Raw genomic sequence first — 72,089 nt, 5'->3', positions numbered from 1 at the left:
TGACGATTTATGTGGGTTTATTTTATATCATTTTACTTTGATGAAGTTATTAATTTTCAATTTTTAGTTAAATTTCTATGGTTCTCTAAGTAAATAATCATGTAATCTAAAAAAGGGATTTCTTTTTGGCCTGTTTGACTATGTTTATTCTCTCAATATTTTTTTTTCTTGCCTTACTGCTAGTGTTTCTAGAATTTCAAATAAGAGTGGTGATAGTGGAAGTGATTGATTTAACCTGGATCTTATTCTAAAGGTCTCTAACATTTTCCCATTACACATGATATTGACTCTTGGTTTTGCATAGATATTATTTACCATATTAAATAAAGGCCTATTTATTCCTATATTTTAGTGAGTTTTTAAAAACAGAAATGGGTATTGTATTTTGTCAAAAACTTTTTCTTTATCTATTGATATAATTATGTTTTTATTGTTTTTGTTATATATATGTTCTATAATGGTTATTGATTTCTAAATATTCAAAAAGTCCTGTTTCCTTGGTATAAATCCAACCTGATAATAGTGTAAATATGCTACTTTGGCCTCATTGACTACACACACACATACACGCACATACACATACACACACACACATACGCACACACATAAACACACATATTTGAATTTTCAATGATAGTCATTTGGTATTTGAGTTATAGTTTTCATTTTCTGTTTTGTCTCTTCCTCTTTTAGGCATCAAGTCCATATCTGGGCTTGATCTCAGAGAAGGAATTTGTCAGGATCCCTTCTTTACCATTTTAACAAATAGCTTAATATTAGAACCAATCATTCTTTGAATATTTGCTAGAATTCACTTGTAAATCCATTTGGTCCTGGTGGTTTTTGTCTGGGAATTCATTTATGGACTGTTAAATTTCTTCTTTTGGAATTGGGTTACTTAAATTCATTATTTCTTTATACTTTTCGGATGAGTATTTTAGAATTATTTTAAAACTCAACCATTTAATTTATTTTGTTTTGGTTTTTTGGGATAGAATTGAGAAAAATAGTTCCTCATAATTTATTTTATTTCTTCTTCAATTGTAGTAAATTCTTCTCTTTCATTTTTTGGGAAATTTTGTTCTTTTTTCTTTTTCTTTTTTTATTTATGACACAAACTAATGGTCTATTTTATTAGTTTAAAAAACAGCTTTTACTTTTTATTTACCAGTGCAATGGTTTGTTTTGTTTTTTGCTTCCAATTATGTTAATCTCTTCTTTCATTTTTCAGAAATTCTATCTTTGGATTTAGTTAAGACATTTTAATTTGTTGCTTTTTTACTGTTTTTTTAGTTGCATGCTGTCATTGATCTGTTTTTTTTCTCCTTCATTGATGAAAGTGTTTAGAGATAAATTTTCCCTAACAACTACTTTGGCAGTATCCCAAAAGTTTTAGTATGCTGTCTCATCTTTGCCATTTTATTTGATGACACTGTTGCTGTTTTTATGATTTATTCTTTGGCTCACTAATTCTCCAGCATAAAATTATTTAGTTTCCAGATGTGAATTTCTTCTTGAAGGCTATTTATTGATTGTAATATTTATTATGTTGTGGCCAAAAAAGGATCTGTTTAATATTTTGTCTTTCCTGATTGTTATGTTGTAAACTTGCCATGCACAGTTTAGAAATATGTATTATACCATCCTATTCCCATTCAATAATCTACAGAGAGCTATCATATCTAACTTTTCTAATATTTTATTCAGGTCCTTAACTTCTTTCAACTTTTTCGTTATACCTGTTTTGGTCTCAAATGGGTGCATTGAGGTCTCTGGCAATTGTAATTTTGTTATTTCTTGAAATAAGGAGATTATAATTAATCAACATAAGAAGATTATATATTGGTATAAGATTTCCCGTAAGTATTTAAATGCCGCACTATTTCCTGTACTGCCTAGGTGTCTCCATTCCTTACTGCCTCTCATCTCTCATATGCAATCTGTTGTTAAGGGCTTCTGATTTTACTTTTGCAACATCTCCTGAATACACTCTCTTCTGTCTTCTGACCCTGCCTTTACCCTGATCCAGGCCCTCGTTTCCTCATGCATGAATTATTTCAATAGCCTTCTGGTTGATCTTCCTATCACAACTTTCTCCCCACTCCTATCCATCCTCCACTAGGCTACTGAAGTGATTTTCCTAAAGTGTATGTCCCACCATGTCACACAAGTGGCTATCACTTATAAAATCTTCAAACATAAAATCTTCTCCTAAGCGTTTAAGGCTTTTCACAAGCAACCTCTCCCCCACCTTGCCAGTCTTCTCACACCTTACATCCCATGAAGTATTCTTTCACCTGGCGACACCGGCTTCCTTGCTGTTCCTTGAACAAGACATGCCATCTCTCAGCTTCAGGTATTGTCCTTTTTTTTCAGTTTACCAAAACTTTTATTGTTAATTACAGAAAGCTTTAAGGCAAAACCAGAACAAGACAAAAATCCTGAATGGTTAGTCCATTTAATAGCAACAATACATCTTGCCTCCCTGAACACCTGAAGAAGAGCAGAAGCTGCGATCACAAGCCTCAGGTATTTTCTCTGGCTGTCCTCCAAGCCTGGACCGCTCTCTCCTCATCTCCACTTACTGGCTTCCCTGTCTTCCTTCAAGTCCAGCGAAGGTATCACCTTCTTCAGGAACTCTTTCCCAAGCCTCCTGAATTCGAAGGCCTTCCTTCTCTTAATTACTTCCTATTTTTTCCTGTAGGAAAAATTGTTTGTACATGGTTGTTTGGATGTTGTTTTCCCCATTAGACTGTGAGCTGCTCGAGAGTAGGCACTGCCTTTGCCTTCCTTTGTATCTTCAGCACTTAGTAAAATGTTTGGGACATAGCAGGCATTTAATAAGCATTTTTGGACTGACTGTCTCATTCACAGGCATATTCTGAAGAAGGTGTTAAACTTTAGAATACTAGAAAAATGTGAATTTCCTCTTTCTTCTTCTTCTTCTTCTTCTCCTTCTTCTTCTTCTTCTTCTTCTTCTTCTCCTTCTTCTTCTTCTCTTTCTCCTTCTTCTCCTTCTCCTCCTCCTCCTCGTCTTCCACCTTCTCTTCCTCCTTCTCCTTCTCCTTCCCTTTCTTTCTTCTTCCTGATATTCTTATCTTTCTACAACTTTAGCATATTACTACTGTCTGGTAGAATGTTCCCAGTATGGTCTCATAATTTAAATCAACATAAGAAATAATAATAATAACCTAATAAAAGGTGCTTGAAGGCCTGAGTCCAGAGGTGGGGCAGATTCCCTACCCCTACCCCAGTCCAACCCAGGCTAGAATCCACAAGGGTACAAATGGAAGGGTGACTATGACAACTGAAATTTTTATGTCCCATTTTCCTTTTGAAAATCAGATCTACCTCTAACCACACCACAAAGACCAGGACAATTCCTTGCTATCTTGTTCAACATGCATTATATATTCATTTCCTTATGCTTAAGTGCTTTTTTTACCCCTCCTCCCCTTCACACACACACACACACACACACACACACACACACACACACATTTATTCCCTTTTTATTCTGCTTCTGTTTAGTTTCACTGAAAAGGCTGGGAAACCCTCTAAAGCTAGTGTGAATTTGGCAAGATGACATAGCGATTGTTTACACATGAGAACGTATATTAGGAAGTGTCTGCACAGAGTCTGAGAACAGCTGCTACAAACAGAAATGTCACAGTTGTCAACTCTGCTGTTGTTGGGACTGTATTCAGCTAAGGTTTGCTAGTTGTAGAGTTACTGTACTAAGATACTATTCCATGTTGATCCAGCACCTTTCTTCTGAGGTTTTTTTTTTTTAAATATGAATTTATTTATTTTTTGTTTTCAATATTCACTTCCACAAGTTTTTGAGTTCCAAATTTCTCACCCCTCCCCCCACCCCAAGATGGCATGCATTCTGAATACCCCTTCCCCTGGTTTGCCTTCTCTTCTATCTCTCCCCTCCCTTCTCTTATCCCCTTCCCCTTCTATTTTCCTGTAGAGCAGAATAGACTTCTGTACCCCATTTCCTGTATTTCTTGTTTCCCAGTTGCATATGAAAACATTTTTTTAAAACATGTGTTTTTAAAACTTTGAGTTCCAAATTTTCTCCCTTCCTCCCTCCCCACCCTCCTCATTGAAAAGGCAAGCAACTCAATATAGGTTGTACATGTGCAGTTATGCAAAACACTTCCTTAGTAGACATGTTGTAAAAAACTACCTCTATTTCCCTTAATCCTGTCCTGCCTTCCCATTTAGTCTATTCTTTCTTTTGACCCTGTCCCTCCTCAGAAGTATTTGCTTCTGATTACCTCTTTCCCAATCTGCCCTCCTCTCTATCACCCCCTGCTCTCTTGTCCCCTTCTCCCCCTATTTTCCTGTAGGGTAAGACAGATTTCCATACCCAATTGAATGTGTATGTTATTCCTCCTTAAGCCAAATCCTATGAGAATAAGATTCCTCATTCCCTCTCACCTTCCCCTGTTTCCCCTCCACTGTGAGAGACTTTTCTTTTTGTTTTTTTTGTGAGATAATTTACCCCATTCTACCTCTCCCTTTCTTCTCCAGTATCATCCTCTCTCATCCCTTAATTTTATTCTCCAGATATGACCCCTTAATCTTCAACTCACCCTGTGCCCTCTATCTATCTATATATACATACATAAATTTTTTTCCTTCAACTACCCTAATACTGACAAAGTTCTCATGAGTTACAAATATCATCTTTCCATGCAGGAATGTAAACAGTTCAATCTTAATAAGTCTCTTATGATTTCTCTTTCCTGTTTACCTCTTCATGTTCCACTGAGTCCTGTATTTGAAAGTCAAATTTTCTGTTTAGCTCTGGTCTTTTCATCAGAATGCTTGAAAGTCCTCTATTTCACTGAATGACCATTTTTTCCCCTGAAGGATTATACTCAGTTTTGCTGGGTAGGTGATTCTTGGTTGTAATCCTATCTCCTTTGCCCTCCGAATATTATATTCCATGCCCTGGTCCTTTAATGTAGAAGCTGCTAAATCTTGTGTTATCCTGATTGTGTTTCCACAGTACTTGAATTGTTTCCTTCTGGCAGCTTGTAATATTTTCTCCTTGACCTGGGAACTCTGGAATTTGGCTACAATATTCCTAGGAGTTTTCCTTTGGGGATCTCTTTCAGGAGGAGATCTGTGGATTCTTTCAATTTCTATTTTGCCCTCTGGTTCTAATATCAGGGCAGTTTTCCTTGATAATTTCTTGAAAGATGATGTCTAGGCTCTTTTTTTGATCATGGCTTTCAGATAGTCCAATAATTTTTAAATTCTCTCTCCTGGATCTATTTTCCAGGTCAGTTGTTTTTCCAATGAGATATTTCACATTGTTTTCTAATTTTTCATTCTTTTGGATTTGTTTTACAGTGTCTTGATTTCTCATAAAGTCACTATCTTCCAATTGCTCTATTCTAATTTTTAAGGAAGTATTTTCTTCAGTAATCTTTTGGACTTCCTTTTCCATTTGGCCAATTTTTCTTTTTAGGGCATTTTCTCCTCATTGGCTTTTTGGACCTCTTTTGCCATTTGGGTTAGGCTGTTTTTTAAGGTGTTATTTTCTTCAGTATTTTTTTGGGTCTCCTTTAGCAAGCTGTTGACTTGTTTTTCATGATTTTCTTGCATCACTCTCATTTCTCTTCCCAGTTTTTTCTACTTCCTTACTTGCTTCTCAAAATCCCTTTTGAGCTCTTCCAAGGCCTGGGACTGATTCATATTTTTCTTGGAGGCTTTGGATGTAGGAGCTTTGACTTTGTTGTCTTCTTCTGGTTGTATATTTTGATCTTCTTTTTCACCAAAGTAAGATAATATAGTCTGACTCTTTTTGCGCTGCTTGCTCATGATCCCAGCCAATTACTTGAGTTTTAAACTCTTTGTTAAGGTAAGAGTCTGCTTCCAATGTGGAGAGTGTACTGTCCCAAGCTTCAGGGGTTTGTGTAGCTGATTTCAGGGACCTGTAAATTTCAGTTCTTCCAAGGTGGTATGATAAAGGGAGAGGTGTTTACTCTTTTCCTGGCCTGTGACCACAAGTATTCCTTTCTGTCCTGTAACTGTGAGGAGGGGTTCCTCTCCACAGCCACTACAAGCTCCACCACGCCAGCACTCCTCCTCACCCCAGCACTGCCGCCCAGAACTGTGACCCAGATCCACACACGGGCAAAGCAAGAGATTCCTGCCTCAGCACTGGCAAAGAGATCCCTGTAGTCCCTCTCTGATCAGCCACTGGATTCCCCCTCAGTCTGTGGGCCGGAAGCTCAGGAAGCAGCTGCCCCCCCCACCCAGTGCCACGCTCTCGGGGAATGGAGCTGAAACCCCACCTTCCTCTCTGACCACCGACAGAAACAGACTTTTCCCACTGACCTTCTAAGTTGTCTTTGGCATTTGTGGATTGAGGAGTCTGGAAACCTCCACAGCTGCCCACGGTCCTCTGAGGCCTGCTCCAGGTTTGCTTTGGCCTGCGCACCCAAGCCACACTGCGCTGCGCTCCCAGCCCACGCAATACACCTTTCTGATCAATCATCCAGGTTGTCTTGGGCTGGAAATTTGTTTCACTCTGTCTTTTTGTGGGTTCTGCTGCTTCAGAATTTGTTTAGAGCCATTTTTTATGAGTATTTGGAGGGGTTTGGGGGAGAGCTCAAGCAAGTCACTGCTTTCACTCTGCCATCTTGGCTCCGCCCTCCTCTTCTGAGGTTTTCTCATTCTAATTTATTTTAGAATCCTTCCTAGAGTGACTAGGTAACACAGGAAGGGTTGAAGATAGATTTTACTCTCGTTCTTATTTTTTAGATTTGAAGAGGAAGCACAGAAAGATGTCAGAAGTAATTATAGCTTTAAAAAATGGCAGTGGTGTGAGATCATGGTCCCATGTTCCTGACTTCCCCACTAGGTATTTTAACTAAAGAAAATATGTTCTTGTTTGTGAGAATAAATAGCTAAAATTCCACATGCAAAGACAATGACAAATACAACCACAGCATGCTTGAAGAATCATAGAATGTTAAAGCTGATGGAGTCCTTCTAATCTTGAAGATTATAACTGTTTGGGACCTTCAACTCTAGAATATAATATATTAGAGCAGAAAGAGACCACATTGCATGGGGCATAGAACTCAGAAAGCTAGAGCTGAAAGACTTAAAACTGTACACTTGGAAGGAACCTTATCACATACAATACAGAATGTTAGAGGTGAGATGGACTTTGAACCATCTGATACAGACCTAATATTAAAGAAAATTTTCCTGATAATTAAGGCTCTGAAGAAGTGGAAAGGGCTATATTGGAAGATGGTGGGTTCCCAATCATTGACTGTCTTCAAGCAGAAACTGGATGGCCATTTGTGGGGTGTATTGCAGGGCAGAAATTCTTTTCTGAGTACCAGTTGGATTAGCAACCTGGCCCTAACCTGTCCATTCAGGCTGATTCGGCATTATTCCTTCTTTCATTCTCTATGGTTCAGCCAAATTGGACTGCTGGCTGTTCCGCATATAAAACTTTCCATGTCTTGCTTTTTGCTCTCCCTCCTCACTCTGACTCTTGGGAATTCATAGTTGCCTTCAAGGCTTATTTTAAGCACTGCCTCTAACAAGAGGTGTTTCCTGCCTTTCCCAGTTAATGTTACCCTTCATCGAACTCATTTTTTAGTTATCCTGTGTTTGCTTCTCTTCATATTTGTTGTTTCCCCAGTAAAATGTAAGTTACTCAAAGGTAAGGACTTGCCCTCGCATCCCTAGTACCTGTCAAATTACCTAATTATTGATTAGTAAATGCCTATTGAGTTGCTAAAAGAATCAGATTGAATAAAATATTCAAAGTGAAAGGAACCTTATAGTAAGAACCAGAATATCAGAGCTAGCTGAAACACTGGGCCAAAGAATATAGAATTTTAGAACCAGAAAGGACTTCAGAGATCATCTTGACCAACCTTCTCATTCTGCAGATGAAGGAGCTGGGGCTTCAAGATGTGAAGTGACTTGGGCAGTAACTCATACAGCTAGTAAGTGGTGGAGGCAAAACCCCAGCCTAGAGATGCAGACTCTAAGACCAATATTCTCTGAGCTCCAACTTTCTTCCTGTTAAAGCTGGATGGATCCTTAGAGGTTGGACAATTGACATTCCTCCCTTAGTGGAAAAGTTGGGAAAGGACTCACAGTGAGTTAATTATAGAGTAGGGACAAGGGCTTGGGTCTTTCCTGACTCCAAAATCATTATACTTTGTACTAGGCTACGCTATGCTGTTTCCTAGCTAATAATATTTTGGTTTTCTCTTGCCTGGCAAGGAGACTTAAAAAAAAATAAATAAACACCTTTGTAAAAACTCCAAAGTAGATATTTCAAGCAAACCTTTTCCCCCCAACCACACTTCCCCAGACACACTTTTCTGAAACAAGCTTAGGGTTCTAAATTATCTAGTCAGCAATCTCAGCTACTTTTGTTGTTGTTTTGACTATGTAGGCTGTGTTTAAGTACATAGCACCAAAATATTCAGTCATTTCCATGAAAAGATAAAAAGTCTGGCTGGTACATGGTATCATGTATACAAAACAAACGATTGCTTAAACTCTTATTTTTCCATTGGTTGAGTGTAGTAGTTGTGTAGTAGAAAGTTCCCTGGACTTCAAATCTGTGGTCCAAATCCTGAATCCACACCTTTGATAACTGGGTGACCTTAAGTAAATCACTTAAATTTCTTAAACCTTACTTTTTTCTCTCTGGAAGTGGGGTGGATTAGAAGATCCTAAGGTAGCTTCCAGCTCTGCCATTCTCTGCTGTCTGAATTGGTGTTGTGAAAGGAGACACATCCTTGCTGTACCTGTCATTACCCCACCCCACAACCCCCCCAAGCAATTGCCTCCTCTTTCTCCCTTGCACCACCACAAGGTCAGGCCAAGTGTGGGAAGAAACTGGGCCAGCTTCTCCCATGTACCTCTGTCAAAGCACCATAATCCTGACCTAAAGTTCCCTGCCTTTTTCCCAGTATAGAAACCACCCATAGCTCCATCAAAGAACTTGCAGTCTTGACCTAAATCTCCTCCGGATTTTAATCTGGGAAGTGCAGGTTATCCACCAAGTGGGCCCTGTCTTTTGGTCCTTTAGCATCCCTTGGGATTCCTTGTTCCTAACCATTCACCTTCTAGAGCACTCCATAGTAGCTAATTAAATTCAATAAATAAGCACCTACTATGTGTGAGGTGCCATGCGAGACACCAAAGATACAAAGGCAAAAACAACAGTCCCCTCCCTTAAGAAACATATATTCCACCTGGAGGAAATAAAATGAACACAAGTAGATAATTACCAAGTATGTAAGTTTCCCAAACAGATTTGTGATGCCACTGATTGGGACGTTTCCTTTAACAATGCCAATCACAACCCATTCTTTAACAATGCAAATTCCAAACCCTCCATGCCAGTCCATCCTGTGAGACTCTCACCCACCCTATTCATATCTTCCCCCAATTTTGCCAAGGCACGGGGGTGCAACCATACTGTTAGATGTCTTCCTTTATTTTTTCCTAACATTACAAGGGTGCCAATAGAACACTCTAGCAGGGAACTGGACATCATTTGCCCAAACCACGTGACCAGCTCAAATTCTATTATTATTATACATTTCCCTGATGGCATCATACATGACTGTTCTTGGAACAGAGTGGGAAAAGCATTTATTTAGTGCTTACTGTGTGTGAAGCACCATTCTAAGTGCTAGGAGACAAATAGAAAATCCAGACAGTTTCAATTCTCAGAGACCTCTCATTCTAATGGAGAGAGACCAAAGATAGGAGTATTCAGTTTCAGGGCAGGTGGAAAGGCCCAGGGGTCCTTATGAGGAAGGGGCAAGGTGGATGACATAGACCGGGAATCTCAAAGGTCCAAAACAGGGCAGATGTAAATGCCTGAGAGTCCAGGTGACATAGTCACAGGGCAAATAGAAAGGCATTTTTTTCTTTGACATTCTTCATTTGTTATATGTTACAACCTTCTCACATCCCACACCTATACAAAGTTATGCAATATAATTTCAAAAGGGAGAAACCACTTATAACCGAAAGAATTCAACACAAGATATTTATTACTCAATTACATTTCTTATTACAAGCATTAACACTACCTTGGGACTTCATGCATTTTCCCCCTCTACAGTTTTCTTTTTTTCTGTTATTTTCTTAGATTTTAAGCTCCTTGAGGGCAGGGACAATCTTTCTTTTATTATATTTGTATCCCAAGCACTTAGCACGGTGCCTAACACATAGTGGAAATTCCGGGCACTGTGCAGGTGCCAGGGATACAAAGATGAAAAGGAAAGCAGTCTCTTTCTTAAGTTCACGTTCTATCAGTGAAGACAACATGCACCTATATGTGTATATATGCATGTGTATGTGGAGAAAGAGACAGAGAAAGACACACAGAGAGACAGAGATGCACAGACAGAGAGAGAGAGAGTGAGGGAGGGAGGGAGGGAGACACACACACACACAGAGAAAGAGAGAGAGAGAGAGAGAGAGAGAGAGAGAGAGAGAGAGAGAGAGAGAGAGAGAGAGAGACGGAGACCCAGAGAATGGGAGGGGGAGAGAGAGAAAGAAACAGAGAAGGGGAGGGAGACAGAAAGTGAATGCAAACTAAATAAATAGACAAATTAATAAATGAATGAACAAACAAAAATTAAAAATATGTGTCAGGTAGTTTGGACTTTTACATCAAGGAGGGCATCATTAGTGAGTGGAGACTTTAGGAAAGTTCCTTCTATAGAGACCAGAACTTGAACTGAGTTTTGAACAGACTCAAGAAAGGCTCCAGGTAGGAAATGGTTTTTAAATGGTGCTCTGAAGGAAACCAAGCATTCCTAAGAAATAAAAGTGAAAAAGGAGAATTCTAGTTATCAGGGGCCACCTGGGTAAAGGTGCAATGGAAGGAAATGGAGGAGCCATGGAGGCACCAAAGCCAGCAGGTCAGTTTGAATGTGAAATGCAATAAACTCAAATAAGATTAGAAAGGTAGGTGCTAGCTAATTATACTGAAGCTGATGACTCGGGTCAGTGGCAAGAAAAGAAAGAATCCTAAAATTGGAGAACTGGGTTCATATCTGAACTCTTCCATTGACTATACCACCTTGGGTCTATGTCACTCATCTACTTGGGCCTCAGTTTTCCTATTTCTAAAACAAGAGGGTTGTACTAGATGGTCTCAAAAGTCCAGTCTAGCTCAAACGTTCTATGAAAACAGGTGACAGAATAAAAAATCACCAGACCTATATCCTTTGCCTTGTGTTCAAGAAAGCTCCTGAAAGGGAAAAAATTGATTTCTTAACTTTACTAGTCCCCAGGAGACACACACATACATACATGCACACAAATATACTCTGAAGGTCTGATGGAGATCATTTGTTTACTTACTGTATCATGCCTAGGTCTAAATAACTAGAGTTAATAGAGAGACAATGTGGGGTTTTGTTTCCCTTGATACCCACACAAAATCATTATGAATAAAGCTTTAGCTAATGATGGAATGAAGGCAATTTTCATATTAATTAAAAGTTGGTCTCTGAGTGTAACCGACATTAGCACGTACCCTGGAGACATTGCGTGACGGTTAAGACAGAAGGAGCTGCCAAAAATAGCCTGTAACACAGGGTGCTCCAATCACACCCTGGGTCAAACCACACCACTTGGGTTCCACTTGCCAGAAACTCCTCGCCTAACGGCCTATAGCTGCTTTGCTGGAGCAAGGTATTTGGAACTGAAGGAGACTTTAGAGAAAATCTAGGCAAACTCCTTTTTACCAAGGAGTAAACCTGAGGCCAAATAGGGTCAAGTCACTTCCTCAGGGACACAGCGATAGCGCAATAGAGTTCATCAGGACTCAGACCCAGGTCCTATCTTACATTCTTTGACTCTTCGGTGTTTACAAAAAGTGTTTTCCTCAAAACCACCTTGTGAGGAAAGCAATTCAAATCTGTCCTCTCCTATTCTTCCTCCCCCCCCCCCCCCGCCTGAGGCCCCCCCACCCTCCCCCCTCCCCCCAGCCACAATTGTACAAAGAAACTGTCTCAGCAAGGGGAAGTGACTTGGCCGTGGTCATACAGCTAGCAAGAATTCAAATTCAGGAGTCGCCTGTCTCTAGTTATGCCTTTCTTTCCTCTTCACCTTTCTGTCTCCCTCAATTCCACACTGCTTTCTGGCTCCCTGGTTACATCACTCAGGCCTTTGAGACAATCTCAGGAGATAAATGATATAACATGTTTCCCATTATGGCATTAACGCAAAGCCAGGTGGTCTTAAACTTACCAAGCAAATAATTAGTCACCAAAAGAATGAGAGAGAAAAAAGCCCCTCCCTTCACCACCTTAAGTCACCTGTCAAAGGGATCCATGTTTATATTTTGGGGGGCCTTTTGCAGTTGCCAAGAAGGCATGGTATAGGTTGTAGGGATTGAATGCACTACTCTCCTCACAAAGGAATCCCTCTTCTCCCCCTCCCCCCCCAAAAAAAAAGCAGGGCAAAAAAATTGCTGTTGTTTTAACTTGAAAGTCTGTGCTAAAAAAGGCATTAGAACCGTCTTTCTTGTGGCTCTAAGATCAGATTACCACAATTAAAGTCAAAGGTGTGGCGCTATTTGCTCTGCATGTTATGACACATGAAAGAAAATGATTCAGGCAAGGAAAATAATTACACATTAATTTGTGTTTGGCAACTATATTTTATTCCTTTGGCCCACAAAGTGAAGATAAAAGGTGATATTGTTGAAAGTACTTTTTTTTTCATTCAATAGGTTGCCATGGGTTGCATTTAAAGAGCTGGGTAGGTCTGGTTGGGAAAGCACTGACACATACCGACTTACCTTAGAATCATAGAACGGCAGAGCTGGAAGGGATCTTAGAACATAGAACACAGATTACTAGAGCTGGAAAGGACCCTCAAACACAGAGTGTCACAACCAGAGGCAACTTGAGAACACAGGCTATCAGAGTGGGAATCACCAAATCTCAGTGCTGGAAGGGACCTCAAGGGGCATCTAGCATAACCTGTATCTGAGCAGAAGTCTTCAGCAGCATACCTGATGAGTGGTCATCTGTCCTCTTCTCGATGACCTCCAGTAAAGAAGATCCAGTCATTCCCCAAGGCAGCCCATTCCACTTTTGGACAGCTCTAATTGTTAATGAGCTTTCCCTTACATCAAGCCTAAATCTGCCTCTCTGCAAATTCCATCCATCACTCCTAATTCCAACCTCTGATGCCAAGAAGAACAAGTCTAATCTTTCTTTTGTGAGACAGCTTTCAAATACTTAAAATACTTGAAAACAGTTATCCTGTCCTCTGTAAGTCTCCTATACTCCAGCCTAAACATCCCTCATTCCTAAAAGACAATAGAATATAGAATGCATAGAAACTTGCTATTCAAATAATTGGCTACCAAAAGAAGGAAGACATTTTTAAAAAATGTCCTCATTTTCCTTATCTGTAAAGTGTGTTTGATAACAGCATGTATTTTCTGAGGTTGTTGTAAAGATCCAGTGCCACAATATCTGTGAAATGTTTTGCAAACCTTAAAGTGCTTTATAAATTTCAGCTGCTTCTTCTTCTTCTTCTTCTTCTTCTTCTTCTTCTTCTTCTTCTTCTTCTTCTTCTTCTACTACTACTACTACTACTACTACTACTACTACTACTACTACTACTACTACTACTTCTACTACAACTACCACCACCACCACCACCACTACTACAACTACTACTATTGCCTTTGAGAACTGAAAGTCATAGCCATGACATGATGAGGCTCTGGAAAGGGACTTTAGTGGATGCTATACAACTTTTCAGGGCTGTAACTTCCATTTTTTCCCTGGGCTAGAACTAATATAATTGAATTATATTTCAGCTGGAAATGAACCTCAGGATGAAGAATTTGGAGATCAGAAGCATAGAATGATTATTAAGAAAGAAAAAAAGCTATCTCACCTTTAGCATATGTATCCTAGAATCCTAGATCTTGTGCTGGAAGAGACCTCAAAGTTCATCTAATCCAACCTTCTTTTCTCCATTTCATAGATTAGAAAACTGAGGACTAGGGAGGTGATGTTTCCTCTTTAAGATCATACAAGCAGTTTTTTTCCAGAGGCAAGATTTGAACTCAGGTCTTCTGATCCCATCTTCCAAATGCCATATTCACTCTGCCATTCAAATTTGGAAGACATGGCCTATATACTCTCCAGCCTATACCCTACTCTTTTGCTCTCTATGTCTCAAATTGCCCCATTCTTCTCATAACATGGAGGAATTCTCTTTCCTCATTTCGGGGTTAAGCTAGGCTCAAGTCAAAAAACAAGCAAGAGGAGACTGGGAGACACCACCGTGCTCTATAGTTGTTGAATATGTGGTCCTAATTAAAGAAGGACAGTTTCATATAGGATCAAGATTTACACCTGGGAGGGAGCATAGAGGTCACCAAGGCTAACTCCTTCATTTTGCAATGAGAAAATTGCGTCCCAGAGGTTAAAGGACTTGCCCCAAATCATAAAGAGTAGGCTAATATTCAAGCCCAGGCCTTCTATTGCCAGATTCAGTGTTTTTTCCTCTGTACCATGTTATTTCCCTTGTTCTAATATTTAAAGCATTTGTGATTTCATTGGTGTAGGTACAATTTCCATCAATTTCCTATCATAGCTCCTCCTTGCTGTAAATACTATCATTAGCTGCTGTAGCTGAACAAGAAAGCTTCATCTGGTGTCCAACCCTTTGATGATGAGCTTTCTGCAACAGCTAGGCTAGTCCTCCAATAACAGATATATGACCTATTGTCAGGCCCATCTTGGAAGCCTTTTTTTAGGTCAGGAAGACTTGCCAGAGCTTGAAATCCTTTAGCAGAGCCTTTGAGAATGTACAGTAACCTTCCATAGCACAGTGAGGAATTAGAAAAGAGTATTAATGAATGGGGATGCCAAAGAAAGTATTCATATTCAGAAAACAATTAAACCCCAAATCTAGGGGCTCTTAACCTGAAGTCCATGGACCCCTGAGTGATTTATGGATACATTTCAGGGATTCATGAACCTGAATGGAGAAGAATACATTTTTACTGTCACTGATCTCTAACTGAAATTTAGCATTTCCTTCAGTTATGAATATAGACAACAAACCACAGTAGTATTAGCAGTACCTGTGACTTTGTCACCAGGAGAAATCAAAGATTTTCATATCATGTTGGAATTATTGCAGATATCTCCAAATAATATTTATGCTCAACACTACTTCCAGATTACTATAGCTCCTAGTAGTAGCTAGAATGTTACATGGCTGAAATCTTCCTTTCTACCGATAGAAGATGTTAATATAGTTGGTTTCTTTTGTAATCCTATTTATTTTACTATATGTTTTAAAACATTATTCTGAGAAGTCCATAAGCTTCACCAGACTAACAAAAATGTCCACAACAAACACAGAAAAGATTAAAATTGATCAAATCCAATCTTGTCAAGCATAGTATATAACCATTTCTATATTTGCTATTCATTTGAATATTGGGAAACATCGACTTTGTGCTAGGTATTCCACACATTAGGTACTTAAGAACTGTTTGAATGAAAGAACCAATAAATGATGCAAAGAACAAAACTTAGATGCTTTCCACCACTAGCGTTTCTTTCAACCCTGTTGTTACATAAAGAAGTTGTCCTTTTTGCCAAGGTAAACTCTTCTACATGCCCAAGTGACCCCATTCTGTCCCCATTTCTCCAGCAGACTTGCCCCTGTGACACTGTCCTTCTGGCTGATTCTCACACACTGTGTACCATCTCCCAAACTCAAGTGTTTTCATTGTCCTCCATGATTGAACTCTCTCTCTCCTTGTCTTGCCTCCTGGCTTTGGCTTCCTTCAAGTCTCAGAGAAAATCCCACCCTCTATGAGAAGCCTTTCTCAGTCCTCCTTAATCTCAGTGACTTCTTTCTATTATTTACAATCTATCATCTCTCTCGGTCTCTGTCTCTGTCTCTGTCTCTGTCTCTCTCTCTCTCTCTCTCTCTCTCTCTATATATATATATATATATATATATATATGTGTATATATACATACACATATATATATACACATACATATATATGTGTATATGTGTGTGTGTGTGTGTGTGTGTGTGTGTAGTGCTTGTAATTTTTTACATGTTTTCTCTCCCATTATATTATGAGGTCCTTGAGGGCAAGACTGTCTTTTGCCATTCTTTGTACATCCTCAGAACTTAGCACAGTGCCTGGTACTGAGTTGGTGCCAAGAAGCATCTATTGACTTACCGACTGACTAGGTCATGCCACCTTTGCCCATAATATTCTATGGAAAGTTCAGAAAAGAAAGAGGTTGCTTCCTGCTAGGTAAGTTTAATATTCTTAGCAAGATACATGAGACGGATCATCCAGGACTCATGTCTCTATGCTATAGTTAAGACATGATAGCTAACGTTTATGTGGCACTTTAAAGTTTTCGAAACACTTTTCATGTGTTACTTCATTTGAACCTTACAACAGCCCTGTGAGGGAGGTGCTCTTATTACCCCTATTTTACAAAGGAGGAGATGGAGCTGAGATATGTTGTGACTTGCCCAGCTAGTAAGGGTTTGAGAGAGGTTTCAAATTTAAGACTTTCTAATTTGAAGTCCAAGGCCTTATTCAAGATGTCTCCTGGTTGTCTTTAGCACTCCCCAGTATAACCTAAATTTGAAACCTTAAAGTTTGGGTTTCATGCCTCAACCCTCCAATCATCAAGTGCTATGATGAAACCAACTCAGAAACCCATTTATGCCTCACGTTTCCTCTAGCCTCTAAAGATGGAAGAAATTATAGTCTAGGCCACCCCTGGCCTAGGCCTACGGAAGGAGAATAAGTGGGAAAATGGGGGAGGAGAGAGACAACTACGTTCTTCACAATGCTTCCAGAAACCCAGCATCCCTTTATTTCTCGAAGACTATCACCACTTAAGCCTAAGGCCAATAGATATGCGAGCTGAGACAGTCATTCCAAATACAGACCGTGGGCAACTGTTCCAACACTGCTCTCTCTCTCATCCAAACCGCATTAAAAAGATGCAGATAGGTTCTTATTTATATTTGTTTTTCCTCCCTTAGTCTATGTTTACACATTCAAAAAGAGTTGACTTAGTGCAGTTTAAAAGCAATTATAAGAGACTTCTGACAACTCATTTTTCAGTCAATGGGAGGCTAATAATAATATAGCTCACATCTCTACAAGGCTTTGAGGTTTCTAAAACTTTTCCCTCACCACCAATCACCCTGTGAGGTAGGTAGTACAGGCATTGTTCAATTTGTGTATGTATCTGGATTTTATGATTTCGTTAGCAGGGCAGAGGAGGTAGCATCTTGGTATGGAAGCCCTCTCTACCAATGTTGATTAGTAACTGCTTTACAACAAAGTCTGAGAGTTGTCTATAATACTGAGAGGTTGAGTGCCCATGGCGATACACTTAGTATGTGCCGGAAGCCAGATTTCAACCCAGGTCATACAGATTCTGTTCTATCCACTATACTTTTGTACAACACCACTAACCAGTTCTAGTGACTTTACCATTTGCTAAGTAGTCACTCTTGGTATTTGATGCCAAAAGTCTTAAAGCAATTTTAACTTTTAGTAGCTTAAAACTGCACTAAGACTTGTGGAACACCTTATATAAGCATGGCCCATTTAGCCAGGTAGAGTTAGACACAACCAATATATTTGGATGTTCCAATCCCCCGTGAATCATTACAGTAGACCAGTGGATGGAAGGGTCATATTTCTTGTTCTCTGAGCTCTTCAATGTGCAGACATGGCTGCAGGGACCTTCTTGGCTACTGATGAATGGGAATAATTGTTGGTAGATTAATTTAAGAGGCTTAGATGAAAGATACCACAAAAGTGCAAGGAAAGCACAGAAAGAGAGGCCAGGAATTGGCGTCCTCTTCCTGGCTCCACAGCTGACTCACTGCCTGACTTTGGGCAAGTGAGTTAGTTAAACTCTTTGTGTATGAGTTTCCTCATCTGTAAAATCAGTATAATGATACTCTCCTGTCAAGTACTTTGATACTCAGATGAAAGGCATCATAAAAGTGCACAGTACTGCTATTAATTGTGGTATTATTGTTTTATTATTAAATAGATAAGTTAACTAAATTTTAACTATGTTTTGACTTATACTTGACAGTCAGGATGAGAGCCTGATTACGTATATGGACTAATCTAACTCAGGGAGATCTAAAGTACTAATTAGCACAAAGTCTGAGAGCAAGAATCAGAAAGTTTCAGAGCTGAAAGAAACTCTTTAGAGACCACCTTAGTCTAAATCTTCCCATGTGAAAAAACTGAGTCTCAGATAGAGGAAATACGGCACAGGACCGTGCAGTAGAAAGTGCTCCGGGCTTGGAATGGATAGGTTGGGGTTTGAATCCTGGCTCTAATATCTGCTAGGTATGGAACAGGGTGCAAAAAAACTTACCCTCTCTGAGCTTCAGTTTCCTCATTTGAAAGATAAGAATAACAAATACTATGTACATGCCAGGGAAGTCATGAGGAAAGATCTTCATAAACTTTAAAGGGCTGTGGGAGTGAAAGTTAGTAAGTGTCTTGCCCGAGGTCATATAACAACCTTGCATTTAATTTGTATGTACGTGCTTTTACATGTACACATATTGTGTCCACCAGTAGCATGTAAACTCCCTGTACCAAGGACTATGTCCTCTTTTGTCTTTGTAGCCCAGCCCCTAGCACATTGCCTGGTACACGGGGTAGGTGCTTAATAAGCTCTTGTGGCTTGACTGATACTTTGCAAAGCACTTTCACATTCATTTTCTCATTTGATTCTCTCAATAGCTTTCACAGATAAGTAGGACCCATATTATTATACCCATTTTCTAGATAAGGAAAGTTTAAGGGATCTACCCATGGTCACACAATAAGTATGTGGCAGAATGGTGATTCACAACCTGGTTTCCAAACGCCAACTCCAGCTCTCTTTTCCCACTGTAACATATTGACTCCTTTATACTGAAATTAAAAGTGGCTCTTTATGGAGAGAAAGGAAATTACAGACGAAATAAATTGGATGGCCAAAAGACAGCATTCATTGATCATACTCCAGGGACAGAACACCTGAGTCATAGAATGAAGAGAGGACAGTGGAAGTCCATCAGTAAGGAAATGGACTTTCCAGACTTGTCTCCGCTGTTAACTTGCTATGTGACTTTGAGCAGATGATTGAATAATGACTTCCAAACTCAGCTGTCCTAGGCACCAGTAGCTGGGAGGATTAGGAAAGGTTTCCTTTAGAAAGTAGGGCTTGTGCTAAGCTTTGAAGGCATCTGGGAGTTCTAAGAAATGGAAAGCAGGAAATAAATTCCACAAGGGAGGGAACAGCCAGGATGTGTCCTGTATAATTTTTAGTGTCTTAGAATTTTCCATTAAAAATTGCCCTTATCTTCCACTAAAAAAAAAGAAATTAGTTTATGTCTTAAAGACAACACTTGAGCTTGAAAAATAAGCCAAATTAGCAAAACAATAAATTCACTCCTTTTGCAAGTACGGGCAGTTCTGATACTCTGGTGTCCATGGGGCGAATATTGTGGATTATTCATCAGAATAACAATAAAATAAAAATGAAAAGTAGACTTCAATGGCACATTTGATTTAGCTGCAGCTTCATGGGGGCAGGTACAATTCTGCTCTGTCTATGGCCTACTAGGAGTCCTTCACAGAGGATCCGCTTGATGGGCCGCGCACCACCTCTACCACTTTGGCTGTCCATCTCTCAGCCTTCACTTCTACTACAGATCAGGCCCCTCTATTTCTTTGGCCACACATGGCATCACAGCATGCCACACTGAGAGCCGGAAAGGACTTCGGGGACCATCATAACCAACCCTATTATTTTACAGATGAGGAGAGTGAGACCAATGCAGGTAGAGTGAGTTGCAGTGGAATGCCTGTCATTCAGGTAGTAAATATCAGACTTGGGATTTGAACCCAGATCTTCTGACTCCAGAGCCAATACTTTTCTTCCACCAAATCATGCTGCCTCCCAGAAGAATCTTTTAGTAACATTTTTCTCCCACAAGTTGGCAATTTACTGCAACTTATTCACGTCCGCTATTGCCACCATTGATCTTTGGGTCACTTATGATGTTGATGGTGACATATGATGATTTATAACTGTATGACTTGATGAGGAGAGGGCAGCTAGGTGGCAGAATGGATAAAGTGCTGGGTATGGAGTCGGGAAGACTCATCTTCCTGAGTTAAGATCTGGCCTGGATTTGAACTGTGTGACCCCAGGGAAGTCACTTAACCTGTTTGTCTCAGTTTCCTCATCTGTAAAATGAGCTGGAGAAGGAAATAGCAAACTACTCCAGGATCTTTGCCAAGAAAACCCTTAAAGTTGCCACAAAGAGTTGGACATGACTAATGTAACAATCAAACAGTGACAACAAAACCTATTTTTAAACTGGTGGTCATAGAGGCAGTTAGGTCCTGCATTCTTCCTTCACAAAACAGTCTCAAGTCTTATACTTTATACAGGTTCAATATGGCCTGGAAATTTTATGTCTACAGCTTGACAATTCAAAAAATTACATTTTGTTAACAGTTTGTAACAAGGCATAACTAACACAATGAAGGAGAAATATTAGAACATTTTGATTTCTAAGGCACTTTGCAAACCCAGAGCTATAATCCGGTGCCCTTTGTAATCTGAGAGGGAACATGATGCAGTAGAAAAGTCATTTTATTATTATCACTTTCCAAATCAGGAAAATAAGCCCTGAAGATGCTGTATTATATTGGACTTGCTTTTACATTCTCTTTGATGCTGGTCAAGTTATAACTGAATCCCCTGTATAACCGTGGGTGTGTACCAACCTCCTGGTGTCTCAATTTTCTGACCTGATAGCAGAGAAGCCTCCAATGGGAAAGAATTCTGGAGATCACCTAGCCATGGATCACAGAGCCAAAGCTGGAAAAGTCCCTGGAGTTGATGTAGCCTAAGCCTCAAATTTTACGAATGGGGGGAAATGAGACCAGGTAGACCAAGTGATTAGCGTAAGATTACTTGGGCAGTAAGTGCCAGGGGTAGGATTTGAACCCAGATCCTTTGATTACAGAATATACGGTCTTTGTATTGTACCACTCAACCTTCCAAGTCCTTTATCTTTTAGATAAATAAACAGGCACAGAAAGTTTCAATGATTTGCCCATAGAAATATTAAGTGGAAGAGCTGAGACTTGAACTCAGTCCTTCTAACCTCAAGTCTTGTCCTCTTTTCACTAAACCAGCCACTCTGGCTCCTGCAAAAAAAAAAAAGACACAATAATATCTGTCCATTCAACCTCTTAAGAGTAGTCTCAGGGTCAAATGAGATAAAGCAGAGGAAAAGATTTTGTAAAATGTGCAACATTTTGCAGTGAAAAGGTATTCTCAGACATTGAACTGATGAAAAGATGCTTCAATAGATGTTCCTAATTCTTGAACTGGTCATGATGACTTCTATTTCTCCTACTTTAATAGTTACATAATCTAGGACCCTTTGAACTGGATGTAGCATGGACATCCCAAATTCAACACACCCCAAGCAGAACTTATTATTTTCCCTCCTGAATCGACCTCTCTTCTAAATTTCCCTATATTGTTTGGAGATAGAAGTGGATATCAGCCTTAAGAGTTCCCAGATTCTCAGTACTGATGCTGTTCTTTACTTCTAATCTTCACTTTCCCCACATATTCCATAAGTCCACAAATCTTATTGTTTTTATTTCCATAATATCTCATATCCATGACCGTCTCTCCATTCATACCATCACCGTCCTGGTTCAGACTCTCGTTGCTTTTTGTATGGATTATTGCCATTTTCTCCTAGTTGGTCTCTCCTTATTCCTAGAGGAAGTTTTTCCTTGACTTCCCCTGTCAGTGATCGTCCTTGCACACACACACATACATACACACACACACACACACACGTATACATATATTGTGTGGGTATATATGTGTACGTACATATGTGTACGCATATACACACCATGCATACACTGTGTATTTATGCATAAACACACACATATATCCTATAGCTCCATTAGGCATTCTCTTTCATTATAGTTATCTGTGCATATGTCCCTGTCCCCTACTAGTACAGAAGTTCATGAGATCAGGTATTAAATTTTACATAACCTTTGAGGATCCCCAGCTCTAAGAAGAGTGCTCTGTACATATTAGGTGCTTTAAAAAGGTTTCTAGGATTAATGTGGACTAAATTTTTAATTCTATCCCTTGATTTTTGAATCATGGAATCACAAAGCATAAATATGCAGTTGAAAGTTACTTAAAAAATTTGATCTAACGCCTTCATTTTACAGAAGAAGGAAATCAGACAGAGAAGAGGGTAGGTGGTTTGCTTAATGTCATACAGTGACCTGGAAATCAAACCCTGTCTTTTGGGCCCCAAATCCAGAACTCTTTCTCCTGTAGCATGCCATTCTTTGACCGATATACTGTAAGACATCAGATTTTATCAGGTCAACAGATATTCATTAAACACCGAATTACCACATTCTGGATTGTCACATCTTAATAGAAACCTGTGAAAGAATATGACTATCAGTAGATGTCTTGGGGGGGCCAGTGCTGTTTTTTGTTTGTTTTATAAAATTTGTCATTTTCTGGAAGGTGGCAAAAGTGAGATTGATATATTGGAATCAGTGGGATGACCTTTTAATCCCAAAAGTAGTTAAAAGAAAATTCTTCTGCTTTATTCCTCAACATGACCTGGCTTTATTGCCAGCAGAGATTTCAACTTTCTGGAAAGACCCCCTAGGGCAATCTGGTTGTAGCATAGCACCCCCTTGTGTCCAATTGGCTTCTGTCGTGTGCCCATTCTGGGCTCATGGAGAAGTAGTGAGGGTTGTTCTCTGTGACCGTGAGTATTAGGAAGGAAAAATAAATTACCTTGTAGTTTAATCATAGACTTTTAGAGCAAAAGTGCCTTTAGAGATATCTAAGCATAGTATCATGGAAAGAATGCTAATTAAGAAACCTAGGTTTAGATCCTAGCTCTGCCTCTTACTGTAATCCAGGGCAAGCCATTTCAATTCTCTAAGCCTCAGTTTCCACATATGTAAAACGAGGACAGTGTACTGCCTACCTTTTGGGACTGATGAAATGAGAGTGTGTCTATACGACCCATGCATACATTACACTGTATATGTGTGCACATCTAGATAACTAGCTAGCTATCTGCCTTATCTTCCTGGGTAGAGGAAGTCTTTCACTGGGAGCTCTTTACACCGATGAAATCACATATCTCATCCCAAAACAATTACTTACATACATACATACATATACACATGTATATTGCTTTTATTGTTGTTCAGTTGTTTCAGTCATATCTAACTCTTCATGACTCCATCTCTTGTCAAAGATCCTGGAATACTTTGCCATTTCCTTCTCCAGCTCATTTTATGGATAAAGAAACTGTTTTGTTGATTGTCTAACTTGGTGAAAGTGATGTAGAAAATATTAATGATGCAGATTAAACTTTAAAATGTGTCATATGTACATTTTTTTTAATCTGGAGAATGCTTGTTAAACGTTTACCAGCACATCCTTGCCTCACGGTCACATGGTTAGTGGAAGATCCAAACGCAGCTATGTAAACTTGCGCATGGGCCGTGAGCATGAGAAAGAGGATTTTTAGGTTGTGGCAGACTGATGGCAAAGCAATCCTATGACAAATCTTGTCCAGTCGTCATGAACTGGTCTCCAAGAGGTCCCACCCTGGGCCAGACTCAGCACAGTTTAGCTCACAGGCTCATGGAAAATCAGTTTTTCCAATAAAGGAGGTCTACTCCCAGAAAGAATGTGGGAAAGAGAGAGAGATGTGTCTGTATTCTCTGCTCCATACTTAGGAATTCTCATTTTCCAGAGAAGAAAGGAAAAGTCTAACAGAATAAACAAAAGAAAGCAAAGAAAAAATTGGGAGGAAATCCATCGATAAAACCATTCCCTCCCCTTGAAAAGGAGCTTTTTTTAAAAATTAATTTGGTGCTTTCACATCATTCTGAGAGGTGATGCTGTCTATGGAATAGGTTTCATTCAAGGAGGTGCTCAGAGACATCTCTCTGACACCGCCAACTAGTCCTTTACTCTTCTGTTTGAGGTGTAGTCCCAGAAAATTAGAGGCACCAATATTTTAACTTTTTGAAACTAGATAGGACTTTAGAGGCAGTCTGGCATGGTGGCTAGAATTACGGTATTAGGAAGACCTGGGTTCAAATTCTACCTCTCCTTCTTGGTAGCTATTTGACCATGAGCACTCACAGCTCTGAGTCTCAGTTTCCTCATCTGTAAAATGGGGATTAAGTACCCACATATGCTAACTTCAGAGGGTTGGTTCAGAGGCTGTGAGGCTCCTTAGAGAAAATTTATATAAAGCACTTTGCAAACTCTAAAGTATTATATTAATGCCAGTTATTATTAGTAGTAATAATATTAGCTATTATTACAGAATATTATCTGCTATTACGGTTATTGTTCTGTTTTCTTAGTGGGAATGAGGTTTGGATTGTAACTGTTCAAACAGTAGAGCCAATACTTGATCTTCAATATCTTCTCTTGTTTTCCTATGCTTTTTTGTCCCCTAATTATTTTATTTGTACTAATCAGACATATTTCTAGAATGATGGAGTATTAATTGCTCCAGTTTTCTCTCGGGGCATTAAAAGATGTCTCCAGGGCCCCAAAAGGGAGAAATGAACTAGATTATTAGTTAAAATAATCTTTCATGGTGTTCACCTTTCAAGTGCAATACATCTTCATTGAGCCCACCATGTGTTCAGAACACTTTCACTGTGTTTGGAGACTCTTTCCACAACTGAGATTCTGTGACTCTGGATTTGAGGCCTATGTTCTAATCTCAGCTCTGCTGTTCAACCTGCAATGTTATAGTAGCTTTGTAAGCCTCTCTGCTTCCATTTTGTCTGATCTCCAATTGATCTTCCATTTAACTGAAAAAAAAACAAACAAAAACAAAATCTTTCTACTGAGTAAGCCTGACAATGTCCTGGACCTTGGCAATAAAATAAAACTTCTTACCCTAGTGTTTAAGCCCTTCATGGTTTGGTCCCAGACTTCCTTTCTAGGTTTATTCCATATCACTCCCCTTTATGAACTCTCTGTTTCAGCTCAGCTGGCAAACAGGACCCTCCATCTCTCATCTCCAGTCCTAGGACAAGCTTTCTGTCTTGCCTGGGAAGTGACTCCTCCTCATTGCTGCTTCTTGCCTCAGGGCTTAATTCAAGTGCCTTCTCCCACAACCTTTTCTTAACCCCTCCAATCTAGTGCTTTGTCTCTCCTCAAATTACTTCATATTTATTCATCTGTGAACATTTTATATTTCCCAGTAGAAGGGAGGGATTGTTAGAGAAGAATAGGGACTTTCTCAATCTCTGTCTCTCTCTCTCTCTCTGTCTGTCTGTCTCTGTCTGTCTGTCTGCCTGTCTATCTCTGTCTCTCTCTCTCTCTCTCTCTGTGTCTGTGTCTGTGTCTGTGTCTGTTTGTCTGTCTGTCTGTCTCTCTCTCTCTCTGTCTCTCTCTGTCTGTCTGTCTCTCTCTGTCTGTCTGCCTGTCTATCTCTGTCTCTCTCTGTCTCTCTGTCTCTCTGTCTCTCTCGTAGGCTACTTTCCATGCTCCTCACATATTCTCTCACTTCATAACTAAGTTCACATGGAGCTTCTTACATGAAGCCTGGTACGGGCCCTTTACCATCCCAGTTGCGAATACCCTCCCTGACTTTAACCTTATTTGGTACATATTTTGTATTTTTATAATAACACCACCACCACCGCTAATAATAGCGACAACAGTAATAATAATTTCATTTGCATGTTGTCTCCCATCGCTTCTCAGTAGGACTGTCTTGTTTCGGTCTTCATCTGCTGAGTGCCTGGCAGACTATATGCACACAGCTGCTGCTGTTGTGGTTTGCCCTCCATTTTTAAAGAGACCCGATGCTATAATGGGGCGATGTCTTGATTCGTGTGCGAATCGGATTTAAGTGAAGCAGAATTACACAAACGTGTAGGCCTCACACTCTCTTCCAGAGTCATCAAAGCCCAGCGGCGAGACAAAAGTCAAGAGGACTGGCAATGGCCCAGGATGCAACGGGTGACCTTGGCATCTTTGACATCTAACCAAGCTCTAAGCACTCTACAATGCCTGTTTCAGCTACTTGCATGGCCACTGGGGCAAATTGTTCTCATCCATCCTTTCCTCTGAGGAACATCTTTACGTGCTTGAGGAAGACACCTCCCTACTGACCTGTGGATGTGAGGCCTGTTGGTTGCCCTCAACCTTAGCCCATCTGCAGAGATAGCTTTATCAGGGTGTGGCTTCTGTGCAAGTTACAGCTTCTCAAAGCCAGAGGTGAGAATTGGGCGACAGGTGGGCACCAAAGGTGCCCAGAAACGTCTTGGCAAGCCCTCATACCAGTGGTGCTAGTTTTCCTAGAACTTCTCATAGCACACAGTAGGCACTTAATAAATGCTTATTGTTTATATGCCCAGTGCTAAGTGTAGTGGCTGCACACTGGGACTCATAAATGTCTGTTAGATTACATTTGAATTTAATCATGGCTTATTAGCAGCATTACCTTGGATAAGTCATTTCCTATCCTTCACTCTCAGTTACTTTATTGATAGAATGGGGAGATGGGATTAGATGACCATCAAGAAGATGATGACAGGTGTGAGAGTGTCATCAGGCACCCCAAATTCACCAAAGACTTTCTCACCACAGGCCCAAGATGTGTACAGGGTCATCATCCCTGTTCAGCCTGTTCACAGACTCCTTTGCTTACTTGGCATAACCCTCACTGGAAAAACACTCGATGACATGATCATTAAAGTGTATTTTATATTGGCAACTGTGAACCAGCCAAAAAGGTAAATAATAAATTACTCCAACAAATACGAAACCATTTTTCTTTGGGGTGTGGCCTTTCCTTGTTTCAGTACATGATGTATGTCCTTCCTTCTCTCAGTTTCCCTCTTGTTTGCATAGCTGTGTTGTGACTTGTGCACTGGCTCAATTTATGGGGCTGATTTACAGCCTCAGTTACTAGTTCTAGAAGAAGCCTTATCAGTTTACATCTTTTAGACAATGGATTGAGATTAGCATGTTGTACTGAGCGCTCCAAAGTGAGGAGGCTCTCTTCTGTTTGGGAAGCTGTGGCCATTATTCAGCCTTCCAGCTAGCAAGTGTTGGTAAACCCCTCCAAGATCTAATGATGGCTTAGGGGAGTTAGAAGCAATGAATGGCATTACTGGACAAATCTAACTTCAGCTCTTCAAGGCCCCACAAGTTTTTCGAAATGGGTTCTCCTTCTGGTGATGCTAATGGTAGCCATCCCTTCCCTAAGTAGACTGTATGCATGAAAGTTGGGAAAGGAATGGAAAGGAAAAGAAAGGAAAGGAAAGGAAAGGAAAGGAAAGGAAAGGAAAGGAAAGGAAAGGAAAGGAAAGGAAAGGAAAGGAAAGGAAAGGAAAGGAAAGGAAAGGAAAGGAAAGGAAAGGAAAGGAAAGGAAAGGAAAGGAAAGGAAAGGAAAGGAAAGGAAAGGAAAGGAAAGGAAAGGAAAGGGGGAAGGGAAAGAAAGGAAAGGGGGAAGGAAAGGAAAAAGGAAAGGGGGAAGGAAAGGAAAAAAGGAAGGGAAGGGAAGGGAAGGGAAGGGAAGGGAAGGGAAGGGAAGGGAAGGGAAGGGAGGGAAGGGAAGGGAAGGGAAAGGGAAGGGAAGGGAAGGGAAGGGAAGGGAAGGGAAATCACTCCTAACTGCACATCTTCTAACCTCTTCTTTCTTAGCTAGTCTGGTCCTTAGACGAAAATACATTGAGTGTGTACTCCAGGCTCAGTGGCAGGGCTTGCTCTACACTGGCATACCCTTCAAGAACCCAGAATCAAGGCAATGCCACAATGAGGCATTGGAATCATTAAACACAGAGCTGGAAGGGACCTTAGAGGCCATCTAGTTCAACCTTCTCATTTTAGAGATAAGGAAACTGAGGGTCAGAGAGTGCAAGTGACTTGCTTAGGGTCACACAGGTAGTAAAATGTCTGAGGCAGGATTTTAACCAAGCTCCTTTGACTCCATAGTTAGTGTCCCCTTTCACTATTCCATCTACAAGGACTTATGTGAAGAAGGAGGCATATCTAATATAGAAAAAACATTACTCCAGAAAGGATATAAATTTGGCAACCTAAGTCCTTTTCCCATGGTGAGAAAAGGAAGGAGGAGTGAGAAGAAACACTGCATATTGGGAAGAATTCTGGGCGAGGGTTCAGGTCACCTGGCTGCTAGCTCTTCTTCTGTCATTAAATCAGCTCTACTGTCTTTAAACATGTTACTTGGCTTTCTCTAAGCCTCAGTGCCTTTCTTCATCTGTAAGAAGTGGAGGGTGAACTGGGCCATCTTTAGAGTCTCTTTCACCTCTGACATTCTATGCTAAATACTTGAAGGTGCCGTCCAAATCTGACATTCCAAGATCTTTGCTTTCAAAGCCCTGTCCAGCTCTAATAGTCTGCATTCAGAGCTGCTCCCCCACCCCCACCCTGCCCCTTTATATCTTTCAATTATGGGGTTTTAAATTTAGACAAAATAAAACGTTCTGGATTATAAATTATTGAAGCCTCTAAGAAGACAGGAATGCAAAAGGTTATTGAGAAATACTACTTTAGATTGCACAACGCTCTGCATAACTTTTTGTTAATGGGAGCAATTTGAGTTACATGGGTCAAATGATTCTAAATGCTCTATAACCATGTCTTCTGAGGCTAAGGAATTCACTCAGAAAGCTGAGGATTGCCAAGTATTTTGGGATCATTTTCAACTGAACTGTGACAACACACACTGTCTCCCCCTTGGTTCAGAGAAGGGTGATCACACAGGCCACAGGATGGGAAGGAAAGGAATGACTGCTTGAGAAATCATTCCAGAGATGGAGTCCTCCAGCCTCTCCATAGAGGTAGGTGAATTCAAGCAGAGAGTAAGACAGGGCAGAGAGAAGAATTTCCTTCAGCATTTTCTGTTCATGTTCATCACCTCTTCTTTTGGTCTAGACCCCCCCCCCTAAACTGAAACCCACACATAATGACAAAGATAAAAGGGGTCAACTTGGAATCTCAGGATTAGAAGAAAGCCCAAAGGCCATCTAGCCCAGCCCATGTCTGAGTAGGAAACCTTTCAATGATACCTTCATTGACAAGTAGCCACTGAAAACTCGAGTGAGAAGGAACCCGCCGCCTACTGAGTTAGTTCCTTCTACTCTGGTATGGCAATGACTGTTAGGAAGTTTTCCTTTACACAGAGTCAAAATGGCCCTCTTAGCAACTCCCACACCATTGCTTTGATTTTTGCCCTCTGGGAAAAGACTGCAAGAATTCATCTGCTGCCTTGTTTTTGCACTTTTCTGAAAACTGTGAGATTGAACCTGGGAAGAGACATACATGCAAAAAGACCAGTGTGTGTGTGTGTGTGTGTGTGTGTGTGTGTGTGTGTGTGTGTGTGTGTGAGAGAGAGAGAGAGAGAGAGAGAGAGAGAGAGAGTGTAGAGCTATGTATGTCTACAAAGATCTGTATTTAAATCCCCTTTTAATCAACCTGAATCTACACAATGGCTTTCATCCCTTGGAATTATATAACAATATCACGTGATTTTGCCAGAAGTGCACCAGGGCTGCTTTAGGGGCCTCAAGCCAAGGCACTGTTCAGACAGCGAGGCGTCGGGGTTGCCACTACAAAGTGGATGTTAATTACCTAAAACAATATGTGTAATAGGCAAAGAAAAAAATGCTTTCCCCTGCCATAACCACTCATCTAGTACATCTCCAACTGTACAGTTATTTAGTCTGGGGGAATCGTAATTAACTGGTTTGCAAATTAATAAGAGCTTTATAAAATATGGAGCTGTGAGGGGAAAAGAATGGTGGGAAACTTTATATCTCTGATTTCTCGAGGAAACCAGTTAACATGTATAATTACCTCATTAAATGCCCAAACTACATTCTATGTATCTGCGTATATGTGCATACTCTTCATATTATGTGTAGTTGGCATGGACTTGCATGAAATAAGCAGTCTACATAGAGATGGAAAGGGAAAGAACTTGATAAAAGAGAGCTTCTATTTCTGACCAGGATTATTTGGTTGGTCTGATCCAATAAATTGTAATTCCAAAGCTTAATCATGTAAAAAGGAATTTTTAAATTCCCAGGTGAGTCAATCCTTGTATCAGGCTGCTTCTTACAAAGTCAGTAACCAGGCCTGATTCTGTTATGATAACAACAGATCTTGCCAAACTCATGGCACCTGTAATTAGTTGCAATAATCCTATTTGACCTTTAATAAGGAGAGAGAGAGACAATAGATGGTTAGTTAATTGTGTTTGCTGGAGGATTTTTTTTTCTCTGGACTGTTTTTGTGCTCCTGTTCATTGTCTAAGGAATTGACCTGATGAAGGAAATGTCAGCCAGCTAGTTTGGCAAGGACAGGACACATTTAGTGACTGACTGGAATCACGCCCACACCCCATAATTCAGGGGCTCCCCTCATTCAGTGTTTGTGAAGTGACTTCAACTAAGGTAAAGACAGTCCACACAGCTTTGGCAGGGTCTTCATAGCCATTGTTTACATTTATGCATGGCTTTTCAGGTTTACAAAGTGCTTGACATCTACCATCTTGTTCAAATGTCACGCTAGCCCCACAAAGTGGTCATCACATAGACGTTGTTCTCTCCCTTTTACAGATGAGGAAATGCAGGTCCAGAGAAGTGAGGTGAGTAAGTGATCTGGATTTTGAATCAAGGTGCCCCGATTTGAAAACCAAGATACTTTTTGTCATGCCAAAAGATTCCTTGGAATTAGAGGGTTCTAAGAAATTCATTGCAGTCTAGCAAAAAGAGGACTGGATTTAGAATCTGAGGACCTGACTTCGAATCTCACCTCTCTGGGCCTCAGATGAAGGACTCTAAGGTACCTTTGAGCTCTAAAATCCTACCATCTCTGGCCTTATGGCTAGTCTTCTGCTGTTGGTTTACAACGAACAGGGACAGTCATCTAAGCAAAACATGACCTACCTTTATAACACGATTTCAGAATACCTCAAAATACCTCAATTTGCCACTCCCAGCCCCTCTCCAATCACCTCCTCCTCCAGCTTTTGGCTCATGTTTTAAGTACCTTTAGATTCACAAGAGTGTTTCAGTAGAATGGGATCTCAAGAGTATCCAGGCAAGACCTTTCATTTCTTTTCCTTTCTTTTAAAAATCTCATTATTACTGATATCTTTTGCTTTTAACTTACCTTAACTTCCAAATATGTCCCTGGTAACCAAGAAAGAGAAAGGAAAAAAGCAGTACAGAATAATTAACCTACAAATCAATCAGAGCTGACAGTCTCTGTAGTATTTATTTAACAGCCATAGTCCCTCACCTCTACTAAAAGGAGATCGAGGCCCAGTTTATCCACTCTCCTAGGAGCCAAGCTTAGTTATTAGATTACAGTATTCCGTTCTGCTTTTTCCAAGAGCCTTCATTTCACAGATGAGAATACTGAGGCCAAGAAAGGGGAGAAGACTTAGCCCAGGTTCCCTATCTAGTTAGTGGCAAACTATCAGAGCCTTATACCTCTAACTTCAGCCTTTGATCTAAGCTACTGCAGTGTTCAGATGCACGATGATTTGTACCTTAAGAGCTAAAATTTACGTAGGGCTTTTACAGTTTGCAAAGCATTTCACATATATTATCTGATTTCATTCTCGCAACAACCTTAAGAAGTAATAACCATTCTCATTTTACAGATGAGGAAACTGAGGCAAACAGAGGTTAAGTGACTTGCCCAGGGACAGACAGCTAATAGGCATCTGAGTCAGCATTGGAATTCCAGTCTTCAGAATCCAAACCCCTATGTCACTAAGCTGCCTTTTTAGTATTGCACGTTGTCATCATGAGAAATCTAGGAACCTAGTGAAGCTGATCTGAGAAAATTTGGCAGGACTTGTCCCCAAAGGTTTTGTGTCTATTAGACAGGACACAGTATTATTATCGTGTAAGGGTCACCGCTGCCCTAGGCTATCTGTGACAATCCTGTGCTCCCCCTAGTCCCAGGGGAAATTTCTGTTCTCCTGATGCCTGTCACATATACTAAACCCCCTAAAAAGAGAAGAAAAGGGAAAAAAACTCTGTCAACTTTCTCTATTCTTGTTGCTAAAGTATTATAAGGAAACATGACTGTTTAAAAGCATTTGACACAGAAGACAAAGGGCCCTGCTCTAAAGAGCTTACCTATTAAACTGTACACAAACGAAACAGCAGGAAATGGAGAAATAGTGAAAGGACGAAACAAAGTCAGGCTGCCTGGGATGAGCTCAGTGTTGGAGGGAGGGAAAGGGGAATTGGGGAGAACCTACTGCCAAATGTCTCCAGATCTTCCAGGTTTTAGTCACTACTGCTCACTTAATCTCCAAGAGATTTTTCTTCACTTTCTGGAAACAGCTACAATGTTTTAAAAATACTCTCTCATCTCAATTAAATACTTCAACTAATTTATGGATTTAACACAATGACTTCAGGGGACATTAGTTTCTAAAAATGCTAAGTAGAATGTCCCCAAGACATTTTCCTCCCTTCCTCCCTCCCTCCCTCTCTCTCCGTCCCTTCTCTCTCCCTCTCCTCTCTTCTCTCTCTCTCTCTCTCTCTCTCTCTCTCTCTCTCTCTCTCTCTCTTCTCTCCTCCTCTCTCTCTCTCTCTCCCTCTCTCTCTCTCTCTCTCCCTCTCTCTCTCTCTCCTCTCTCTCTCTCTCTCTCTCTCTCTCTCTCTCTCTCTCCTCTCTCTCTCCCTCTCTCTCTCTCTCCCTTTCCTCTCTCTCTCCCTCTCTCTCTCTCTCTCTCTCTCCTCTCTCTCTCTCTCTCTCTCACACACACACACACACACACACACACACACACACACACACACACACACTGCTCTGGGGAGACAAAGTCAAAGATAAAATAGTCCCTGCCCTCAGAGAGCTTATATTCTACTACAACCTAAGGCCAGCTATCTCATAATAGAAAAAGATTAAGTGGTGAAGGTGGGCGAAGGACTGGAAGTACCCCTAGTGATACTTAAGGAGGAAGAGAACATGGTTTCAGTAATTCTGCCCAGGGGCAGTAATGAGGTGTAACTCTGAACTCTAACTTGTCAGGGGTCTCCTCACTCACTTGCTCTTTTGATGCGTTTGCTATGTGATGAACAGCTGGATCCCTCCAGATCTGCTCTCCAACTTTCTCCAGCGTCTCTCCAGGCAGAGAGCTCCTGTCCCCAAACCCCTACACCAGCAGTCTCATTTTATTCCAGGGCCGTATCTAAGCAGCATCATTCAGCTATTCAGTGAACTCTGACGATTCTGAGGGGTGAGTGTGAGTGTGTGTGCGCTTGTTCACTTCATTAATCTTCCTCTCTTTCATGTATTTATACATACTTGTTGCATACATGTAGACACCCATACAGACACGTGTGTGAAGGCAGCACACACATATATGCCTGTGTGTGCATGTGTACGCATGTAGTCTCATCAATCAATAAAGCTTCCCAACTCTTCACGATCTGGTGCCTTTCTCCCTTTCCAGCTTGCTTACATGTTCGCCTTTCCGAGCCCTGTGGAGTCTTGCTGTGCTGTCCCTTACATGCATCTTCTATTTCTGGAGCTTTGATCCAGAAGGCCTCCAGGCCTGTGAGATTTTCCCTGCTCTCTTCTGCCTTTTAACTCCCCTGACTTCCCTCTGGACTCACACAGACGCTATAGGAGGCCTTTCCTCGTCTCCTGAGGCCCCCAGTCCTCTGATACTGCCTTCCGTTTGCTCTGCGCACAAACTGTAGGTGTCCCGTGGTTCTCCTGCGGTTTCCTCCTTTAGACTGTGAGAACTTGGAGGGCAGGGCCTGTTCCTGCTTTTGTTTGCGTCCTCAGTGCTTGTCCCAGTGCTTGGTACATGGTACGCACTTCATAAACCTTTGTTGATTGCCTGCTAAAGCTGCAAGGTAAATGAATGCACAGTGATGGAGTAGGTCATGGATCCTTGAACCACTGAAGGGAGGCATCACTCCAACACTGACTTCTCTTGTTTCTTTTTTCAAACTGGAACCCAGCTCATAGGTCACATGATCATAAATTTAGAGCTGGAAAATTCCTTAGGGGCCATGAAGGCCATCCTACCCAGAGGCTAAATGATTTGCTCAGAGTCACTCAATTAGTAAAGGTCTGAGGTAAGTTTAAACGCAGGTCTTCCTGATTCCAAGTCCATCGATCTATCTAGAATGCCACCTCAGTTCCATGCTCACCAACACTCTAGAATCTGTTGTCGTCCTGACTTTCTGCTCTTCCTTCCTTAATAACCTGTTTCTCCTCCTCTTCATGGCCTGCCAAGCATTGCCAATAAAAGATGAGAAACGAAGTTGATTGGATCTACTAAATATTTTCTATATTTACCAATGATTTGGTCCTCACTACTCTTTACCAGTCCTTTTACTCATATTTTATCAATTTCCTATTGTATTGCCCCTTGGAACCATTTCAGAGTTTTACCACTTTCCTCAAACTCCTAACCTCTAGGCTCATCCTTCTCAGAAAATGACCTTGGCTTCTAGGTCATTGAAAACGTTGAAGTCATGCAAAGGGAGTTCCCTTGTACTACTTCATGCCTCTAGACTTACTTGTTTGTCTGTTTTTTCTTCAGCTTTACCCAACATTTCTTTTTGTTTTCCCTTCTGTCTCAGCAGGATATCCTTCCTTCTTTCCAAGGCTAACCCTATCAACTCTGACCTTGATCTTTTCTCTCTCTCCCCCATCAGATTAAAGAGATTTAGAACTGAAAGGGATCTTAAGAGCCCACCCAGTCCAATATCTTCCTTTTATAGCTGAGGAAACTGAAACCAGAAGGTGGAGTGACTTACCCTAGGTCACATGTATAGTAAGTAGCAGGACCGAGATTTGAACTCACGTCCACTGATTCTAAATCCAGAACTTTTCCCACTGCCCTATGATGCCCACACTCCCCTGAGATCTTTCTTTATTAATCCTCTCCTCTCTCTCATGCATATTTAATCTTTTCCGTTCCATTGCCTCCTTTATTTCTGTCAACAAGCATGATTAAGTCTGTTCTATAATTGGGGAGATGGGGGAAGAGAGAATTTTTTTTTTCTGTAGCTATTCTCCCATCAAGTTACTATACTGTCTTTCTCTTGCTTATCACTTCAATTCCTAGCAAGTTTTTCTTACGGCCTTCCTTCCTCATCACCAATTCAACATTTAACTCCTTGAAATCTGCCTCCAATACCTATCATTTTCTGAAAGCATTACAGAAAAGGTCTTTTATACTAAATTAATTGCCTGATCCAATAGTATTTCTCAGTCATCATCATCCTCGACCTGGCTGTTTCATCTGTCTGTCACTCAGCGCCTTCTGCCTTCTGGACTCTCGGTGTTTGCTTGGCTTCTGGGGCTCATTGTCACTGCTCTTCTTTAAACATTCTTCCTTGACTTTCTGTTCTCTTACCTGTAAGTGAAGACCCTCTCAAAAGCCCAAGTTGTTGTTGTTCAGTTGTGTCCTACTCTTCATGACCCCATTTGGGGTTTTCTTGGCAAAGATACTGGAATGGTTGGCCATTTCCTTCTCCAGCTCATTTTACAGATGAGGAAACTGAGGCAAATCAGGTTAATTGACTTGCCCAGGGTAACACAGCTAATAAGAGTCTGAGGCCAGATTTGAACTCAGGGAAATGAATCTTCCTGACTCCAGGGCCAGCACTCTATCCACTGTGACACCTAGCTTTCCCAAGGTCTAAGTCCTCACCTGTTAATGAAGACGCCCTCCAAGGCCTAAGTCTTCAGGCCTTTTCTCTTCCCTGTACTCTCTCATTTGGCAAAATCATTTAATCTTATGGGTTCAACTATTACTTCTCTTCCTGAGTGACTGGCTCACAAATCTGTATCTCCTTTTCAATCCAACCTGACCCCAAAGCTCCAGACCAACATTTTCCAACTCCTTATAGGACAGCTCCACTAAGGTGCCCCCCAGAAATATGGAGCTGACAGAACCACAGAAGAGATCCTCACACAAGACACTCACCACCTCTTTCCTCTGTGCTTTTGCTCCAGCTGGGCCCCTCATGTCAGGAATGCATTGCCTCTTCACTCCGACCTCTTAGAATTCTTAGAACCTCTTAGGTTCCATCAAAGCTCAGCACAAGCACTTTCTTTTCTTCTACTTTTTCAAAGTTTTCTTTTTTATTATGGACTTAATAAACATCAACTAATGTAAATATTGCAATAAGCAAAAATAAGAACAGAAAAGAGGATAGCATCTGAAACTATGAACTTCAGCTGCATACAGTTTGGTTGTATAAGTGCATATTTAAATTTAATACGCTACTTCTGTGTCTCCTGTTGAGCTTTCTGCACTGTTAAGTGTTTCATTAGCATTCTTTTCTTTCTTGTCATTTTCTTTTGTTTTTTGCATCTCTCTCATTATCTGCCAACTTCTTCACCCCCAATGAGAAATCTTCCTTTTTAACAAGTAAGTTTAGTCAAATGAAAGTTCAGCACAATGGGTATATGTGTGAAATTTGTCTTTTCCCCCTAAATGTCTAGTTTATCACCTTTTTTTTAAAGAGTAGAGTAATTTTGATACAATAAAATCAAAATGAACAAAGTATAGGGTCAAGCACCATCTTTTAAGAAGCTATTTCTGATCCCTGTGGCTGTCAGTGCTTTCTCCCCATCCCCCCCAAAAATATTTTATCCATTTTCCACAGAGCAAGGTAAGTCCATCTTGTCTCTGCTCATTAGACTGTAAGCTCCTGGAGAGTGGGATGTGTTTCGTTTTTGTTTTTATATTACTAGCATCTATTACAGTGGTAAGCTTTTAATAAGTGCTTGTCAGTTAATTGATTTTAGAAGCCATCCAGTACAATCTAGAGTTCAGCAAAAATCAACATACATACCAAATGGTAATCCGTCCTTGAAAACCTTAAGTGAAAGGAAACCCTTTGCCTCCCATTTTGGACAACTTAACTTGTTAGGAAATTTTTTCCTCACATTAAATTCAACATACTGAAAGCTGAATTCATAATCCCATGTTGAAAATCATTTATTTTTTCTCACTTCAATCAGTCAACAAGAATTTTTACTATTATTTGTTTATTATTTAACACTTAAATAGAGCTTATTATATACAAGGCATTGTGTTAAGCACAACAATTATTATCTCATTTGATACCATAACAATCATGGGAAATAAGTGTTATTATTTTACAGATGAGGAAATTGAGGCACACAGAAGTTCAGTGATTTGGTCAGGGTCACATAACTGGTAAGTGTCTGAGGCTGGATTTGAAGTCAGGTTTTCCTGATTCCAACTCTAGGCCTGGTACTCTATTACACCACCTAGCTTTCCCTATTAAGATCCTGTTATGCGTCAGCCACTGTACTAAATTCTGGAAAACAAAATAGAAATAGACATTGCTCTCAAGTACCTTACATTCAAATGTGGAGAGATAACATATATACATACATACACACACATGTGTGTGCATGTATGTATATGTGTTGTCTCCCCTCCCTAGAGTGTAAGCTCCTTGAAGCATGAGATGGTTTTCTTTTGTCTTTGTTTCATCAGCATCTAGCACAGTGTCTAACATACACAGTAGGCTTTTAATAAGTACTTAATAAGTGCTTATATGTCCATAAGACATCTGACAGTTGAGTGAATTCTTGAAGGAAATGAGAGATTCCAGGAGGTAAAGTTGAGGAAACAGATCATTCCAGACATGGTAGACAGCCACTCCAAAGGCATGGAGAAGGAAGACAGAGCTTTACATGTGGGGGAAGATGAAGAACCAATGGGAATGCTCTCCCAGGGTAAGCCAGCAGAACCAGCCCACCTTCTATGCACACCTATGAGAATTATGGAGGAGAGTAATGTGCAAGGCTGGAAATGCCAGCAGGGCCATGTTGTGAAGAACTGCAAATGCCAAAAAGAGTTTCTATTTGAGCCTGGAGGTAACAGGAAGCCATTTCGTTCTGTCTTACTATCCTCTCCATCACCCAGACTCAACATCATCATCTTGTCTTTGTCTTCTTCCTCTATATTACTCCCTTACATCCCGTCAGTCGCAGAATCACACAATCCCAGCGTCTGAAGGCCATCTCAGAATCTAGAGGCCATCTGGTCCAACCTATAGTTGTTCAGGAATACCTACCATTGTTTGTCCTTCATTCTTGAAGAGGACCAGGACATCCAGAAGGTGATGCCATGACTTGCAAGTGAATCGAAGTGAGGGAGGGCTATACAAGGTCACCAGCCTCACTTTCTCCTCTGGAGCCATCTGGGTTTATTGGCAAGATACAGAACAGGATAATTGGAGATGGCCCCCAGAATACCTACTATAGCACTCCCAACAAGTAGTCATCCAGGTCATACAGTAAGGACCAAAGAACAGGACAAGAATAGAAGTATTGACATCAAGCGTATATGTGAATAATAAGGCTGACCTGTAGGGAGTTACAGTAAATGATCTTTAATCTTTAAAGTAATGTCTAACCGACTGGCCGAGGGGTGCCAGTCCTTGAAGTGGAAGCAGATTTTCCTGGCCTGGTGCCAGTCTTTAGAATATGCACAGATCTTCTCCTCTTGCTTCCAGTACAACCACATGTGGAGGATTGCTAAGCCTACTTTTGACCATGAGTGACCAAGGCTTGCCTGGTGCTATATAGTGATGAAGAATCTTCTGGATTTGCTGAGAAAGCAGTAGGATTGATGACTCAAGCTGCTAAGCCAGAATTGAGTGTGTAGGGGCAGTTAGATGGTGCAGTGGATAGAGCACCGGCCCTTGGTTCAGGAGGACCTGAGTTCAAATCTGGCCTCAGACACATAACACATACTAGCTGTGTGACCCTGGGCAAGTCGCTTAATCCCATTGCCTAGCCAAAAGACAAAAACAAAACAAAAAAACCAGAATTGAGTGTGTATACGAAAGGAATGTTTGACCCTCTTCTATTTTTCCTCAGGTTTTTTCTTGTACCTCTGTCTTCAAGCTCTTTGTTAAGAGCCACTACTCCGGTGACCTCAGCTACTCATGCTGGCTGCCACTGATACCTCTGCTGGCTCTCACAGCTCCCCTAATGTACTGAGCACTCCCCTTTCTGAATACTCATTCACCTAAGAACAAGGGAAAACAAACCCATATGAAACAAAGGCACCATGTGCTCATGGACACACGATGGCCAGCTCAGGGAATACAGCTTGCTGCCGTTCCCCTAACCCCAGCAGCCCACAACAGTTTGGCCTTCCTTCTCACCAATGAGGAAGAGAGCAGAAGAAGACCACCGCTGCTCTTGTTTACATGCACAGTTCTGCCTCAGCAAAGCATGAGTCATCAGCCCTTGCTGCTCCACAGCCAACTAGAATTTCCATCACCACCCAGCACTAGCTTCTTAGTCATTTCGTGGGAGGAAGTAGCTTACCAAGCCTCCACCTGTGTTTGGATTGGAAGCAGGCAGAAAATTGCTGTGCATGCTCTAAGGATAGAAATCAGGCAGAAAATGCCCAGGGCTATTTCAAGGACTGGCCTCCATGGCCAAGGCTTGTGTTTAAATCTTGGGTCTGTTAATGACCACCTGTGTGACCTTGAGAAAATCACTTTACCTCTTTGGCAAGAATCCTGGAACTGAAGTCAGAGGACTTGTTTTCTACTCACCTTCAACACTTACCACCTCTGTGCTACTGGGCAAGTTACAACTTCCCTGGACCCTAGTTCTCTGTTCTGTAAAATAAAGATGTTTGACTGGATGATCTCAAAGATCCCTTTGTCTCTAAATTCTATGATCCTTAAAAAATAATAATAATCCAACTAAAATAAGCCTGTGTCTGCTCATGAAAAACAAAGAGCAGACTTATTTGGGAACAGAAAACCGAGATGATTAATATAACCTCTGCTTCAGATTGAGTGAAATTTAAGTAACCTGATAGAAGATGGAGTGTTAAATGGCTTAAATCATGCATTTCATTTCAGCCACAGTAATATTAAGTAGCCTTACGCACCTTTTTGTTAATGTCGCTCTGCACCAAACTGGTTTTAGCTGGTTGCTCCAAGGAGCTGAGAGCATAGAGCAATATGGGGCATGTTGGTAGCACCATGCAAAGCGTGAAAGAACTCCTTCAGGGGGCTTTCACAGTGCCAAGGACGCAGAGAACAGCTGGACTGATGTAGAGCATGATTGTATCAGAACTTTCACCAGGCCTCATAGCCAGCTAAAGTACTTTAGGGCACCTAGGGTAGGTCAAGGGAATGGAATGTCTATCATTGACCAGACTGGCTGATGGGTGGTGGCCATTGGAGAGAGTATGCAGCCAGTATTGCCAGAGGGAGTTGACACTGTCAGGAGCATTTGGTGGCATTGTAGACATAACCTACTTTCACTGTCCCTATGATTCTAGAACCCTGATCAAATCTTCTCTTTCCTTGTTTTGGAAAGAGGTGTGATAAAGTCTACTCTGTCTGACTACCACTCCTCTTGTGCTGTCTTTCCCTATTAGAATGCAAGCTTCTTAAGGGAAGGGATTGTCTTACTTTTGAATTTGCATCCCCCAGTACTTATCACCGTATTTGGCACATAATACGCACTTGAGAAATTCTCATTCATTATTTCATTTCATTTATTACTAGTGGCTTGCTTCATTCTTTGTGTCTTCCTTACTCCTTTAAACTCCCGCTTGGATGTCTCACCATGCCTTGAAGGTGACTTTGGGCTCTCAAAGGCCATGCCGCTGGAGTGCAAGCTCTGGCAAGTCCTTCCAAGCTGCCAAAACTTGGAGCTGGGATCCAGTGACCAAGTTGTGTGCCTGTCATCTGAGGACATAGCTCACTCAATTCAGAGAAATTCACCATCAGCTTAGTCAGTCAAGCTACATGCATTTATTGAGGGCCGACTCTTTACCTGGCGCTGTGCTAGGCATGAATGTTAAGAAGCCAAAAAAAGAAAGACTGCTTTTTATTCATTGTATCCCCAGTGCCTAGGACAGTGCTTGGCATATCATAGGCACTTAATAAATGTGGATTGGAAGTAGTCCTACACTCAAAGAGCTTGTATTCTGTCAGGGGATATCATGACCACATGAGGAGATAAACATATAGACACACAGACACATACATACACACATACATATGTATGTATGCATATGTGTATGTATACATGCACATATAACACATAGGTACACATATTCATATATGTAAGCATAAGAGTAGAGGGTCAATTGAATTAATCAATCAATCATGGATTCCTATGCCCTTAAAGTACCTAACAAGATACTCTAAGAGAAACTCCATGATTCCCCTATGAAAAGCAGAAAAGGATGTTCAGCAACCCAGAGCTCTGAGTTAGACTTTGCCACATTACTCTCTAAGCTTGAGCTTATTTTCACCTGGATTCTTTATATACTAATGGAAGAGTACGTTACAGGCCTTTTGGAGAGATATATTGTGCCAACTGTTCTTACTTGGTAAATACACCTTTCTAAAACTAATTAAGTCTAGTTGACTAATTGATATCAACTGATAATCAATGTGGGAAATACACTAGTGACCCCTCAGGGTAGAAGTAGTAGACAACCTTTGGAGACCTGATCTGCCAGTCTGAGTAGTAGATGGCTAGTAGATAGATGGATAGATGGATAGATTAAAATGTACTAAACATTGTAGTACTATTATATACATATATAGGCATGTATGCATACATTCACATGCATATACAGTGTGTAGTATATTGCACATATGTGGATATATATATGATGTCTATATTATGGTATATTTATATATTATATATGTATGTATATATATTACATGTGTGTATATATACATATATATATATATACATATATATATATATATATATAATGGAAGATAATTGTTGAAGGGATAGCACTGTAGTTAGCTGCAGGGTGATTGATCTTTTATTTATAGCAACTCCACATAACTGTCTTCTCTGAGTGATGGAAAGGTTGCAAATTGCATTGAGAAAGGAGTATTGCTTTTCATTGATGAAATCAGGGATCTTTGAAAAGTGAAATACTAAAAAGCATGTTGATCATGTGAGGTTCATGGGATTCATTAGTGTTGATCGTGGTTGGTCATGGCTTGTGATGCTCCAAAGACCAGAAATAACATTTATCAGATTAGCAAAAGGAAGTAATGATGAAGCTGTGTTTCAGATCCAGCCCCTAGCTATCTCAAAGACTGATATGAGATTATTTCCCTTTACTCCATCCTGAAAGAGAGATACTTGATGACAAGCTCTGGGACAGGATCCTGGATAAGCTATTGGGGATGGCAGATGGAGCCTCTATATCTGAAATACAGTCTAAATGTCTCATTTTGAACAAGAAAGAAAGAAAGAAAGAAAGGAAGGAAGGAAGGAAGGAAGGAAGGAAGGAAGGAAGGAAGAATGGAAAAAAAGAAAAAAGAAAGAAAAGAAAAGAAAAGTTCTGGGCAAGTCCATATCTTGCCCTGCCTTGTTCTGGGCCATATTCTTCACTCCCTGAGGAGATCATTCCAAGACAATTAAAGGAGAGAGTTCTTCCTTCTTCATTCTTTGGCAAAAGAATCTTCCTCCAAGGCTCCACATTGTATCATATTTTATTACACTCTCCTTATAAGTCTTCAAGCAGAAGCCAGATGACTATTGCTCAGGTATGTTACAGGGAGGATTTTTCCTTGTATAAAAATGGACTCAAAGGTCCCTTCCAACTCTCATATCTTTGATTCTGTGATTTATAGTGTAGCAGGCCTGGCTCAGATGCTAAAGGCTCTCCATAGACAGGTTCATTTCATTTTACAGACAACCAGATAGAAATGTAAACCAGAGAATTGCACAAAGTACATAGATTTGTATATTCTTAGAAGCAGGGACCTTATCAAACACTTTTCTTTTAAAGAAGAAATAGAGGCCCAGAGACAAGAAGTGACTTGTTCAAGGTCATGCAGATTTGTCAAAGACCAGAACTCAGAATAGAACAGATCTCCTGATTTTCAATCCATGGTCTTTCTGACACATCCCACTGATTCTGCAGAATTTGCTGCTGCTTCTTGTCAGTTAAAGAGTTTGCAAGATATGGGAAAATGGAGACATGGGAAGGGATAGCTGTCACATTAAAGGTGGAGAAAGTATTATTTTGAAAAGAAAAAAGATGTAAGGCAATAGCTCTCTACCTGTAAGCTATGGGCAGAGTATACTGGTGATGGAAAGTAAAAAAAAAAAAAAGGAGGATTTTTTACAGGAAATCTTCAAATTCAAAAATGATACATAAACTAGCATACACCTCTTTCCAAATCAATGAAGGAGAAGATTTGACTGTGATTTCAGAATCACAGGGACAATGAAAGTAGATATATCTACAATGCCACCAAACGTTTCTGAAGGCAAGTCAATGGCCTCTAGCAGTACTACATACTGTCTGTATGGATGTCTCATATGCACATAATATTATTTTTGAAATGTATGTAGATATGATTAATAAAAATTCATTCAATTGTGTTTGGTCATAATTTAATTTCTCAGTCAATACAAGTAATACAATTGCTACAATGTGAGAGTTCTGAGGAAAAAAAATAACCTTTAACAAAGTGTCCTTATACTCAAAAGGATTTGAAATTATTGGTAAGAGTTGTGCTTTTTTTCTTTTTTCCCATGTAGGGGAGTTCCCTATACCACTGAATTGGAATTCTGGTTTCTATTCCTAATAGAACTATTGTGAAGACCTAATGAGATGACAGTCTGGAGATGCTCTGCACGTCTTGAAGGGCTGTTTGATGTCAACTAGTATCAACTCTAACTTAGGAACGGGTATGGTATAGAGGAACTAACATCGGAATTAATCCCCAAAGCATCCCCTCCCCAGAGTTCAAACTCCAGCTCCCTGTATGACATTGGCTAAGTCACTCCTTCTCACTGTGCCCCAGTTTCTTTCTCTGTAAAATAAGGAGCTTTGACTACATATGCTCTAATACCCATTCCAGTCTAAATTCTAAAATCCTGTGATGAGCTTTAGAGATGCCAGTCAAAATCCTCCCCAAACTTTGCAACCTGCAATGGAAAGAAAGTTGATCTGGTTTCATCATAAAAATATGCAGATATTAACAAAAACAAATCTAAAAGACCAAAAGCCATTTATAACACAGATGAGTGGTCAAAGGAAATGACCGAATAATTTCAAACTACTAACAACAATATGAAATGCAAACCAAGACAAATCTGTGGTTTTACTTCATACCCAGTAAATCAGCAAACATGACAAAAATCAGATTAGCCAATACTGTAAGAGTTGTGGAAAGACAGGTACATTAATTTATTCAATCCATTTTGCTGGATTTTCATTCATGTCATAACCACTGTGTGTGGGTATCCCACAAACCTCTGTCCTATGCCCTCTCTTCTTTTCTTTCTCAACTTGCTCACTTGATCTCATCAGTACCCATGGGTTCAATTATCATTGCTAGGAATATGGTTCCCTATTTCATTTATCTCTGCCTAGTCTGTCTCCTATATTCTGATCTTACATCACCAATTATCTATTGGTCATTTTGGAATGGATGTCCTATATATAAAACAAAATATATTCAAAACAGAACTCTCTCCTTTTCCCTAAATCTTTCCCTTTTCTTAACTTCTTTATTACTAATAAAGTCAAATGCATCATAGTCCTTCTAATCACCTGGGTTCAAATGATCAATTTCACCCTCAACTCCCCTCTCTAACTCTACATATTTAGCTGGAATTTGTCTCTTGATATTAATCTAACGTCCTTTTCTCTATGTGTGCCTCTGCCTAAGTTAGAGTTGATAATAGCTAATAATCAGTTCATATTGACAAAATAGCTATTATCAATTATCAATCCTCAGTTAACCACCAGTTGAAACCTTTAAGGTTTTCAGGGCATTTCCAAACTATTATCTCATTTGATTTCCACACATCCGATCAGTTGCAACATCTTGTCGATTCTCTCTCTATATCTCTTGCGTATGGCCCTTTCTCTTCATTCACAGCCACCCCCTTGGTTCAGGCCCTTCATACTTCTTACTCAGTTATTGCAATAGCTTTTCAGTTGGTCTGTCTCCTTCAAGCCTCTCTCCACTCCAATCTCTTACTCAGCTGTCAACATTCACCTCCTTCCTCTTCCCCTCAATAAATTCCAGTGGCTCTCTATTACATATTGGATAAAATATAAAGTCCTTTTCTTTGGCATTTAAAGCTCTTCACAACCAATCTCCTCTCAGCTTTTCCATTATACTCTACTTCCCTTTACATATTCTGTGATTGAGCCTTATTGACTTATTTGCTGTTCCCTGAGCAGGATGACCCAGCCTCCTTGTATTTGTTCTGGCTCCTCTTCCTGCCTTCAAATCTTTCACTGAAAACCTCCAATGCAAAGGGCAGAGCCAAGAAAGCAGAGAAAAGGAACTCACCTGAGATCTCCCAAATTCCCCTCCAAACAACTTTAAATAATGCCTTAAAATTAATTCTGGAATGGGAGAACCCACGAAAGGATGGGGTGAAACAGTTTTCTAGCCCAAGACCACTTGGTTGACAGGGAAAGGTCTGTCATACCAAGTTGAGAGTGGAACACAGTGAAGCACAGACCACACTGACCAAGCCAGGCCTTAGGGGTAACTGAATCAATAGCAGTGGCTTCTGGAGCTTGCAGCCCACAGAGGATAAGGAGATTGAACAACTACTCAGGAGATTAAAGGAGTCCCTTTGCTGGCACCAAGTTCAGTATTCTGCTGCATTGCCCATACTCGGATTCAGGTTGCAGTCCTGAGGCACACAGTCCCAGGGCAAGGAAGAGCATTAGCACAGTAGAGCTGATGACCTTAGAGGAGAAGGGACCATGGTCACAGTTCCAGGGTGGAAAAGAATATTTATGGTTGTTCACAGACTAGATTATAGACCAGGAGAGTAGTAAACACACATGTCTTTAGAGAATACCACCTTGGAGGAACTGGGCACTTTCAGACCCCCAGAAATAGCTCTGAAGACTGCTGCACAAAAATCCTGAAACTTGGGACAGTGCCCCCTCTACTCTGGGAGCAGAGGCCAACTTTAACATCAAGTTAAAAGTCAAAACATAGGCTGGAAAAATGAGCAAACAATAACAACAAAAATAACCTGACCATAAAAGGTTCCTATGATAACAGCGAAGATCAAAACGCAAACTCAGAGAAAGACAACAAAGTGAAAACTGCTACATCCAAAGCCTCAGTGAAAAAAGTGAATTGGTTTTAGGCCCAAACAGAATTCCTAAAAGAGCTCAAAAACAATTTGAAAAATCAAATAAGAGAAGTAAAGGCAAAAATTAGGAAAAGACATGAAGAGTGATTCCAGAAAATCATGAAAAAAGAATCAACAACTTGGTAAAGGAGGCACAAAAAATACTGAAGAAAATAATACCTTAAAAACAGAATAGACTAAATGGCAAAAGAGGCACACAAATAGAAGAACTCCTTAAGAAGCAGAATCGTCCACAAGGAAAAAGACGTACAAAAAATCACTGAAGAAAAGAATTCCTTAAAAAGTAGAATTTAGCAAGCGGGAAAAAAGCTACCAAATGATAACAGAAGAAAAGAACTCCTTAAAAAGCAGAATTGGGCAGTAAAAGCTAGTGACTCTGTAAGACATCAAGAACAGATAAAACACAATCAAGAGAACTTTAAAAAAAATAGAAGAAAAGGTGAAATTTCTCATTGTAAAAACAACTGACCCGGAAAATAGATTGAGGAGAGATAATTTAAGAATTATTGGACTACCTGGAATCCATGACCAAAAAAAAAAAAAAGCCAAGACATAATTTTCAAGAAATTGTCAAGGAAAACTGTCCTGATATTCTAGAATCAGAGGGTAAAATAGAAATAGAAAGAACCCACTGATCACTTCCTGAAAGAGATCCCAAAATTAAAACTCCTAGGAATATGGTAGCCAAATTCCAGAGCTCCCAGGCAGAGGAGAAAATATTGCAAATGGCCAGAAAGAAACAATTCAAATAATATGGAGCCAAGTCAGGATAACACCAGACTTAATAGCTTCCACATTAAAGGGTCTGAGGGCTTAGAATATGATATTCCAGAGGGTAAAGAACCTAGGATCATAATAAAAAATCATCTACTCAGCAAAACCGAGTACAATGCTTTGGGTGGGGAGAGGGGAAAGGAAAGATGGACATTCAATGAAATAGAAACTTTTTAAGCACTCCTGATGAAAAGAACAGAGCTAAATAGAAAATTGGTTTTCAAATTCAAGACTCAAGGGAGGCATAAAAAGGTAAATAGGAAAGAGAAATCATGAGATTCAATAAGTTTAAACTGTTTACATTCCTACACAAGAAGATGGTTCTAGTAATTCCTAATAACTTTATCATTATTAGGGCAGTTAGAAGCAGTATACATAGACAGAGGGCATGGGTATAAGTTGAATATGATGGAATGATATCTTAAAAAAATAAAATTAAGAGGTGAGAAAGAAGAAAGTACTGGGAGAAGGGAAAAAGTAGAATAGGGTAAATTATCTCACATAAAAGAGGTGTGAAAGAGCTTTTACAGTGGAAAGAAAGATGGGGGAGGTGTGGAGGGGAAGCACTTGAACCTTACCCTCATCAGAATTGGCTCAAAGAAAGAACTAACATAAATACTTGGTTGGTTATAGAAATCTATCCTACAGTGGCTAGGTGGCACAGTGTATAAAGCACTGGCCCTGGAGTCAGGAGGACCTAAGTTCAAATCCAGCTTCAGACACTTGACACTTACTAGCTGTGTGACCCTGGGCAAGCCACGTAACCCCATTGCCTAGCCAAAAAAAAAAAGTCTATCTTACTCTACAGGACAGTAGGAGGAGAAGAATAAGAATAAGCTAAGTGGAAGAGTGCTGATAGAAGGGAGGGTAGCTTGGGAGAGTAATCCACCTGCTCATCATTTCTCATGGAACAATAATATTCCATTACATTCATATATCATAATTTGTTCAGCCATTCCCCAATTGATGGAGAGCTACTATAAATATTTTTGTACATGTGGGTCCTTTTCCCTTTTTTATGATCTCTTTGGGATATAGACCTAGTAGTTGTATTACTGGAACAAAGGATATGCACAGTTTTCTAGCCCTGTGGGCATAGTTTCAAATTGCTCTCCAGAATGGTTGAATCAGTTCACAACTCCAGCGACAATGCATTAGTATTCCAATTTTCCCCATCTTCTCAAATATTTATCATTTTACTGTTTTGTCATGTTAGCCAATCTGATAAGTATGAGGGGGTACCTCGGAGTTGCTTTAATTTGCATTTTTCTAATCAATAGTGATTTAGAGCATTTTTTCATGACTATAGATAGTTTTAATTTCTTTGTCTGAAAGCTGCCTGTTCATATCCTTTGACCATTTATCAATTGGGGAATGAGCTGTATTCTTATCAATTTGAATCATTTCTCTATATATTTTAGAAATGAGGCCTTTATCAAAGATACTGGCAGTAAAAATTATTTCCCAGATTTCTGCTTCCCTTCTAATCTTGGTTGCATTGGCTTTGTTTATGCAAAACCTTTGTAATTTAATGTAATCAAAATTATCCATTTTGCATTTCATAATGTTTTCTATCTCTTGTCTAGTCATAAATTCTTCCCTTCTCCATAGATCTGACAGATAAATGATTCTTTGCTCTCCTAATTTGCTTATGGTATCACCCTTTATGTCTAAATCATGTACCCATTTTGACCTTATGTTGGTATATGATGTAAGATGTTGGTCTATGCCTAGTTTCTGCCATACTATTTTCTGGTTTTCCCAGAAATTTTTCTCAAATTTTGAGTTCTTATCCCAGAATCTGGAGTCTTTAAGCTTATCAAACAGTAGATTACTGTTGTCATTAACTACTATGTCTCGTGCATCTAAACTATTCCACTGATCTACCACTCTGTTTCTTAACCAGTACCAAATAGTTTTGATGACTGCTATTTCATAATATAGTATTAGATCTGGTATGGATAGGCCACCTTCCACTACATTTATTTTCATTAATTCCCTTGATATTCTTGACCTTTTGTTCTTCCAGGTGAATTCAGTTATTTTCTTCTAGCTCTATAAAATAAATTTTGGTAGTTTGATTGGTATGGCATGGAATAAGTAAATTAATTTAGGTAGAATTGTCATTTTTATTATATTAGCTCGGCTTACTGATGAGCAACTGATAGAAAATGATTACTGAAGGTGATGTGGGAACATTGAGGCACTATGCATTGTTGGTGGAGTTGCAAAATTAATTCATTCATTCTGTAAAATAATTTGGAACTGTGCTCAAATGGCTTTAAAACCACTATTAGGTGTGCACACCAAAAAGGCAAAAAAAGAAATGAAAGGAAAGGGGCCTATACATACAAAAATATTTATAGCAACTCTTTTTGTGGTGGCCAAAAAATTAGAAATTGAAGGGATGTCCATCAAGTGGCAATGACTGGACAAGTTATGACATGTGATTGTGATGCAATACTATTCTGCTATGGGAAATGACAACCAAGATACTCTCAGAAAAACTGGAAAGACTTACGTGCAAAGTAAAATGAGCAGAATCAAGAAAACATGTACATAATAAGAGCAATATTGTATAGTGATCAACTGTTAGTAACTTAACTGTTCTCAACAATACAATGATCCAGACAATTATGAAGATCATACGATGAAAAAAAAATACTCACAGAGAGAGCTGATAAAGTCTGAATGCTGATCAAAGCATACATTTTTTAATTTGGTTTTTCTTTTTTTTCCTTTTGGTGTATTTTTTTTTTTTTGCTTTTTGGTGAAGCAATTAGAGTTAAGTGACTTCCCTAGGGTCACACAGCTGGTTAGTATCAAGTATCTGTGACTAGATGTGAACTCAGATCCTCCTGACTCTAGGGCCGTGCTCTGTCCACTGCACCACCTAGCTGCCCCTATGTTTTCTTTTACAACATGGAAATATGTTTTGCATGACTACACATATATAGACTATATTGAATTGCTTGACTTCTTGGTGAGAGAGGAAGAGAGGGACTGAGGGAGACATTTTGGAACTCAATTTTCAAAAATAAATGTTAAAAATCATTTTTACATGTAATTGAAAAACATAAAATATGAAATAAAATTTAGAAAGAACATATCATGTTAAGAATTGGACATTGAAGGGATACTCATCAAATGGGGAATGACCAGGCAAGCCATGGTATATGACTGTGATGGAATTTTATTGCAATATAAGAAATGACAAGCAGGATGATTTCAGAAAAACCATTGATGCAAGGTAAAGTGAGCAAAAACAGGAGAATATTGTACACAGTAACGACAATATTGTGCGATGAACTGAGAAAAATTTAACTATTCTCAGCAATACAATGCTCCAAGACAGTTCTAAAGGACTCATGATGAGGCATGCTACCTGCCTCCAGAGAAAGAACTGGTATTGATTGAATACAGACTGAAGCATGCTATTTTTCACTTTCTTTCATTCTTGTTCTTTTATTAGAGTCTTCTCGTACAAAATGACTAATACGGAAATGTTATAGATGATTGCACATATATAACTTATATCTGCTTACTTTCTCGAGGGAAAGGGAGAGGAAGGAAGGAGAGACATAATTGGAATTTAGAACTTTAAAAAAATGTTAAAATTATTTTAATGTATAATTGGGGATGTGTGTGTGTGTGTGTGTGTGTGTGTGTGTGTGTGTGTGTGTGTGTGTATAATAAAACCTTCAAACCCTTAGAATCTTTGGCTTCCTTTAGTACTCAACTTAAGTATCACCTCCTACAAGTATAGCCTTTCCTGGTCCTTTCGACTGCCAGTACCACCCCTTCTAATGTTATCTTCCTTCTACTCTGTATTTATCTGTATGCTCTGATTTAAATATTTTTTTTTCTCCTCCATCAGAATGTGAGCTGCTTAAAGGCAAGAACTGCTTTTGCTTTTAATTTGTCTCCCTAGCACTTAGCACAGTACCTGGGATGTAATAAGTGTATAATAATGTTTGTTGATTGACCCAGTATTACAGCCATGATGCTTGGGCAGGGACCTATTGTTGTGGGCCCTCTTAACTCAGAGTGAATGTAAGTAATAACTGTTTCTCTTTTGGTCAGCAACCCTCATGGTCTTCCCCTCACAAATAGGGCCCTTTGATTAAAGGGCCCAGCCCTTGACTCACTTCTTAAAGACGCCTATTCACTGAGTGGGTGTTACCTCACTGAAAGTGAGAATCTGAAAAGACCTTAGCTTAAAAGGGCCAGTGCCTCCCAGTATATCCTAGGCCTTCTCCAGTGGTCCTGATGAATATTTGTCCACTGGACCTAGATGGCTCTGGAGGAGAGAGTGAGGCTGGTGACTTTGCACAGTCCTTCCTCACTCAAATCAAAGTCAACTGCAAGTCATGTCATCATTTCCCTGATGTCATGGTCCTCTTTGAGAACAAAGGACAAAAGTAACAACAAGACCTATGAACAGGTCCAAACATTCTGGAAAGTAATTTGGGATTATGCTGAGAAAGTAATTAAAATATCCTTACATTTTGATCCAGAGTTCCACCACTAAGCTTTGTTCCCAGGCAGTTAATTGAACATTAGCCCCAACTGCAAGATGAGATTGAGGCAATAGGGCAGATGAGCAAAAATGGAAAAGAAATTTTGAAACAACCTGTGCTTTACTAGATAACAAGTCTCTAGGGCTTTAGTTCCCCTGAGATGCACCCAATTCCATAGAAGCCCACAAAGTGAGCTATGTCCCTTTATAGGATTAGCTTATGGGGTTCTTCACATCACCAAAGGTAGTCCTTATCTTATTTAGCCAATCAGGGAAGTAGGTATGGTTCTGTTGCCCAATTTGGAACTTGAACAGGTTTTGTGTCTCTAACATACAATGCCTTATTATGGGCTACCTATCTTTATGTCTCTGTTTTATATAACCATAACTAGGGGATGTTCAACAGTCGTGAATTTCTTACTGCACTCTTTGGCTTAGTCATCTCCTCAGGCCTGAGGCTTGGGGACAGAGTGTAGCCTTCACTACAGGAATATAACCCAAAAGAGGTAAATGACAGAAATAAAGGTCCCATTTGTACCTCAATATATGTAGCAACTTTTTGTTAGTAGCAAAGAATAAGAAACAAAGTAGTTGGCAATTTGTTATTAATAGCTAAACAAATTGGGTAAATGAATGTAATGGAACATTTATGTTCAGTAAAAAAAAAAAGTGACGTATCTAATAAATGGAAGCATGGAAAGCCTATGAACTGATGCAAAGTGAAATAAGAATAACCCAGAAAATAATATACGTAATTATGAAACGATGCCAATATAAAGGACAACAACAAACTAATATAAACTGAATGCTATGGAATTATAGTGACCAGGTACAGCCCCCAAAAATGACACGAGAGTCTATGTTCTTTCTTTGTTTGTATGGAGGAATATGAGTAGGAAAACGTATTTGTTTATTTGTGCATTTATTCATTTATTCATTTATTTTTCAGGATAAAGAATAGCTCCCTGGGAGGACTCTATTGGGAAATCTACGTAAGTGATATAAACACAAAATATATATATATAAAATATATAAAAATAAAAGCTGAGCTAATAAAACTCATGTAGACCCCCAAGAAGTTGAGGCTGTTCCCCCAAACCGTGGCATTGCTGCATCAGTAGGAACATAAAACAAAATGTGGGGCACAGGCTAGTGTTCCAAAGAAGGAAGGAAATTAGCAGGTTGAGACTGTCTTTTAATTCAGTATCTCATTAAATTAAATCAGATAGGGATGGGTAAATACCAGAAGTAATAGACTACTGCCTCCATGCCAATTTTCTTTTCGCGGTTAGCCTGCTCTGCAGGCAAGGCCCGCCTGCTTTTGACATTCAACAGCTCTCTGTTTGCCTCCAGCTCAAATATTCAATTTCCTTTTCTCTCTCACTCTGACTCCTGCCTCCCCCCACCCTTTGTGCCATTCATTCTGGTGCATGGGAAATGGACCCCTTCCCCTCCATCCCTGTGGGGCTTCTGCAAGATATCGCTGAGTCAGAACCCAGGGAGCCAGGATGGCAGCAGAGTGAGTCACAGCCTACTTCCTGGTTGGCCCAGGGGGAGTCCTAGGCTCAGGCTTTGGGGCCAACAGCACAGCCAGCTGATGGCTTCAGAGACTTGGCAGTAGGACAACTTGCCTTTTAGGAGGCTGGGCCTGGAATAAACCCCATGTCTGGATAGCTTAGCCTAATGGCCCCTTTGCAAATAAAGAAATCCATGTCAACCACTGTTTAAAGTTCCCAGACTCCTCCACTCCCAAATCCCTAAGAAATCACCAAATTGTGGAATGTTAGACCTGAAGAGATCTTAGTAAATAGAGTATACAGTGATAGAACTAGAAGAAAACGTTGCAGTGATGTGGTTCAACTACCAATTTTATAGGTAAGGAAACTGAGGCCCAATGAGGTGACATGATTTGTCCAAGGCCATAGAACTAGTCAGGGACAGAGTCATAATTAGAAATCAGGTTTTCCTAACTCTCCCTTAAACCAAGCTGCCTTCCTTAATATCTATGCCTTTGGGGGCTATGGGAGAGAAATTGTTGACACTTCCAAGCTGAGCTGATCCCTTTGTAACCAGGGGTACTACTGTGCAGACATAATACAATGTGGATTTGGCATCCATTATACTGCTCTCCATAAAATTCCTGAGGGGCTCCTTAGGCATCATTTGAATCACATTATTTCCCTTTTGAGCAGTTCCTAGTTGCCTCTTAGATGAAATGAGCAGAACTATAACTAGGGCAGGGAAATCATGACTTTTCCTTAAGGGGCTGGGGTCTTTTGAGAGAGAGGGCTCATATATTCCACTATCTTTGTGCTCCATGGAGCCTCTTCTAAGGCCAACCACTGTTGGCCACTGTTTCCCTCCTAGCTGCTGCTCTTCCTCCTTCCTCCATGAAGTGTTGAGGGACTACACTCTGAGATGCAGACCAGCCCCCTCCCCGAGTACAGCTGTACTGGCCCAGGGCAGCTTTTGTGTTTTGCTTCCTTCCCCAAACTGGATTTTCCCCTCTGTGCCAGAATTCCTAACTATAGCTCTGATCAAGGGTTCTAATTCTAGCTAAACATTAGTCTAACCATCTTGTTCATTGCTCCATCTTAGCTCAGGCTGTCTGTTTAGCTGCTATGGTACATAGCAAGATGGGTCTGGTGATCCAAAAGCAGAGAATCTGAATTCAAATCCCTTTTTTTCTTTCTGTTTGATCTTGAATAAATCTCTTAACCCCTGTCCCCATTTGGACTAAATAATCTCTAATGTTTCATCTAATATTCAATAATACCATGGTCCTATAAGTTAAATTGTTATATGTTCTTGTGTTCCTTACCTTCAAGTCCTGTCATTTTCCCCAACCTGTACTCACCTAATACCTCAGAGTAGAGAGAGTGGTGAATTGGAAGTCAGTATGACCTGAGCTTGAATCCTGAGCTTAGCATTTCCTAGACTTCTTAGGGCAAGTCACTTAACCTCTCTGAGACTCAGTTTCCTCATCTTAAAAATGAGATGATATTGATTGAATTACCTACCTCACAGGGTTATTGTGAGGCTCACATGAGAAAAAGTTTGGAAAGATATTTAAAAATCGTAAAGTGTCACACAGTTGGCATTGTAACCAGGGCTCAGACCACGGCATCTACGTAAGGCTCTCCTTATTGATGGAGAGAATAATTACCCTTCATGATGGGCAGCATTGTTGACAATTTAAAGGAGACTTTTTCTGGTTTCTGGCTTTTAGAAAAGATACTCATAGTTTCAGCCTCTCTTCAGAGAAAGACCCCTGGAGGGAAAGAAAGATTCTGGGAAGAAGGTGACACATAGAGGAATCACCAATGAGGAGTGCCTTAGGTAAATGCTAGGCATTACTATTATTATTATTATCATCATCATCATCATCATCATCATCATTATTATTACGACTGTTAATAAGTGATTGTTCCTCTGTACTTCTATCTATGTCCCAATTAGTGTAAATAATGAATCCCTTGAAATGGTCCACATTGTTTGAATTGACACTATGTATTTCCATCGGGCTGGAACCAATGACCATATATCACATAATTATAACATTGAATAGTGGGAATTCAGATACATGTGACGCCTTCAGGGTATTCATTATGTGCCCAAATTGGGATCTAGATGTGTATAGTATGCATATTGAGAGACCTTTCTGTTATTCTGTTGTTCTCTCTGGTCTTTTATCCTGTCTCATCCTGTACTCTGGATCAATGTCTATAACCTCTATAAATACAGCAACTCTGTCTTCTTCCTTCATAATAACAAAAAGTAGTAGTAATAATAACTTGTTTTCCCATGAAATATTAAGTGCTTTCCTCACAATCATAGGATTTAGAGCAGGAAGGAACGCTGGAAATTATCTAGTTCAAGCTCTTCATTTTTTTCCAAAAAAGCCAAGTGATTTGCCAAAGGTCACAAAGTACTAAGTGGAAATGAGGGAAAGAACCCACATTCTTTGACTCCAAATCCAGTTTCTTGCCACTGAGCCATGCTGACTCCCAGTCCTGTGAAGTAGTTAGAGAAGAGAGATACTGATCCATTTTACAGATGAAGGGACGGAGGGACAGAGAAATTAGGGACTTGCTGGTAGACAAACAACTAGGAAATGTTGGAACTGGAATTTGGGAAGAGGTTTCTTGCTCCAGCTACAGCATTTTTCCCCACTGCTTCACACAATACCTGGTGGTACCAATAATACAGTTCTTTACCTAGCCAATCCATGGCTAAGTTAAGCAATACTCCTGACTACAGGTGAAGATTCATTTAGAGGGGGATGAATCTTGAGAGGAAGGGCCCTGAAATGTAAACTCATGTGTCTATTTTTCAATTGCTCAGAAAAATGTCTCGATTTTTTTTTTCTGCTTGAAAATGTTTCTATATCCTCAGGCAATGGTGACTGAGCTCATACTAGTCCTTGTTGTTCATCAGTCCAAACTATTTGCTGGATGGCTGAGGACTTAAGGGATCATACAGATAGGCCAGGGCCTGTCTAGGGAATGTCTTTAGGTCATTATATCCCTTGGGGGAGGGGTTCCTGTTGTAGACCTTGGCTAAACTTAGGACCCTAAATAACCCAATAACCCGCTAAAGAAAATCAAGAATTGTGAACTAATGACATATAAGCATCCAAGGTGTTAACAGTAACTGAGAGGCACAAATTCAAGCCAGAGATGTCAGATGCTGATGTGATTATTGCCAGCATTCATTTTTACCTGCGTGTAACAGTTATTCTCAGAAATGTGGAGCAGGGAATAAAATCATGACCTCATATGATTCCTTCTGCCATATTGCACACCACAGTGGTAAGATGGAAAGAATCATGAGAGTCAGAAGACCAAAGTACATTACAAAATTAAGTCAATGTGTAGCCCACAGGGATCCTTATGTGTGGATTAGTGGTCCTCGTTTCTGTGTGAGCTTGACATCACAGCTCAAGACCACTGAATGCGTAGGACTTATCTCTATCCCTAGGAAATCTGTAATGCAAAATTATTCCTTTTTAATTGAACTTCTCATCAACCTTATTAAAAAATCTCTACCCCTCCACCCCCTATATTTTTGTTGAAAAAAGTCTATTTGTTTTTATCCATTAAGGGTCAATTGACTCAATGGAGGGTCAATTGAGGCTAAGTTAAGCAATGCCTCTGACTACAGGTAAAGATGCATCTAGAGAGACAGATCTTGAAGGGAAGCATCCAGAAATTTAAAATTGCTTGCCTATTTTTCAAATGCTTCAGAAAAAAATGGTCTCCATTTTATTTCTGCTTTAAAATGCTCAAATTTTTTTAGCTTGTTTTTAAAAATTGGGCTGATGAGAAATCCAGAACAAGAAAAGAAACATTTTAAGGTAACTTTCACTGGAGCAGGGTGGATTATAGCCATGGAAGGCTGCTTTGCCAGGAAAGACTTAGTGCTTAAACATGGGAGGCTAGCTTTACTGATAAACCATACATGTGATTATGCCGAACAGCCTGGTGGCATTTCAGGTGGATTTGTGTTTCTTGAACTGTTTCCCATGTTGATTTCATGAATAGTAATGTTTCCAAGTCATTTTTCCTTCTAGAACTAATTGCTCTTAATACTGGAAGCCCAAAGCAATGTCCAAAATGAGCTTGTCTATGTCTCTTGCATGACATAAACAATAAGCTCCTGACTTGTTACCCTTCCATCCAGTCAATCACTGAATCTCCCTATCCTAGGTCATGCTTGAGGCTTAGATGAAAGAGATGCATTTTCTTTAAAGTCTTCAGTTTCTTTTTTTTTAAATAAGATACACACACACACACACACACACACACAATGGGAATAAAAAGCCTATGGTACAATGGAATATGTGACAGAGTTGAAGTCAGAGGACCTAGGTGCAACTTTGCTACTTAATATCTACCTGACCCAGGGTAAACCCCATCACTTCTTTGTACCTCAGTGGCCTCATCTGTATAATTAGGCAGTTAGACTACATGATTTCTAAGGTTGCTTTCCTAGAACAGTGCCTAGCATATGGTAGGAACTGAATAAACGCCAGTTGATTGATGAAAATCTTCCAGTGTTCCGTCCAACTATGTTATTAATGTCATCTATATCAGTGAGGTGTAGTGAAAAGGGTGGTGTATTCAGAATCAGAAGACCTGGGTTCAAATACTAACTCTGACACTTTCTACCTTTGTGACCTGGAACAAGCAACTCAGGCTCTCTAGCCCTCAATTAAGTACAATGAAGGGTCTGGTCTAGATGCTCTTTGGTCCCTTCCACATCTAAATCCTATGATACCAAGAGGCATGTAATTCCCTGAACTCAGAAATACAGTACATTACCAACGCTAGGTAATAATTATCATCAAATGTGGTAAAATTAGTCAGACTTCTTCTCGGAGAGGTGTCATTAAACTATTTCTAAACTTTCTATGATGAGCCAGTGAGGTTCCAAAATGCAGGGGGAGGTGTCAATGAAGGAAACCAAACCCTTTTTTTAGATCAAATCAAGGAGGTCCATGAAAGGGGGGATGCAGGGTGCTTTAGGGCAGAAAGTGACCTAGAATTGGAGGCAAAAAACCTCCTGCCTCTGCTTCTCATTACTAGTGTGACTTTGGGCAAGTCACATCTTCTCTCTGGGTCTCAATTTCCTCTTTTGTTAAAATGAAAGCATTGAGCTAGATGACCTCTATATCCCCTTCTAGCTCTAAATTCTTTTACCTTTTATCTGAAGTTCTGTGGTTATCCTTATAAGAAAAAAAAAACAACCTGCCCTGTGATATCCTTAAATGTACCTTCTAAACCCAGACCTAAGTAGTGATGCCAAGGAAGAATTCTGATACTGTTGCCATATTTTTTATACTACTATTCCATGTTAAACCAGAAAGCAGATGATGCAGGAAAAACCCTGCAGTGTCTGAGGAATGGGATATTCAGTAACTGTTTTATTTATTCATCTCCTTTTCTTTAAAGGATGGCTAACAGAGAGAGGCAAGGTCATTCATCTCTACATGTCCCATCCAGCTTCCCTGCTCTGGCTCTGCTTGATCATGTCAGGAGCCTCATCATCCTGGAAGATCACATCAACACTAGAACTCACATCATCTCAGTACCATCTACTCCTGGGGCTCCTCCTTCCCCCTCACTGGAGAGGAGGTTAGGGGGAAAGAAAGCCCTTCCCAGATCCTCCCTTTAAGGAGTATGCCCAGGCTAGCTATCTGCTTCCCATCTGACTGTATTACTCTGGATTTCATCATGATGGGTACTTCCTCCACCCACGCTCATCCCCACTTTTCAGCTTCTTTTTTTTATATTTGTCCCACCATTAGACTGTGAGATCCATGAGGGCAATCATTGTTTTTTGCTTTTCTTTGTATCCCTAGAACTTAGCATAGTGCCTGGAACACAGTGGGTGCTTAATGAATGTTTATTGGCTGACTGTAAATTCCTTTTGACTTTCAAACCCCAACTGCCGAGCTTTTCCAAAAAGGTTCACATCCCACTCTCTGGCCTCAGGAGATAGCTCTGTCTTTGATAGTTTGCTTGGGATGTGGGGGGAGGGGATGGTGGTGGTATTATTCTGAAAATTTCTCATTGTTCAGGGCTATACAAATATTAAGGTATAAAGTGAGTAGTGTGGACTGTTCCTAGACATTTCCGCATTTCACATGTATTTAACTACTTTGCATTTGTGTGTATTCACTTCATATTGAGGCTATATATATGCTTATATATGGTCATCCCCATCTTAGAATGCAAGCTCCCTGCAGGTAAGAATTGTTTCATTCTTTGTACTTGTATCCTCATGACCTAATACAGTGCTAGGCACATATCAAGCACCTAAAAAAAGATCTTTCCTAATTGATCAATATCGCCTGTATTTGGTTTTTTTTCTTCTTTTAACAAGACCTGTGATTTCATTGGTGGGGGGCACTTCCATGAGGAACTTCCTCAACCAAGGCAGACCAGCATCTTTTCTGCAACTTCATAGGCTTAGAGCAGGGGTTCTTAACTAGAACTCCACAGTTGGGGGGAAAGGTCTGTGAATTTGGATGGGGGAAAAATTCACATTTTCATTTTCACTAAGTTCTCACTAAAATTTAGCATTTCCCACAATTTGCATTTACAAACATTATTCTTTTTTTGATAATTATTTTTAGTTTTCAACATTCACTTCCATAAGATTTTGAGTTTTAAATGTTCTCTCCCTCCCACTCTTTCCTCTCTCTCCCCACCAGCTGGCATGCAATCTGATATAGACTCTACTTATACATTCATATTAAGCATATTTTCCCATTAGTCACCATGTAAAGAATAATTAGAACCAATAGGAGGAACTACAAGAATGAAGCAATAAAACAAAACAACAAAGGAAAAGAAGAGCAAATAGTACACTTGTATCTGCATTCGGACTGCATAGTTCTTTCTCTGGATGTGCACAGCAGTTTCCATCATGAGTCCTTTGAAGTTGTCTTTGATTCTTGCACTGCTATGAAGAGCCAAATCTATCAAAGTCAATCAACACACCATGTGGCTGTTACTGTGCACAATGTTCTCCTGGTTCTGCTCACTTCACTCTGCATCAGTTCATGTAAGCCTTTCCAGGGTTTTTTTTTTGAAGTATGCCTGCTCATTATTTCTTATAGCACAATAGTATTCCATTAAATTCATATACCACAACTTGTTCAGCTATTCTTCAATTGATGGGCATCCCCTCAATTTCCAATTCTTTGCCACCACAAAAAGAGCTGCTATAAATATGTTTGTATAGAGAGATCTTTTTCCCATTTTTATGATCTTTTTGGGTTACGGACCTAGAAGTGGTATTGCTGGGTCAATATAAACATTATTCTGAGAAGGGGACCGTAGGTTCACCTGACTGTCAAAGGGGTCCATCGCACAAAAAAAGAGATGAAGAAGGTTGCCTGAGAGCACTGAGAGGTTAGGTCCTTTACTCCAGGTCACACAGCCAACATGAGTCAGAAGTAGGGCTTGAACTTACTAGGGTATCTCTTTACTATCCCTCAAGACTTCTTCAGGAATTATTGTTATAATATTTTACAGTTACAAGAGCACAGCACAGTAGAACTTCAGACCTAATAGTGGTCTGAAAAACCATTCCACTGTCTTATTCCTGAAAACAAGTGTCGCTATGGTCTAATACAGGTAACATACTCATGGTTGGTTGGTTTCCATAGGTTTTATTGAAGGTTATATCAAGATAATGGGAAATTAGGAGTCTCTAGATGGCCCTAAGGAGTCATAGCTACTTTGCATAGTTTGTTGACTCCAGGAATTCTTCAGTCTTTGGAGACATGATATGCTAGGAGTTTATCTAGACTGAAACTTCTGTTAGAAGTGAGGAATACACATTGGGCTTTGGGTTTCAAATAGGGTCTCTAAGCAAAGGTTCATGGGAAAAAGGAGATTTGATTTTAACTCAATCTAGTCCTTTCTTTTACTCAGTTTGAAATCTTAGTTTTATCCTTGATTCCTTCCTCTCCTTTACCTCTCATATCCAGAGAGTTCTGGTTCCTTTGCCTGGTATTCAGGACCCTTCTACAATCTATCCAGCCTATCTTTCTGATCTTATCATTATTACACCCCTTTATTCATTCATTTTATGAGCTAGCTAAACTGGACTACACACTTCCTTATTGGTGTGCCCTGCCCTTTCTCATATCTGTGGCTTTCCTCATACTATCCCCTGACCATAAAATGTCCTTCCTCTCCCTTTTGACTTGATAAAATTCTTCCTATCCTTTAAAATCCCACTCAAATGTCATATCCTACAGAAGGTCTTTTGCCTGATCTAGCCTTTGATAGTTGTTAATGTATGCTATCTTAGCTATTTCTGTATGTGGATTGCATGAAGGCAGGGATTATATCTCATCTAACTTTTTTTTTTATCATGCCCATACCTAGCATAATGCTGTATATACATTAAGAGCTTAATATTCCCTTTTTGAATTTAAGACTTTTTGTCTGGCCTGGCTGTTTTGCTACAACTAGAGAACATTTCTCTAAAGTGGAAAGAGAGCTGGACTTTGCAGGCAATTTGGTTCAAATCCTGACATTGGTATTCACTAGCTATATGAACTTAACATGAGTAAGTCTTTGAGGTACACTTAGCACAGTGCTAGCACACAGTAAATATTTAATAAATGCTTTATCTATCTATCTATCTATCTATCTATCTATCTATCTATCTATCTATCTATCCATCCATCCATCCATCCATTTGAAGTCCTTTGTAAACATTTAAAAAACATTTATAAAATCTGTTATTTTAATAAACCTTGAAGTGCTAGAGGTGAGATATTAATCTTATTTGCCCTATCATTCCTGGAGCTAATGACAAGCAGTACTATTTCAGAAAACTTGGAAAGACTTACATGAACTGACTCATAGTGAAGTGAACAGAACCGGAAGAACATTGTACACAGTAATATTGTTTGATGAAGAGCTGTGAATAACTTAGGCATTCTCAGCAATACAATGATCCAAGACAATTCCAAAGGACTAATGATGAAGCATGCTATCTGCCTCCAGAGAAAGAGCTGATATTGATTGAATGTAGACTGAAGTATGCCATTTTTCATTTTCTTTCATTTTTTTTCTTTTATATGAGTCTTCTTGTACAAAATGACTAATATGGAAATGTTTTATATAACTGCACATGTATAACCTATATCTGATTGCTTACCATCTCGGAGGGTGGGGAAGGTAGTGAAGGATAGAATTTGGAAGTCAAAACTTTAGATAAAAATGTTAAAAAAAATTTTTAAATAACACAAAAATTTACAACAACAGCAAAAATTCCTGGAGCTGCAGAAGATTTTCTGATGCCATGTCTACCGAGGCTCAATCAATAAGCGTTTATCAAGTGTCTCAGCTGATGAACAACACCAAGTGCCTATGTGTTGGTGCTAGAAGCCAGAGATAAAAATACAAAGGATGAAACAATCCTTACCTGAGATGAGATTACCTTCTAATGGAGGAGACAGCAGTTGGGAGGAGCAGGAAAGGCTTCTTGTATAAGACAATGCTTTAGCAGAGCCTTGAAGGAAAGCAGAGAGGAGCAGAGAAAGGAGTGCATTATAGGAATGAGAATGGCCAATTCAAAGACCTGGACTATGGGAGCTGGAGTGTTGTGTGTAAAGAATAAAAAGAAAGATGGTTTGACTACATCTTGAAGTTACAGAGGCTGACAATAGAGGTTGGGGCCAGGTTGCGGAGGACTTTCAAATGATCAAATCTTATTCCAGAGACTAATAAAGCAGAATACTTCCCAGCTTTTGACAGAGAACAAGGAACATATATTTAGACATGAGATCCCCAACATGGGAATTTGTTTTGCTTGGCTATGCTTATATAATACCTCATTTCCACATTTTTTTCCCTTTCTTTTCAGGGCATGGGGGAAGGCAGAATTGAGAAAAAATAAATGTTTGAAGAAAAAAAAATTCTTAACACTAAAGAGTGAAGGCAGATCTGAAAGAACAATAAACACACAGAGTACAACCATGTAAATAAAAACATTATTCCAAAGTAAAGCTCAGAGAAAATGCAGTTGGTAAAACTGGTTACCTATTTAACCTTGCTTAAGTTAAATCACAAGGTCTTCCATTCTTTTAACAAACGATGGATTACAAAAGCATACAGTTGAATGTACTATTGATCATAAATACTTTTGCATCCTTTAGGAGGTATACTCTGGTTTGTATTAATGTTTATCTTTATCAGCTAGGTTAAAACAAAATTTGTCCATAAGATTTAAAATTTTTAAAAGCCGAACAGAAGTTTATTATAGGAAGGCAGTAGGGGAGAGGTGATAGGAAGCCACTAATATTAAGTAGGGGAGTCACATGGTTATATCTGCATGTAAGAAAAATCACTTAGCAGTATGTAAGCTGAACAAAAGAGGTGAGAGACTTGAGGCAGGGAGACCAGGCTATTGCAATAATCCAGGTGAGAGTTGAAAAGGGGCTGAACTAAGGAGGTAGCTATGAGCAGAGAAAAGATGTTATATGTGAGAGACGATTATGGGGGTAGAAAATAACAAGATTTTGTGACCAATAGGATACTCTGAGGGAGAGAATATGAAGAATTGCAGATAATGCCAAGGTTATAAATAGGTGGGGCAGGAAGAATGGTGATGCCTTTGACAGAAATAGGGAAATTTAGAAGAAGGGATGGTTTAGGGGGAAAGATAATGAGATTGATTTTGTATATATTGATTTTGAAATGTCTTGGAGATGTTTAGTTTGAAATGTCCAGTAAGAACTCCATGTTATGGGACTAAAACTCTTGGAAGAGATTGCCTTACTATGTAGATCTGGAAGTCATTTGCACAGATTATAATTAAAATTATGAAGCTGATGATGTTATCAAGAATGAGAGTGTAAAGTCTGAAGAGAAGAGGGACTTAGGCAGAACCCAAGGGAATACTCACAATTAGGGAATATTGGGCACAGAAGAGAAGACCATCACATTTGGCAATTAAGAAATCACTAATAATTTTGGTAACCACTTTCAGTTGAGTGAGGCAAAGGATGGAAAAGTGAGAAAAGCAGAAGTGAGAGAAACAAGAGAGCTTTTTCTAGGGTGGTTGGATGAGAAAGGAAGGAGAGATATAGGGCAAAAAATTGATGGATTTGGCAGTCTGTGTGTATCTTTTTAATAGTGTCAAGAAAGCAACTATTGTACTAGGCCAGTCCTGGAAGTGAACTTTGAGTCTGGATTTACTCAGAGATAGTGTATTAGTAGAAAGATTTGCAATAGAGGACCTGGGTTCAGTTACTGGCTCTGTTGCACATTAGCTTCCTCAAACAAGTCACTCTACCAATATGGGGCTATTTTCCTCTTTCTGCAGTAAGAGAAGAGGGAGAGATTGAGTAATTTCTAAGTTTGTTTTCAGCTCTAAAACCAGTGAGGAGTCAGAGAGCTGGCAGACTGGAAAGAGCATCTGGAAGTAGAGGATTGAGTTCTAGGCCTGGCTCTGCAACTCATGTTCTGTGCGCCATTGAGATTCCCCTTTGGGCCTCAGTTTCCTTTTCTGTAAAAAGAAGATGTTGGACTGGATAATTTCTAAGGTCTGTTCCAGCTCTAAGACCATGTGTTCCTCTGATGAGATAGAGGTATATTGGCCTAAATGCATTTTACTAAGCTTCATCTCTAAACAGTATGAGGGTAAGCTTTTACCTAAGACAAAAGTGTTACCAGACACTATATCTCTGTGCTGAGCTGGCAGCTGAGAATTTCCCATGGCAATATAAAAAGAGAGAGAGAGAGTCAGAAACCCTTGGTTCACACTTCCTTGACTTCTCTGTTTCATCATGTTGGTTTTGAAGGCGGGGTCTGATGCTGGGATGGCAGCTCCACCTCTGAAGACAAAATCTTAAAGGAAATCACCTCCACTGAAGTGGGTATGTTGGTTTGTAAATCAAGTGTTTTTCAGACATCAGATTTTGTCCTAGCAGAGTGGTCAGATGCTTGGAATTATATATAGATTATGCAATTGGGGCAAAGAAGCACTGGCCGGGGCATTAGGGTATCTAGTTATAATTCTATCTTTCCTATCAGTCTGTGATCTTGGACACCACCTCTCAGAACATCAGTTTCCTTGTATGCAATATAGGGATTATAATACCTGACCTAGACAGGGTTACAGGCAGGATCAAATGAGATAAATGTGATGTATTATGTAAATGTCATGGAATGAAGAGGGATGAGTTGAAAGGGAAGATTTCTTGATGTGTTCTTAAAAGCTCTCATCTTCTTCCTTCTTCTCACCTCTTCTTCTCCCCATTAACTTTTTTCTCTTTTCCTTTTTCTTTCTCCTCCCCCTTCTCCTTCCCTTCTTCTCCTTTTCTTTTCCCTTCTACTCCTTGTCCTCATCTTTTTCCTCCTCTTCTTTCTCATTTCTCTTTCTCTTCTTTCTTGTTTACTTCTCTTTTATCTCTTTGCTTTAAGCATTCCATAACCTCTTCAGTAACAAAAAAAAATATCTCCCCCACCAAAAGAATACTCAGAGGATAGACTAGAATGACTTCCTATCTTATACCCGTACCTTATAAAAAGTAAGTATTTGACACATATTTATTGAATAAATCAATAACCTTCTTAAGCGTCACTCAAAAACAGATTTAAATTAAGTTTGTTTTCCATCTCTTCTTTCTCCTGTAACCTCTACAGGGACCCCTTTGTCTGTCACCCCTCTCCATATCTGTCTTTCTGTTTCTTTCACCTTCCTGAAATCAGACCACTTTCATTTCCCTATCATATGGTTCACATCTCTGAAAGAGATGAGCTGCCAATGGAATCAGAAGTTCTTTCCAAACGTTCAGAGCACCCAGAAAGGACACACATGCACACTCACTTGGCACTACGGGTCACAGAACTGCAGACTGTCAAATTGGAATAAGAAAAGACTTAAGAGCCCATCTAGTGCAATTCATCCCTGAATGAGAGTCTCTTCCACCACTCACACAACAAGTGCTTGTCCACCTGCTGTTGCTTGAAGTTCCCCAGTGAGGGAGACCCCGCTCCCTCCCCCATTAAAGCAGACCCAGTCTACTCTGAGACCGCTTTAATTGTTGGGATCTTCCCTCGCAGCAATATGTAGTTACCCTCTCCTAGTTCTGTCCTCTGGGGCAAAGAACAATAAGTAATTCTTCTTCTGCATGACATCCTAAAATACTTGAAGGTAACTAGGCTTTCTCTCCTCCTCTCCCATCCTTCTCTTCCTCAGCCTAAATATCTCTAAATACCTCAATAAATTCTCATATGTCATGAACCTAAAGTTCTTCAGCCTCCTGGCTGCCCTCCTGTGGACATTCATTATCTTACAAAAGTCTTTGCTAAATTATTGCACACACAACTGAACACAATATGCAAGATGTATAATGTGGAATATTGCAATTAGACTACCAGATGTGGTCATGATGAATAAAATGGAACCATCAATTAGCTAATCCTGGAATGCAAATATACACACACATACACATATGTATACAGATATGTATATAGATATGTTTGCGTGTGTCTATATGCATATGTGTATGTGTATGTATATGTATATGTGTGTATATGTATATGTATATACGCACATATATGCATATATGTATACATACACATATAGGCAGCTAAGTGGTGCAGCAGATAGAGAGCTGGGCCTGAAGTCAGGAAAATTCATCTTCCTGAATTCAAATCTGGCTTCAGACACTTACTAGCTATGTGAACCTGGGCAAGTCACTTGACCCTGTTGGCCTCAGTTTCCACATCTATAAAATGAGCTGGAGAAGGAAATGGCGAACCACTCAATTATCCCCATCAAGAGACACCCAAACAGGGTCATGAAGAGTCAGACACAGCTGAAAAACAACTGAACAACAACAAAACATATACACACGTATACATGTCTATGTATAAATCCAGCCTGTGGTGATCGTAGCTTTTTTGACAGCCATCTCATTCTGTTGACTAATATTGAGATTTAAACTGCATAGTAATTTCCCCCCCTCAAAATACTATCTGGTCATATCTCTCCCATCTTGTACTTGCAAAACTGATTCACAAGATAATCGCTCCTTGGGCTGGTTCACAGGATCACAGAATGTCAGAGCTGGAATGAAAACACAATTATTGATCATTTCCTATGTGTCAAGCATTGCTCTGGGGCTGAAAATACAATAGTGAAACAGTCTCTGACATACAAAGTCTTGAAATATAGCAAGGAGAGGTAACCTATGTAGAAGAGTACAGCTACAAGATGGATGGGGAGTGGGGTGACTAGACGTCCTGTAGAGTACAGCATCAGAACTGAAGGCCAGGTTTAGGGTACACAGGGCAACGTATCAAAGCGAGGGGCAAAGCCTGAAATGCCAGAGATCACAGCTATGAACAAATGGCAAGGCCTAGAATCGATCACAGAGATTATTTGGTCCAGCACACTTATTCTCTCGTTTTGCAGTGAAGGAAATTGAATCCTAGAGAAGGCAAGTGGTTTACCCAAATTATCACAATCAGAAAAAGGCAGAAGTGCTAGTGGAAATAGCTGATCAAAGAACCGGATATGTTGAACATTTAGGAGAGAACACTTATGGGTGGCGACAGGGCAACTACATTCAAGCATTTGAAGGACTGTCACTTAAAAAATAGATCCATGTTGTTCTGTTTGGATAGAACTGGGAGTAATGCAAAGTTGTACAGAGGCAGATTAACTTTGAGTGAAGGAAAGACTTCCTAACAATTGAACTTTCACAAAGTGAAATGGACCGTGCTGGTCAGGGACATCTTTGAGACAAGGTTCAACGACCAAGTGTCCGTAACCTATGGGGGAGGGTCTTGCTCATTTAAGGATAGGATTAGAGTCCTCTGTGGCCTCGAGGCCACATTAGATAGCCCTTTACAGCTATGACAATCTAATTATGTGAGCCTGAGTCTTCTAAATCTCTATTTCTACTCTAGAGTCCTTTTTCATTATAGTATATTGCCTCATATATCCCCCCTCCCTTGCCACCTTATATGGGAAAGGTTTGCTGAAACCTTGTGAAATATCATACATTTCTCAAGAAGCAAAACTGATTTTTCCTCTGCCCTAAACCTTTATTCTTTCCCATCCCTCCTTTTTTTCTGCCCTCTAAATCTCTTGGTAAGGAAGGTCAAAGTCATCCTCATAAGTTTAAATTCACAAACTGACCTCTAAAGGCCAGATTTCAACATTCTTCCTCTCCAAACCAGTTACCAACATTATTTAAAAAAAATAAAAATGGCCAAAATAGCTGATGTCAGCTGCATCTCCTCCCTCAGTTAAATCGTTATGCCTCCATTAACTCTTTTGTTCTTAACCAGATATTTGTTTATTTAACCAATGGCATGCTGTTGCAACTGGAGGTTGCTACTAGAATCCTTTATTCCTCAAGAATTTTGCAGAGTCTGAAACTCTCAGAATATCCTTGAAGACAAGAAAGAGAGATGTGGGCTGGCTGAGTATAGACGGATAAATTAAACCCCAAAGAGTGAATCTAGACAGAGGTTTCTTGTGGGCTATCACAAGGCACTGTGACATAGCAGAAAGATTCCCAGAATGGGCATCAAAGGACTTGGGCTCGAATTTTGACTTTGCCTTTGGCTATCTTTGTGAACTTGGTTAAGTGACTTAGACTAGCCACGTTGCAGTTTTGGTTAGATTAAATGATCTTTGGGGTCCCTTATGCCTCTGTAAGCCACTCGAAAATGCAGAGAACACATTTAACTAATTTTCAGGTGACCAAAAGCTAGAAGGGATGTGAAATAAACAATATGGCATAATCGGGACTGCCAGATATTTTTTTTTAGAAACTCAAACAAAAAGCCTCCAACTATTAAGTTTAAACTGAACAGTTAAAAAAAAAAGACTATTTTACAATACCAAATAAGTTTCCACAGTCCTTGCTTAGGTCTGGCTAGTGTAGGCACCATCTGTAATCCCATCTGTAGAACAATGGTGTATCTAATGACATGAAATTTAACAGGGATATTTTTTTAAATCTTCAAAGTTAGTTCATAAAATCAATTTCACATATCTAAGATGAATGAGCCAAAGTTAGATTGAAGTTTTCTTGAAAAAGACCTTGGGGTCTGAGTAGACTGAAAGTTCAGTATAGGCAAGTGTGACATGGCAGCACACAACTCCCAACTCCAGGCCTAATGCTCTATGCCCTGCATCATCTAGCTGCTGACGTCTCTTGACATTGAATACTGTCTTATTTTCTGAGTAAAATGCTTCCAGGTAAATCTAAATCAAGCTCATATAATTTGGAGCTAGAAGAGACATTGGTGACAATCTAATCTACTAACTCCCTCATTTTGCCAAGGAGGAAACTGAAACGTGGAAAAGTTAATCCACTAGATAAAGGCCTCACAGCTATTAAGGAGCAGCAACAGGATTTGAATCTAGATCCTCTACCTTGACATTTACCTCTTTTTCCATTCCACTGTACTGCCTATTCTAAATAGCCCAGGAGCATCACTAATGTTCTCTGGCTACTTTAGGCAGCTTATGATGGATTTGCAGGACTGTGCAGTTTCTTTAATGATTTTTTTTTCTCTCTCCACTTTCTAACTGGGCTCCCTGACTCCTGCCTTTCACTTCTCCATACCATCCTTCATGCAGCTGCCAAAACAATCTTAACTCACATGTCTGACCAGGCCACTCTCTTGCTCAAAGAACATCAATGGTTCACTATTCCAGATAAGATAAAATGCAAGTTCCTTATCCTGACCTTGGAAGCCTCTTAAAATCTGACTCCCACCTGAAAGACCCCGTGTTAGGATGGTAAGAGCACTGGTTTGGGATAAGAGGATCTGGTTTTGGATGCCACACCTGCTATTTGTTCCCTGCGTGACCTGGGACTAGTCCCTTCCCCTCAAAGGGCCTCATTTTCCTCACCTATAAAATGAAAGGTATTAAACCAAATTTCTAATGTTTAAATCTAATTCTACATCCAGCTTTAAATCTTTTGATTCACGTGTTGTATCCTTTTTTCCCCACACACTGTCCCCAGTCATGTATGGTACATTCCAGATAATGTGCACTATTAGCAATTCCCTGGTCTTTTTCTGTCCTTCCCTATTATCTCATTTTCATGTGGGACAGGCTGCAAGCCTAGAATAGACTCTTACCATATTGCTACCTATTGAGAGACAAACTGGTGTACTGGATGGTGTTGGACATGGAATCAGGAACACCTGGCTTTGAACCCTACCTCTGGCACTAAGTAGCTATGCGACCTTGGGCAAGTCACTTAAATTCTTTGGGTCTCAGTTTCTTCATCTGTAAAATAAGGGATTTGCACTCTATGACCTCTAAGGATCTTTCTATCTCTAAATCTATGCTCTTATGAAATCCTCTGTTCTCAAAACTAACTCTCATGCCATTTCTTCTGCGAATTTTTTTTTTACCTTCCCCTCCCACAATGCCTGAAAGTGGCCCCTGCCCTCTCAAATTTTCTTGGAGCACTTTGTGTAGGCCTCTTTTTTCACCCCTATCTCTGCCCCACTCTACTTTGCATTATGCTTACTTCTCTCTGTATCATCTGTCCTTTAGTAGAGCATAAGCTTTGTGAGGGCAGGGACTGTCCTTTCGTATGTTTGTGTTCCCAGCACTTTGTACAGTCCCTTGCACACAGTAGACAGTTCATAAATATTTGTTGAAATCAATTGAATTAGTCAAAGCCAACATATTGTAAAAGCTTCAATATCTCTTGAGCCTCAGGACAAATTTTATTCAAATCCGCCCCCTTTTCAGCAACCTGTTTGGAAGACATGTCTAGAAAGGACTTTGCATGGGAGAGTATCCACAGCCTCTTTATTACCAGGCCTTTCAATTAGGTGAAGACCCAGACAGAAGTAAAATCCTGTACATCACTTCTTTTTAGTGAACCTTTCCCTCTCATCTTAAAGCAAGAAACAAGAGGAATAAAACAGGCGTCTTTCTCCCTCCAAACACGTCTCCCCTTCCCAAACCTCAGCTTTATGTGTATTTTATGTATTTTATATATTTCATTTTATAAAAACAGTCAGGTCCCAACCACAAGATTTTACAGATAAGAGAAAAAATCTGGATTGTGCTTCATTCAATATCATAAAGAAATGCTCTTATAGGGAGGCAGCAAGCTGAGCCAAAGCCAGACCAAGTCTGCTGACTGATCTGAAAAATGTGAATACAATTCACACTGGGACACCACATCTCATAATGTGCCATGTGTGCTAGAGTACATAATTATGAAATGTTTGCATTAAGTAACTTGGATACCCAAATACAGATGTTCTTCATTGACACTAATTGGACTTGACATCTCTTTGGCCTGCTTTATAACAGTCACCAAAGCACACATTTCCACTTTACCGTACATATTCTAAAGGAGTTCTGTTTCATATCGGGCTTATTAACAGGGAAAAACATTAGGGCCTCAGCTATCTGTCAAATATTTTAGTGAAAAATGTGCTCGGGCCACTTTGAAGGGTGGTTTGGTTCGGGCCTGACCACGGATATTCATTTGGTCCCCTTTTCTTTTCATTTAATGGGGAAAGCTATCCCCTGGCACTTTTTTTTTCTTTCTGAAAAGATGGCCATGTCAAGGTGCCATTTTTTTCCCTGCTCTTTTTTTTAATGTGTCCAAGATGTGGACTTTCTTGGAGAACATCTACAAAGCAATCTTATTCCGCTAAAGGTCTGTACTCTTTCCCCACAAATGGATTTTTGTGCTGGGGCCCACATGTCACATTTATACGTGACAAAGCCGAATGGGAACTTGGTGGCTACCTGGAGAATTTAGATACAGAACTTGTTCTGGTCTCAATTATCATGTTATTTTAGGGAAAAAAAAATAAGAACAATCAGGCCCTCATCACCTTTCTACTGGACTACTGCAATAGCCTTCTCACTGTTCTCCTTC

At 39.9% G+C, this 72,089-nt stretch overlaps 1 long non-coding RNA gene across 1 annotated transcript; it reads left to right on the top strand.

Annotated features, from left to right (window-relative positions):
- Window positions 1-28,892: 28,892 nt before the first annotated feature.
- On the top strand, window positions 28,893-59,292 carry LOC110196032 (uncharacterized). The gene is made up of 4 exons (XR_002321081.2): window positions 28,893-29,021; window positions 43,780-43,929; window positions 52,617-52,659; window positions 58,621-59,292. It is a non-coding gene; the product is annotated as an uncharacterized LOC110196032 (long non-coding RNA).
- Window positions 59,293-72,089: the final 12,797 nt, after the last annotated feature.

The sequence above is a fragment of the Phascolarctos cinereus genome, unplaced genomic scaffold, assembly GCF_003287225.1.
Source record: "Phascolarctos cinereus isolate Bilbo 61053 unplaced genomic scaffold, phaCin_HiC Scaffold_2;HRSCAF=192, whole genome shotgun sequence".
NCBI classification, from domain to species: Eukaryota; Metazoa; Chordata; class Mammalia; order Diprotodontia; family Phascolarctidae; genus Phascolarctos; species Phascolarctos cinereus.
The sequence above is the reverse complement of the archived record's forward strand: the minus strand, read 5'-3'. Positions and strand labels throughout refer to the sequence as shown.